We start from the raw sequence: 72,089 nt of genomic DNA on the forward strand, positions 1-72,089 counted from the left end.
GAGAGATTCCAAGAAAAAGAAAATAAGAGGCGCATGCCCTTTGAGTACAACATGGAAGACTTCCTTCCGTGCTGGGTCTAAACTTAGATTGCAGTTGTTAGGTCAACGTCTCCAAGAAAACACGTGTCCACACAAAGATCATTGGCCCTGAAGAAGACCTTCCACCAAAACACCGCTAAGGTCCCTACCTGAAGGTCGAAACGCGTTGGCATATTATATTTAAAGGTCAAGAGTTCAGGTGAACAATCTACAAGTGCACACAAGGCACCCAGTAGAAAGCGCAAGGAACGGCACCACTACAAATTAAAAAATAAAGACTCTGACCTTTTCCAGGACCTTAAAATAAAATAAGTACATGAAAACGCGAGAGGACACAACGTTACCCTGTCCCAGTACTAAATAAGAATAGGACACATGACATCTCGCAAAAGCAACCTTACAATTTTTAAAACTCTGAAGTAAAGACCAAGAGCAACATTTGTTAATATAAATCACCCATGTGTTATGCACAATGACATGTCGAACTGATTATGGAAAGTATTTTCACGTTAGTCATGTTGTCACACAATGTTAGTCAATGTTAGTTAGTGTTGGAATTGGCCGTTTGCCTTGAGTCTGCGCACATTGTCACAGTGAACTGTATTTAATATTTTTAATTTGTGTTTCGGCAAAATTTGTCAACTGTTCACATGTCTAAGTCAAATGTCAATACAGTGAAGTGTATGTATATATGTATGTTTGTATTTGTCCATGTGATAATGTGAAATGACAATATAATTTTTTTTCTCAATAACAAGAAATCAACATAAGTACTAGGTAAGAATGTTTAATAATTAAGTTGGGTTGTAATCACAGTATAGTTTATGCCTGTTCTTTGCAGCCAAAAGCCTTGGCTTCGTTTTGCCACTGAAATTCTTGAAGTGATGTGCTCTATATTGAAAAAATGCACTGATTCCATAACAGTGATGCTAATAGCTATCACCAAAAACATAATCCAGTCATAATTTAAACAGCACTGTCTTTCTTTAACGAATAAATACCAGCTTATCTATGGTAACAATTTGTGCATGTTTTCATTTCAGAATTGTTGATTGTAGTTATTGTAGCATCTTCCCAGCCGGGCACCTGCCAAATGACAATGCCACACATGGAGCTTATTAATACACATCTTTGTTTGTGTGCGTGTAACTGCAAATGCAACATTCTAAAGAAGCCTTCACTGCAATACGCTCTATTCATTATGTCATAGCTCTACAGAGTTCGTCAGGAGCCAAATGGGTTCCATCATTGTTAATTTACAAGACATGACAAATCCCCCTCTATTAAAGGAAAACTTGCCCCTTTTAAAAAAAGATACACACATATATACATTTATATCTCTTCAATTAATCTTGTTGATGATGTCATGGTTTGACCTGACCGTGTGGTGTGAAGTTGAGACCCGCATCCATCATGATCCAAGATCTGTTGGCATGGTGAAAAGGCGACAGATGTCACTGGTGTTTCAGAATCAGTCGCTCCTTCACCATGGATGCCATCAAATTCCGAAAGTGAGAAGAGGTTGTGGTAGAGACTCCCCTGGGCGCTGGGCAATCACCATGTTTCCTTTGGTCGACACCACTTGGAAAGGTTCTGCATCAAAGGGAGCAGCAGAAATTATTTTCCGCATCTGAGGTGCGAGCACTCTGTAAAGATGATGTTTTCTCTTATCTTTGATCAGCATGTGTTTTTGTCTTTTGTTTCTGATCCAAGTCCCTCGAACAAATGGCATTCTCATCTCTTTCTCTCTGATTGATTCTCTGGGGTATCTTACTTGCCATTGCTCACCTGAACACCAATGTTGCCAAACTTTCACTGTTGGTTGAGTGCCACTGTAGATTTTAACACAGTTTGTAAATTGAGCTTTTCAAGTGTAGCATGCTGCACCGCTTTCTTTAGCATGCTCATAAACCTCTCAGCCAGCCCATTAGCCTGAGGCCACATAGGAGTACTCTTTAGAAGCTTTATACTCAGATGCTCTAAAAAGTCTTTGAGCTCCAGACTAGTAAAAGGCGGGCCATTGTCAGATTTTAGTATGGCTGGAATACCCCATGTTGCAAAGATGCCATGCAGTCTCTCAATGGCTTGTTCTTGAGTGGTGGAGGAGAGTTCCTCAATTAATGAAAATTGTTAGTATTTGTCCACAATCACCATCAGGGGATGTCCATTGTCGAGTGAACCAAAAAAGTAAATGGCTATTCTGTCCCAAGTATGTTTTGGGAGATCTCACATGTTTAGGGGTGTTGTGTAACTTTTGTTTATAGGCAGTTGCATAGATGACAGTCCTTTACTTACTTCTCGACTCACTCATTGAGATGTGGAAACCAGACCTGGTCTCGGAGAGCTCATTTTGTGGCAACGATTCCCCTATGTCCTCATGTCCTCGAAGGAAACGAATCTCTTCTGCTGCTTGTAGAAGAGATTTGTTTCCTTAGAACGTGTTCCGTTTTCCAAGGTTCAGGAGACCGCAGATGTGGCTCACGTGATTATTATTACATATAGCAGGACTGCAATTCCTTAGCGACGCATTTCTAAGATTTCAAAGACCGCTGATGCGGCTGCTCGTCATCCGTCTTTCATTTCATGTGATTTGATGTGCAGTGACTACATACCACACCCTGGAACATTGGAACAATAGATTCGCCAAGTGATTGAAGAACACAGGGATCGCGGCTGCGGTCTGTCCTGTAATCGTGCAACCAACTTGATTAATTCATAAAACAATCATTTGCCCCACTTCACTCACCACGTCCTGATGAAGACCCCGCCTTTAAGGTCTTACTTGTGCCTAACACTAAGGGGTCGAAACGTCGACGATACCTACCTGAACCAGCTTGCGCTCCCAGCAACAAATAGAGCAATACTTATGTCGCTGGCATGGTTTTCTGGACATTCCATTGAGCATTGAGTGCTTTGACTGTACTACTGGCTATTCCTTTAAGCCAGATCGACCTGTTGTATATATTTTAAGATGCATTAATTGCTTTTTGTATAAATGATTTACTTTGCACATCCCTTCCTCATAGCCACATCCCCCTCACCCACCATTCCCAATCCTGGGGCACTATTACAAACATTTGACTGTGAAGAATATACTGCATTGAAAAGCACATTGTGATTAAATAACAGTGTGACAACTCAGTTGTGTATACGTATTTATATCCTTGCAATATTGTTTGTTACGTACAGGGAACCACTTTTCTATGTTTTAAACAGGGCCCGACAGGCCCTAGCGTGCACCAGGCAATCCCCCGGTGGGCTGCACGGGTGTGGGACGGTTTTGGGCCCTGGGGGCCGTTTTTGTTACAGGCTGCAAAATCGGCCCTGTAACAAAATCGGCCGAAACCGGCCCTGGCAAAGAGCTCGGGGGCATCCCCAACCCCCCGGGGTGGGGGGGCTAGGGGTTGAGGAGGGACGGGCGAGCTCTTTGCCAGGGCCGGTTTTGGTTCAGTCCGGCCCTAGTTTTAAAAGCTATTGAAACCCCTGATCCACTGATGTATGCTTGTTCAAATTAGCATTGTACCTTCAATGTTTTGAGAGTGTGGAAGGCTGCATTGGTCTTCGGTGAAAGTACGTGAGCCAATCGTCAAAGGAGGAGCGGTGAATGTTTTTCTAGTACATCGATTTCCTGTTAGGAGAAAGTGTATGGAAATTACAATGATTGTGTCTGATCCATACTGAGTGGTAACCCTGGCTCAATACGGTAATGGAAAGACTTGCCTGTGTCTTTTAAATTCTTTGACTTGTTGAGATGTCCCGAATTGCACGGTCACTTCCTGGTTGAACATCTCAAAGCCGGCACAATTCCTTGGGGGCTTCAGGTCAAGAATGTCCCAATAATATTCACAGATGACCCGCATTATAAAAAAACAAAGTAACTGTTTCCTTCCACTGTAGGTGGTCCCAACAATTTGATCTCAGTGCTGCCAGCAGGTCTAACGTGTATCATTGGCTGGTCTAGTTTGAGTGGTTAAGGGGCTGGGTCACAAGGCGTAGTCAAAACCTGTGATTTCTAGGCCATTACAACTGTAAGGGGTATGCGATATTTAGGAATGTTGTGGTTTATGCTAATGTGTTAGCAGGAAATTTGAATACCTCTGAACAGCCTGCATATATGTTTCTGTCGTTTTTGATGTGGGAGGGATCACTTGGATTGTGAATACCTCTGGGAAAGGATGCACATGGTTTCATGTCGCTTTTGAGGGTGGGGGAAAATGGAGCAAATGAATTCCTATGAAGGGTATATATATGTTCATGCCATTCTGCTGCTAATGGTTTGACAATTTCATATAACTGTAAAGCATATATCCAATGTGTATGTCGTTTTGATTTCAATGTGTGCATGTAATACAAAAAACAGTGTTTTATACATGCAGTATGGACTCTTTTTGTAGTGTACTCAGTGTGTGGCAGGGTGGTGCTGTGCCTATGCTTTACACTTTTGGATAAGCCTAACTGCTCCATGCCACGCTACCAGAGGGTGAGCACAGGTTATCTGACAATTGCATCGTCCTCATCCTATCTTGTATAGTGTATTCTGTATGCCTTTAGTGTGTTCCACCTAGCCAGAAACCACTGGGTCTAACATTGACCCTTACTGGATTACTACTGGAATCGGGGGACCTCATTGAGACAATATTGGAAGTTGGAGACCCCCGGGTTAAGTAATTTCTATAATATAAACCTCAAAATGATACACACAAATACGTAAACAATCGTACACCAAATAAATGCTCAAATTTTGAAATATTTTGTTTAATTCACAATCAAATACAGAAAAAGTTTTCACATGTTTAATTTTGCTTCTCTCTTTTTTGCTTACTGTATTAACTTTGATGTATTAATTTTAAATATCATTTAATTTTATAACACAGTGGCAGACCCCCTGATTAGGCCTCGCGGACCTCCTGGGTCCTCAGACCGTACGTAAAGAGCCACTGATCTAAACCGTTAAACCAGATTTGTATTATGGAGCTGTCCAAGGTTCCAAAATCAAATAGTATTGTTCAGGAGCAGAAAGGGAATTGCGCGGAGATGTAAGGCAGAGACCAGAGGTAGACCAGACTAGGGCCTACATAAGGCAGCAGCGCCTGCATTGCCTTAGTAACAGGTTAACATAGCTTGTATTGTGCGGATATCAGCGAAATTACACAAAAATGTCCTCTGCAGCTACCCTTGGTGGCAGGGCATTAAGTGGAAAGAAAAAATGGGTGTCTCTCAGAGGGGCGTGGTCAATGTAATTAAGGAGCGGCTTTTAACATGTAAGCGAAAAATCTGTGCTTAGATAACTTTCCAGCCCGACTGGTATTTTGCTGCTTCTGTCATTGCATCCAGACATATAACACAACAAGTAACATTACACCTACAACAAGCCACGACTATTGGCTTTGTCAATGGTTGTTAGTTGCATAAGTAATAACTATGAATTTGTTGCATATATGACAATCTTTCAGTTCTGAAATGATGAGACTGCGAAAGAACTTTAAAGGGTCTCTTTGAAGTTACCTGAAGGGCGGTACTGCAGTAGAGTTAAAAAAAATCATCTGGAGGGATGAGGGCAAAAATAGAGAGCCCGATAGGGACCCTTCTCAACACCGCAGGCCTCATTTATGAGGCCGTGCGTCACTTTTATGCCGCCGGTGCATCACTTTTTGTGACGCACCAGCAGCGTAAAATATGTGCCTTGTTGCACCAAATTTACAAAGTGACGCATCTAGGTACATGCGTCACTTTGTAAACCCCTGCGCTACATTATACCTACGCCAGGTATAACGTATGCAGGGGGGCGTTCTGACGCAAAAAAAGGTCATAGAAGTGACGTAGTGAAATCTATACGATTTCACTGTGCCACTTCTAGGACTCAAATGCGTCAATTTCTTACGCCTGCCTCACAGCACAGCACTGACACAGGCCCTTTCACATGGGGCTTGCCCCATGTGAAAGGAGACATTGCTGCGTTGTGTCACTTTTGTGACACACTCCAGCAATGCGTCACTTTTGAGCCTACAGATACATCAGAAATACTGACATATCTGTGACTCCTTGCACAATAATGCTTCATACTGTAAATATGACGCATCATTGGTGTCGCAAGGGTGGTGCAGTGAAAAGTGACGCATCGCTGTTTTCTCGCAGCGATGTGTCACTTTTCATAAATGAGGCCCCTGCTTTTTAGAACTGGCGGTGCTCAGCACCGGCAGCACCCGGCCCACTTAAAGCCCTGCTCGGTGGGTATTTTTTATTGCGTGCTTAACAGTGCTGAGCACAGTGATGGGGTGAATATGTTTTCATGCTAAACGTTCTGTTTGTGTTTATTTTAAATACAGTAGAGCAAATACAAGCCTCTGTTTAATCTACAAACCCGTGTCTCCTATTCTATAGGATTATTTGGTCTCTTGTATGTTCGTAAAATTAAGCCATTGTCAAGAATGTATGCCTGTAAAACTTACAGTTTGTCCTTAAAGTTTGTAGTTAGTGTCCAGGTTTCGAATTCATATCCAAGAATCAGGATGGGCGCGCCGCTGGGTAGAGAAAGCCATAAATAAAAATACTAAATATTAAGGCTAGTAAAGTATGGATGTATTTTGTGGGTTGTATATTGCAGTGTTGTTGCGGTATTATTGTCACATGGTGGAGCTGTAAACATGTATTACAATTTTTTTTTAAAGCTTTATTATCGCAAATTAACAGAACTCAGTCATCTGTTCTGGGAGGATGAAATGGCGAGTCACTGATTGCTTTACATTCTGTGGACGCCGTGACTTTTCTGCAGCTATTACTGAGTAGTGAAGCACTACAGGCCAGTGGCCACCAGGGGGCCTTAGAACGCCAGACGGCTTAGAGATTTCACAGTGGGGCGGGTTGCGCGGGACATGGAGAAGTGAGGGGAGTCTAAGCGAAGGGGAGGGAGGGGGGAGAAAAGAATAGAAGAGCGGCTTCATAAGCTTGTATGGGGATCTAAAGAACACTCAAACCAGCGGGGGAAGCAGGCAGCGACAGCTACAGTCAGTGGGTTCACTCCGAAAATGCATTTTCTCCTTAGTGTGTGAACTTTTGTCCTCGCATACCTGACTGAGGCGCATTGAAGACTTAAACAAGGCACCATCAGTTGCTGTGCTTTCGACGTTTCGCTGCTGGGCATCTCGCTCTTTAGACCGCCTGCGCGCGGGCTCCTGTGTCGCCTGCGAAGAAAGGAAAGCCAAGGCCTCATCAAACTTTTTTTTGCAAACTTTTTTGTGTGTGGAGAACGCAGCATGTTGTTTGCTTGGTGGGTGTTTCATGGCCTCGTCCTGCTCCCAGGAGACAGCATGGCTGTCAGCGGGGACACCGAGGCGTCCGAAGTTGCCTCGGTTATGAGGCAGACTGACGTCCCGTGGAGCACGGGTCCACAGACGGAGGCAGAGATGTTTCTGGATAACCGAGGGGCGGGGAGTCAGTCAGTGGAACCACCAGGGCAATACTGGCTTCAGATGAGCAGGTGGCAGCCGCGGGGGGCCCCAGACAACTCGGGGACCCTGCTGCGCGCGCGGAGAGGTGCAGAGGACGACGATGCCAAGGCCGTGCAGCAGTATGAGCCGAGGGTGAGAGCCGAGTACCCTCGACTCATTGACGCGGGCCACCTGAGGCCTACCAAGCCACTGCTCACGTCCATCACAGACCCGTCCAGAGTCAGGCATGGCGGGGCCTCGGAGACCGACAAGGCCGAGAGGGGACCCCCGGGGAACCGAACCACGACCGGCCAGAAGCGCCCGCAGGTGCAGAATCCGCTCTACCCCATGACGGAGAACTCGTACAGCGCCTACGCCGTGATGCTGCTTTCACTGATCGTCTTCGCCGTGGGCATCATCGGCAACCTGTCCATCATGTGCATCGTGTGGCATAACTACTACATGAAGAGCGCCTGGAACTCCATCTTGGCCAGCCTGGCCTTCTGGGACTTCCTGGTGCTCTTCTTCTGCCTTCCGGTTGTCATCTTCAACGAAATCACCAAGAAGAGGCTCCTGGGAGACATATCCTGCAGGGTCGTGCCCTACATGGAGGTAAGGAGGGTGCAACATGCAGTGACATCACAGACGCAAGTGCAGTACTGTAGTGCTGCCACAGCCCATCTATCTCTATGTCCACATGTTCAGTTTCGCATGTAGTCCCATGTCCCTGCTGGCAGATCTGTCTAAGCACATAAGGGTTCAGAGAACATGATGTGTAGTGACCAGACCAGGATTCTTAGTTTAGCCAAACAGGGAAGATGGGATTAGAAAACTGGTCTTGCAGGACCAGAACTAGCAAGTTTGCTACTAAAAAAGAGCAACTAAGATATCTGATTGAGATCTTTGCTGAGAGGTGTGTGTCTGTAATTTACATGGTAGAGGTTGGAATCCTGGTAGGGCTGACTCTGACATTCATCCTTGAGTGGGTGATAAGCTGAGTGCCAGGGAGCTGAGTAGTAAAAGTACATGGTATTTACGCTTTTAAAAATCTGCAAAAATAAATGGAGGCCAGCAATATCTGAAATGCAGTTAATTTTCACATGAAACCACATCAGATACCAAGATATTATAAATCTGTGTGTTTGGGGGAGCCCAGCTGGGAGCTAAGTTCTTCAGCCCAGTTTATGACCGAGCCGAGTTTGTTGTCTGTTCATCGAGTATCCGACGGAGCTGCATTATTTTAGGTCTTGATTCAATAAAACGCAAGCAGTGGTGAGCATGATTCTCTGGTGGAAAGTGGGTCATGTAGGTAGGGGGTGGAAGTTCTGCGGGTGCGCGAGTGTGATGGGAGTGATGAAGAGAGTGATGCAGGGAAGGGAGGCCAAGTACCCAGTGACTGTGATTTGAAATGTTCAGGCTAGGAGGGATACAGAAAGCGCGGATGTTTCTGCGAAGAGATATGATAAAGTGACAGAATCAGTGCCTAATGTCAGTGTGCTGGGGAAAGGGTCACTCACTCTTACAGAGAGCAGGTGAAACCTGGTACCCCATGATAGGGATTCGCAGTGGAGATAAATATATGATGTGTTTGTGGGGTGAAGTAGAAGGGAATCAGCCCACGGTGGCTAGAGAAAGAATAGAGGGAGAGGGGGAGAAAGACCTTGTGGGGTGGGGAAGCATGAGTGTGTGCATGGGTGTGTTTGTGTGTGTGGGTGTGAGAAGGTAACATTGAGAAGGGAGCAATAGAAAGGCCTCGGTTCTGGGAGATGGGGAAAGATGACTATATTCCTCAGTCATCTATTACCCAACACACATTGGGTTGCTTATTGGTGCTTAACAACCTTAATGCACTTCATTTCTGAGCCATAGAAGGAAGGGTGAAAGGCTGCGAGAGGCCAAGTAGTGCTAGTCAGGCCCCATCCTTGTATTTCGATGGGAGTTTTATGCACATCTTCTTCCAGTTGTGTGCATGACTTGTAGGGGGTTCTGCCGAGCCGAGGCCTGGCCCAGCGTTGGCTGTTGTGCGGTTTTTGCAACTTTTGTGTGTATTGTGCAGAGTATCTGCTTGTAATAAAGCTTCAAAGAGCGGGTTTTCTTTAGGTTAACCGCCGCCATAGGCTTGTGGCTTAAACAGCAGAACTATCCCTAGGCTTCAGAATTTCATGTTGACTTAAGTGGTAAACAGCGGAGTTATCCCCAGAGAGCAGATATGGCGTTGGCATCAATCTTGAAGAGCAGCGCTTTCCTCGGTCAGAATTTCGTGTTAACTTAGCTATAAACAGCAGACCTATACCAAATATGCAATGCAGCAGGCTTATGTCTATGGAAGGCTATACGGGCTGTGACACATGGATCATTTGGACCAACTAATCCACTCCTCAGATCTGTGTTTGACCGCATGATCACAGATCCAAATCCTAGCAGGCTCACATAGCCTTTCATCCTCCCGAGGTTGATAAAATGACTACCACTGAATTGTTTAACACTAAACATCCGTTATCTTTCAATAGTGCCAAGAGGCCTCCTCAGAGTGAAGATGGGCTCTAGAAATATGTCTTTTTTTTAAGGCTGAGGCAGGGTCAAATATAAACCAGGCAGTATCTGATTCTGCCCCTGTCCACTGGAGGTTCATGGGTCTACCCTCCTGTTGGGAATTCTCATGATTCTCTTCACAAAACTGTAATCTGATCTTTTCTTCTAACTCATTACATGGATATTGTCGGTTCTTGCGTACAAGTATTCATCCTTGTTAATCGTATCTTACTCTCCTTTTTTAACTGAGTGGCGGCTTTCATACAGAGTCTTACAGACACACATGCGTGCACACTAGGCATGGGCAGAACTCACAGTTACATAACTCGGCGAGATTCCGCGGAGTTCCACCAACAGGCAGAAATATGCACGTGGCACTGCTCGCGCTGCTGCAATTAAGCTCGAGTAGGGCAAGGAGCATTGAAAAATCATGGCTAACTGCACCATGTGTTGTGCATGAGTGCACGGTCATTCAAGTTTTTTTTGCTGCCGCTCGCGTAGAAAATCTACTCAAAAAGCATTCCTCTGAACGCAACCACCTGCGACCGCCTGCATTAGAAAATGGCACAAGGGGACACCAAATTTCGCTTGCACTCACATTTCTGGAGCCTTACAGGGAAACATGCAGGCATATGGAGATTGGCGGAATTTGGCCGGAACTCCACATTCCAAGAGTAACATGGAGTCACCAAATTCTGCCAACTCTGCGGGCCATTCCACTTAGTCTTAGTACCCACATGCACATAAAACACATACATCAAATAAGAATGTGCAGAAGGGCAAGCTTCCCATACACATGAGCATTATAAGAAGGCCGCATCAGTGCAAACTTCTTCAACAGGTAGAGAATGTGTAGTAGAAGTGCAAGAATCCCTCACTTAACAGGACAATGATTGTACGGTCTTAGTCTCACACCCTCAAGTCTTGCAAGCACAGTAGAAAGTCCAAGTGCAGCATGTGCAACAGTAAAGGCATTGGCAGCAGTGCATTATTTTTGCAAATACAAAACAAATATACTGTGTGTAGTAGCAGTGTAAGTTTCCTTCAGGTACACAGAAAATGTGAAACACAGAATGGAGTAGCACTGCTGCTTCTCTCACATACACAGAACGTATTTAGCACAGGCAGTAACACATACACCGAAAGGACACAATGCTCGCAGGAGCAAGGCAAACCTAGCACTGAGAGTTTGTGTGTATGAGGGCGCAGAAAGATGTGTGCTACCATGTATGGCTGAGTTCTAAAATGTTTCTGTAGTGGTTTGTGAGTGCAGGGCGTGTGAGTGTATGAAGTTAACAATTTGTCTGCTGGTATGGGCTGTGCTGATGGTCTATTGTATTGGAGTGAGGGCAGTGCTTCACTTGAGCAGGTGGTTGCCAGTGGGGGCCACAGGTACTCAACTTTTGGGGAACCAACAATAACTTTTTTTGTATTGGACATTTACCAAGAGCAAGAGAGAGAAAAAAACAAATGGAGAGACAGAGGAGAAAAATCGTCATAACTGGGAGAAAGCAGGAACCTGCAAGAGTGAGATAAAGGTTCAGAGAATATCTGGTAGGTGGAATAAAGAGACTTGCAATGGAATAAAGACTATGCAGCCTTGGTGTTCGGGGCACCAGTTTTTTAAATGTCAATGGCTTCTGAGCAAAGCTTACAAATGAAGCACCCAGTGTGGGTGACCATGAGTTGGAAAAATGGTGTGTAAGACAGTGGTGAGGTGATGGTGATTGTGATAGAGTGTGAAGAGATGTTGAAAACACACCAAAAAGGTTCTGGGTGTACTTGGCCACGTTATATAAAATGAATATTTTGAAGTGTCAACTCTTTAAACAGCAGAAACTCTAACAAAGGAGAAAGGCAGGAATGTAGCCAGCTTTCAGACAGTCTCTTGTGAGGGACTGGGCCTAGTACAGTGATGAAGATGTGCAGAAAGATAGGGAAGGACGGAGGAGCACAAAGGTGAGGAGAGGGGCAGAGGGGAAAAGGTGATAGCCGAAGAAGAAAGTGCAGTGTATAAGTTAAAAGGAAGAGCAGAGAACTGCGAGTCCCTGCCAGGCTATATGTAGTGTACCACAGCAAAGTAGTTCTAAGGTGGGGACTGAACAGCAAGGTTGTAGAGTTCCCTGCATTCCTGGGACACACAAAGAGACTCGAAAGCAGAGTTGGTGGGAGCCAATCCCCAAAGGAAGCAAAATGGACAGGCCAGGCCTGGGCAAGTCCTGAAAGCCCCCTGATTCTTGTCTGCATGGCCCAACCAGTGGCCAGAGTGGGACCACAACAGTGGGGATGAACCAGGGCTGGGCCACAGTGTTCTTGGATCAGGGCACTACGCCCAGTGGCGGATATATTTTCCCATATTATGTTCTTGTTTACAGTGATTGGCAACATGAGCTCTGCTTTCACACACATAGGATATTTGAGAAGTCCTCTTACGTCCCGCTGTGTAGTCCATCTTTTGCAAATCACCACTCAGATAGTTTGTGCCAAAATATAAAAAAAAGTAGGTGTTCCCATTCTTCTGCTTTAGAACATGGTCAGATAGTTGTTCCGCATGACATACTGTGTCATCACTGTGACACGCCTCCATTAACTTGCAAGATATCTTCCCACCCCCAAACACACAGAGCTCCACTTAAGAGCAACATTTCACTATGCGTTCCTGGCACATAGTGGAGACCTCGCTCCCTAGAAGAATAGTGTATAGACTGTTAAACCCACAAAGGGAGACAATGCACTCAGTAACTGATCCCACAGACATATCCGATGATGATATGTTAATGTCGGCCCAGAATCTCAAACTCAGCTTCAGCATCGGGCTGTTGGAGGTCCCAGGCACATCTGTCGTGGGGACGCAGATCCAGTGAGCCCCATCTTTGTGACTTTGTGACTCTTTCTAGTCCTCCTGCTGGGTAGCATTTGAACCAGGATCTCTTCAAGGTCAGAGGTCAAAGGGCTTATGATGGGATAAAGGAAATGAAAATGGCCTCAGACAGAAGAAAGGAGCACCTGCAGGGGTTCTATGTGCTTTGTTCTGGTTTTGACAGTAGTCCTATTCATGGCATAAGGTGGCTGCTTTTGTAAAGTCGTGGGAATGTTAGTATATTGTAAGTAAGCAGGGATACTGATGAAGATTGAGCCCTGGCATGGAGGGGCATCGAGAAAACGGCATCAGACTTTCCACTGGAAATCCCCCTATTCATAGCCAACCACGAATGTATTATTAATCACAAAGAGCCATGCTGCATCACTGTTGCCTGTTGTCTGTACTGCCCTAATTACATGTGGCCGCTTACCATGGACGTCATGCTGGCTTCTTTAATCTGGTTTAACTAACCCCTCTGCCCATGCCCTCTGCACACACAATACAGCTCAGTATATAATACCTCGAAATTAATATGTTTCTACTCCAATGAAAATGCTCTTTATACACGCTGCTCATTGGAACTAGTTCTGTTCTATTTGAAATACTTAAAATACAACCAAATACATCATTTGATTCAAGGTTGCTACCAAGTTGGTATTTTTTATTTGTTATGCAGTGCATTAAGCTGTACTTAATAGCACATTTATTTGGTGAATGGGAGGAAAAGCACTGGCAATGTCAATAGAGTTGACTATTGTACCGTGTGCTTTTGACTTTGCCAATACTTGTCTGTGTACCAGGAAACATGTGCAGGTAAAACCATCTGATAAAAATTATGTTCCAGAAAAGTAAGGGTTGCTTTCTTTCCTTTCGCACACCTTTTTGAGATGCTTTTGTCATCACACAATCCCCAGTGGTGCCACACCACCTGCTGACTGATTATATATATATATATATGACTGCCATGTTGGAATGGTTAAACAAAAATAAAGTACGTGGAATGCCCTTCTAAGATAGCCTTCATATTTATAATCAGTTTGCGAGGGGCAGGGAAGTATTTGGAGCAAGAGCTGACAGAAAATTAAGCAATCTCTTTTTATGTTTCATCTACCTTTCGTATGGTTTTGTCAGAGTCCATTTCACAGTGCTTTTGGGCCTCTTGCAGACTGTAAGATGGTCCCTCGTGCATTTCAGCAGATGGAGAATTACACACCTAAACATTCAGTAGAAACATAGTGAGACTAAAATTCTGTGGTGGGCAAACTCAAGATGTCATTGGCTGTGTGTCCAGCCAATGGCAGATGGGTCCAGTTCAAAAGCAACCAAATGCTGTACCTGGCTGACCTAAAGCCTTTGAAGTAGGTATTGCATATATTATATGTCACACTTCAGGCCTTTTTAACATGGAAAATCAAAACATGAGTACTTTTAGCACTCAAATACAAAATAATATTAGTAAACAACTGGGGAAACACCAATTACCTTAGCATATGTGCATGCTTCAGCGTACTGTCCGTTCCAAAATACAAATATCGAAATGACCAACAATTTCTGCTTTAGCAACAACATATGCTCTGTGGACTCAGCTTTTCATCCTTTGGAGGTTGATAAAACGAATTTCAAGTTGAGTGATAGCAAAACTTTTATTAACAAGCATCGGCAATGTCAACATTGAGTCTTGATTTCAACTTTAGAAACCTACAGTGTAAACCAAAACAATGCAGATGCATTTGAAAAAAATGCATCTATAAAAAATTATATAATGTCCGACAGTTCAGTGTACGTTTGACATATATAATAGTCTCTCATGCAGTGTAATATAAGCACATCCTGGCAGGCTTTATAATGCACCAGACAGCTAACCGGACGCAGCCAGAGAGCAGTAGCCCTCTGGGAGGGACCGAAGCCCACTCTGTATACTTTAATGAGTTGACAGCAATAGGCAAGGCAAACATCTCCCCTGTCATGCCTGGAATCAAGCTAGCCGGGCTGAAGAGAGGTGTTACCTCGAAACCGGGCCGGTCCTCGGATGCTTGTTTCCGTTCTGGGAAGGACATGGCTTTTGTAGTTCGGACTGGACTGTTCCCATGGGGCACAGGGTCAGCGCTGATTTGCATATCGCCATTGTCTAACCCAGGGTGGTGTGGAGTGGAAAAACGATGGATTTGGGCCCAGATCTTTGGACTGGGGTGAATGTGTGACATTGATCCACATTCTGTCCATCATTGTTGTGTTTGCAGTTACCGCTCTAAGTGTACTGGGGATGCTCAGACGTGAGTCCCAGGCACTCCACACCACTGGAATCAAGCTAGCCCGGCTGAAGAGAGGTGTTACCTCGAAACCGGGCCGGTCCTCGGATGCTTGTTTCCGTTCTGGGAAGGACATGGCTTTTGTAGTTCGGACTGGACTGTTCCCATGGGGCACAGGGTCAGCGCTGATTTGCATATCGCCATTGTCTAACCCAGGGTGGTGTGGAGTGGAAAAACGATGGATTTGGGCCCAGATCTTTGGACTGGGGTGAATGTGTGACATTGATCCACATTCTGTCCATCATTGTTGTGTTTGCAGTTACCGCTCTAAGTGTATTGGGGATGCTCAGACGTGAGTCCCAGGCACTCCACACCACTGGAAGCAAGCTAGCCGGGCTGAAGAGAGGTGTTACCTCGAAACCGGGCCGGTCCTCGGATGCTTGTTTCTGTTCTGGGAAGGACATGGCTTTTGTAGTTCGGACTGGACTGTTCCCATGGGGCACAGGGTCAGCGCTGATTTGCATATCGCCATTGTCTAACCCAGGGTGGTGTGGAGTGGAAAAACGATGGATTTGGGCCCAGATCTTTGGACTGGGGTGAATGTGTGACATTGATCCACATTCTGTCCATCATTGTTGTGTTTGCAGTTACCGCTCTAAGTGTACTGGGGATGCTCAGACGTGAGTCCCAGGCACTCCACACCACTGGAATCAAGCTAGCCGGGCTGAAGAGAGGTGTTACCTCGAAACCGGGCCGGTCCTCGGATGCTTGTTTCCGTTCTGGGAAGGACATGGCTTTTGTAGTTCGGACTGGACTGTTCCCATGGGGCACAGGGTCAGCGCTGATTTGCATATCGCCATTGTCTAACCCAGGGTGGTGTGGAGTGGAAAAACGATGGATTTGGGCCCAGATCTTTGGACTGGGGTGAATGTGTGACATTGATCCACATTCTGTCCATCATTGTTGTGTTTGCAGTTACCGCTCTAAGTGTACTGGGGATGCTCAGACGTGAGTCCCAGGCACTCCACACCACTGGAATCAAGCTAGCCGGGCTGAAGAGAGGTGTTACCTCGAAACCGGGCCGGTCCTCGGATGCTTGTTTCCGTTCTGGGAAGGACATGGCTTTTGTAGTTCGGACTGGACTGTTCCCATGGGGCACAGGGTCAGCGCTGATTTGCATATCGCCATTGTCTTACCCAGGGTGGTGTGGAGTGGAAAAACGATGGATTTGGGCCCAGATCTTTGGACTGGGGTGAATGTGTGACATTGATCCACATTCTGTCCATCATTGTTGTGTTTGCAGTTACCGCTCTAAGTGTACTGGGGATGCTCAGACGTGAGTCCCAGGCACTCCACACCACTGGAATCAAGCTAGCCGGGCTGAAGAGAGGTGTTACCTCGAAACCGGGCCGGTCCTCGGATGCTTGTTTCCGTTCTGGGAAGGACATGGCTTTTGTAGTTCGGACTGGACTGTTCCCATGGGGCACAGGGTCAGCGCTGATTTGCATATCGCCATTGTCTAACCCAGGGTGGTGTGGAGTGGAAAAACGATGGATTTGGGCCCAGATCTTTGGACTGGGGTGAATGTGTGACATTGATCCACATTCTGTCCATCATTGTTGTGTTTGCAGTTACCGCTCTAAGTGTACTGGGGATGCTCAGACGTGAGTCCCAGGCACTCCACACCACTGGAATCAAGCTAGCCGGGCTGAAGAGAGGTGTTACCTCGAAACCGGGCCGGTCCTCGGATGCTTGTTTCCGTTCTGGGAAGGACATGGCTTTTGTAGTTCGGACTGGACTGTTCCCATGGGGCACAGGGTCAGCGCTGATTTGCATATCGCCATTGTCTAACCCAGGGTGGTGTGGAGTGGAAAAACGATGGATTTGGGCCCAGATCTTTGGACTGGGGTGAATGTGTGACATTGATCCACATTCTGTCCATCATTGTTGTGTTTGCAGTTACCGCTCTAAGTGTACTGGGGATGCTCAGACGTGAGTCCCAGGCACTCCACACCACTGGAATCAAGCTAGCCGGGCTGAAGAGAGGTGTTACCTCGAAACCGGGCCGGTCCTCGGATGCTTGTTTCCGTTCTGGGAAGGACATGGCTTTTGTAGTTCGGACTGGACTGTTCCCATGGGGCACAGGGTCAGCGCTGATTTGCATATCGCCATTGTCTAACCCAGGGTGGTGTGGAGTGGAAAAACGATGGATTTGGGCCCAGATCTTTGGACTGGGGTGAATGTGTGACATTGATCCACATTCTGTCCATCATTGTTGTGTTTGCAGACACCACAAATAACACCTCCAAAATACAGTTGAGTGCACGGTGTTCGCTAGAGAAATGGTCATTATCAATATCATATGACCGCCTGGTGTGGGCAGCATTTAGTATGGCAGGGGCACCGGTGGGTGGTCATCATTGTTCACACATCTGACCCCTCTGGATGCTTTTCAATAGCTTCTGTAATAATTTCAACTCAATATTTGTGCACCGACCATTATTATTATTAGGAGTAGTGTTAGTAGTTTTGTTGTTGTTGTTAATGATCCACCTCCCTTAGCCTCATCAGGATCAAATGTCACTCCATGTTACTGGTACTGCTAGACTGTAGCATCATCTCGTCATATCTTGAGGTGAAGCGCCACTGCTGGTAAGTCAGGAATATATTTTCGTTTATTGAAAGCAAGATAGTAAAGCCCATCTTTGTCGTTATTGCGAATTGCCCTTTGTGTTGAAAGTACACACTGTGCAGATATCGTTGATTAAGGTCTATACTTCGAAGTTGCCATTGAAGTGGGAGCAGTCCTTTGGTGTTATGGCAGCTCCACAATGGCTGCTGTCTCTGAAACACACTGCATGTGTTGAGGAGAAGCAGAGGCTACATAGGACTTAACTTTGTGCTGGACTATAACGTAAAAGTATTTTATTTCCGGAAAAGGTTCTAAATCCGAAGTGAACTAATCTGAAGAATTTCCTCAGCTTGTAGAATAACAACAGTGAAGAAAAAGGGGTGTAACGCAAAATGATGAGACTCTCTGCAGAATGTGTTGAGCAGCCCCTGAGTCTGATCTAAGATATATTCCAGTGGTGGCTCCTCTGCTAAGGTGGAGGAGTGTCACTCCACTGCTGCAAAGCAGAGAAAGAAAGAACAGATACAATGATAATAACGCAATGTTATTATTATTGTATTTGTTGCTGCTACACAGCTTTGCAGGGCAGGCGGGGCTGCTCTGTCTCAGAGCAGGAAAGGAGTGGTTTAGAGCAGGGGAGGAGTGGTTTAGAGCAGGGGGGGAGTGGTTTAGAGCAGGGGAGAGTGGTTTGCCCACTCTAAGTGCACATGACTATTTGGCCGGCCCTGTCGGGCAGATCAAACAGTCATGCGCACTTCACATGCATTCCATGCTGACTGCATTACAGCCTTCATGGAGAACATGCCCAGGCCCTCATTCTCTGACTGAGTGCCGATCCATGCGACTCAGCTCAATCACAACGCTGCATTGCAGAGTTGTGATTGGCTCAGGGGCGGAAGCATGGCTGATTCGTGTTCCGGCCCCAGAGAGGAGAAACTGAGATGACGAAGGAGAGAGCGGGAGAGCAGCAAGCAGGCACGTTTAAAACCTTTTTTTTACAACCCCTTATCCTCCCGACCTGGCCTGGACCTTCATTGGCTTTGGGCAGCAAGGAGGGCCATTGAAGGGTTGTGCCTTCACCAAAAATTGTTTGCCTCCTAGCTTTATAAGGGGGATTAAAAGTAAATAGCAAAATGGGGGACGAAGACGGGCTGCAACATCCAAAAATTTCGAAGTCATCGTAAATACCTGTTTTGTTTGATGAGGTGGAAATTCGGGCTCATGCGTCAGGCAGCACTGCAGCCTGGTGAGACCCCCTGAACAAATCAATGTGTTGTCAGACTTTGTAATTGGCACATACTTAAATCTGACTGCCAGCAATATTACAGTGACATGTTGCCTTTGACACATACTGAGGCCTTGCAAACCGTATTGGTGGTATTAGAGCCCAGAGTCTCACAGTTTTATGGCGAGAAGTTAAAGATCACGGATTGTTCAAAGCTGCATTGCACCCTGAATATCCAACTCAGAATATCAACAGACAATATGTTTTGAAAACATTGAGAACATATTGATAGGTAAGTAGGTTTAGATTTTCTGTGCTAACGCCGCATATATGTACCTATGCAGTACATATATCTTTGAGGTATGTGGATGTGGAGTTATGAATAGTAAAGGTATACTTCCCTTTATGCACTTACATTTTAATATTCCGTTCTCGATATTCTTGTACCATGATATTCTGGGGGTTGATATTCTCTGGGGGTTGATATTCAATAGTACGTCTTCAGACCACTATATCAGACAGGGGGGTCCTTGTGAGTAGAATAAAACAAGAAATCGGCATTCCATTACATTCTGAATGAGTCCTTCTGGCACAGGCTAAAGTAGGTGACCCTTTAGTGTTCTGCCAATAGGACTTGTCAGATTACCCCTATCACCGTGAAGCATGGGTATTGGCAAGGAAAAGGGCATCAAAGAATCAACTGCGACGGAAAACATCCTTGTATCTGCCATGCTTGTGTCGAGATGCCGGATCACCATAAGTGAAGGAAGTGGAGCCGAGCTTTAACAAATTGAAATGTATGTATACATCAATAAACAAATTACATTCAGTAGGTAGTTTTGTTGATGCAGTCTGGCCTTGGTGGTTGGCAGTGCCAGCAGCTGACGCCCCAGCCTTGGGCTGCAGAGGCTGGCCAAGTGAAACTACCAATAAAGGTCAAGCTCTTGCAGAGAGTAGGCATGGGCCCTCAGTCCTTTCTATACATTGTTATGGTCCTATGTCGACCTATGTCGTCCTATGTCGACCTCTTCCCTCAGCCACCCCCTTAGTGCTCGCCAGGCTGGGTTCAGGTAGTTGAGTCAAACAGAACTGAACCTTGCAGAGGGGGAACTGACTGCTAAGGGAGATAGGATTCAGATTACTCTACACTAGACCTACTGCCCTCCTCAAGTAGCAGCAAGCTACAACAGAGAGTTCATTGTGCACGGTCCTCTCAGACCCTCGCGCTCCAGCATGCCTTGTTCCCTGGTCATGCACCTGGAGCACAGGAAAATAAGGGGGTGATTGAGGACGAGAGGACAGCTTTGGTTTCAGTATCCGCCCTCCACTGTCGGAGGTGGGGGACAGGTTTCAAGTGTTGGAGATGCTCCCAGCAGGTGGCTACAAGTCAGCAGTCAGTGATTAATCAAAAGCTGTGCAAAAATATAACTTCATGGAGCTGGGAAGAACTAGCCACAAGCGAGAGCAGGGTTTAGCCAAGGGAAGGGACAAAGACCGCGAAAGTGAGACCGAGAGTAGGGCAGGAGACAGCAGACAGAGATGTACGGAGTCAAATCCGTGAGTTTCCTAGAATCAACCCCTGTACTCAGGGAAGGATGGAACTAATACTTTCAACTTTCATATGTTTCACTTCAATGTTAGGACTTAATATGATAAGTTATTGTTCACTAGTATTTGTATGTCTCAAAGCGGCCAATAACAGGCAATACGATTAACTCTACCATCCCACACTTGAGCACTTGTATAACCGACTATGTGTGAATTGCAGCCTGAGTTAGCCTTGCTGAGATTTGAAGCCAAGACATTAACATTGCGCCCACTGCTCTGCAGCAGACAGAATCACCTAGTAAGTTATGTTACCTACACTTTCCTTTATCAAGTGCCTTCATTGTTTTTAAACACGTATGAGCTATTTTCTCCCAAAACAATGAGCACAAGTTCTGTGCTAGAGAACAACTTGATGTAGTGAGTGGTTGTTGGAGGTGCTGTATGCTTAACATGGTCAGTGACGGCTACCGCCCCCTCCCAATGGACCCACACCAACCCGAACACAGACATGAAACATAATTGTCTTTGGAAGGCGGGGGATCCGAAGACCCCCCGGCCGTATTTATTAAGATATAAAACAATAAAAACTGTAATATAAAATATCAACATTTCCTATGCAAAATAACAGGATATTAGATACAATATTGTCAACAGGTATGAGAGGCTAACCTAAACAAACTTCTAATACAGATTGTTTCCTAACCGAATCTAACATCCTCATCTTAATTTTGCATACTAACATTTCTGGCCATATGGCAAGGTCGCTAACCGGTGTCAGGTCCCACTAGCTGCGCCTCCCCGTAGGTGCGCATGCGCAGCCGAGCCCGTTAATTACTCGGTCCCCGCCGTGAACTCCATTTACCCACTAAAGGAAGGCCCTTACTCTGTGCCATTCGCTGACGTCATGAGTACGCGCGGGGTGGCTACCGGCCTATGGGAAGCGTGACTCACCCACCCGCGCCCCTTTGAAGCACCAGTTGACCCTGCCCCTGAAGTTCTAGGAGGGGCCATTGGCCCCTCCCCCCCCTGGGCGGGCACCTTCGAGGATGATGCCGCCATCCCAGACCTTAAAATAGTTGCTCACCGGTCATGACCTTACCTCATGTCCAAACCTAATAAATACGACGACCTGTGGAAAAAGAACTAAAGGACAACTACACTAACTAAATCACCATGTCATGCCAACATTGTCGAATTACTAAGGGAAAAAAGGCCTAAACAAAATTGTAACCAGACATTATACATCAACACCACTTTGTAAACTGGGAAAAAAGGCCTAAAGAAAACTTACACAAGATATTTACACAATAAACCGGTATCAAACAATGCAAAACCAGGGAAGGTGGGTGGGGAAAAATCAGGCAGCCCCGAGCGCGGGGCACGACCAGTGTGGGGGAGCGTCCGGGCAACAAGGGCCATCCGAGCGCTCCCCCGCCTTTATTCCAGGGGCGCAGGGAGGGAGCAACACGCCCCCTCCACCCGCCCCTCCAGCAGCCCGCCCCCCCCTGACCCGGAAGTCTTCCTTCGCCTTCCGGGTCACGGTCGGGTGCCAGCCAATCGGTGGTGAGGCGCACACCCCCGCGTCATCACTGGACGCTGGGAGGTCACGCCCCACCACCGGGAAGCAGGAGGAGAGGGGGGTCGCCACACCGCCATGCAGGCGGGGGGGCCAATGGCCCCCCCTTTTCACATGGTCAGTGACGGCTACCGCCCCCTCCCAATGGACCTACACCAACCCGAACACAGACATGAAACATAATTGTCTTTGGAAGGCGGGGGATCCGAAGACCCCCCGGCCGTATTTATTAAGATATAAAACAATAAAAACTGTAATATAAAATATCAACATTTCCTATGCAAAATAACAGGATATTAGATACAATATTGTCAACAGGTATGAGAGGCTAACCTTAACAAACTTCTAATACAGATTGTTTCCTAACCGAATCTAACATCCTCATCTTAATTTTGCATACTAACATTTCTGGCCATATGGCAAGGTCGCTAACCGGTGTCAGGTCCCACTAGCTGCGCCTCCCCGTAGGTGCGCATGCGCAGCCGAGCCCGTTATTTACTCGGTCCCCGCCGTGAACTCCATTTACCCACTAAAGGAGGGCCCTTACTCTGCGCCATTCACTGACGTCATGAGTACGCACGGGGTGGCTACCGGCCTATGGGAAGCGTGACTCACCCACCCTTGCCCCTTTGAAGCACCAGTTGACCCTGCCCATGAAGTTCTAGGAGGGGCCATTGGCCCCTCCCCCCCTGGGTGGGCACCTCCGAGGATGATGCCGCCCCCCCAGACCTTAAAATAGTTGCTCACCGGTCATGACCTTATCGCCACAGGCCAGCATTGTTACCCGACGATCTGGCCTCCCCCCTTCCTACCCTAGAAAGGTCATACTCCCCTTACAAAACCTTTCTAACCATGCCAGTATATTCTTGGCCCACAGGACATTACCTTCCTCTGTCAAATGTACACCATCCCCCGCAAGTAGAAATGTTCCCCCCAAATACACCCATGAGGGATTGTCTGAAACCGGGGGGCTCGAAACAATTTGTCCAATTGCGTGTTGATCCTCTTTACCGAGTGATTCAACGCCTTAACCGAGTCCCCCCCTCGCCACTGCCACCGAGGTATAAGTTGAGACCAAACTACCGTGCAACCCGGGCATGTCTTGGCCACCCACCCCGCAGTGGAGATGATTTCCTCGATAAGGATGCGCCTACCTAGTTTGGCCAGATCATTCTCCCCCAGGTGAAGTATCACCACTGACGGGGGGGCGGGCTGCTGGGATAGGATTTTCTGAAAATAATCTCTGAACTGACTGAGACATCAACCCCCCCTCCCAAAGAAGGAGACTGAAAACCCCTTTTGCTCAGCCCTTTTCTTACTGTCACCTGAAAGAAAGACATTTTCAGCGCGCCTCACATAAGAGTGGCCCACAATCCAAGTCACCAATGTCTGTTGCTCCTTCTGTCGCTTGTGTTGAGCTGCTGAAATTCCTTGACGCCCCGCGGCAAGTTCCTCCCCCGCGTAACAGGTTTGAGAAACTGCAAAAAACGAGAAAACACCCGGCGTGAGTCCCTTGGTAGGTTACAACATGTCAATCCGTACATATCGCTTGTAACAGTCAGTAGACCATCTCCCAATTCTCTTAACTTTCTCAGCTGGGAGTCCCCTACTCACTGCTTCAGTTGCAGCCCCAATTCTAAAGGAGTGGGTACCAAATTCCTTGGGGTCCAAGCCTGCCTTCCTAACCGCCGACTCCAAGACTCTCCTAAACTGATACCTGGTCAATGGTGTCCCATCGGCGTGACTCAATAGTGCAACCCCCGCCGTCCCTTCCCGCTGCCTGCTAAAGACCTCTACGTGCGATACTGGGCAGCAAGGATTGGTCCGAACCCGGTGGAGCACTATGGTGTCCCCCTGTGCCTCCTGATCTGTTTTCGATCTTTGAATTGTTACTCACATTGTATCCTCCCTTATCTTGACGCAAGCACAGTGAAGGCCGCCCTGTTTGTCTCCTTTAGAAGCTGCTACCAACTCGCCTATTCTCAACGCCCCGTAGAATGCCAATGCAAACGCGGCTTTGAACAACAGTACTTCCCATGTTGAACTACAGACCTCATGCAGTGCTGACAATAAGGCTGCCAATCGCACTAGCCCTATTGGTTTTCTTGAATCTACAGAGTGTCCCTGCATGCGGCGCCAACCCCTCAAGGCTTTGCGTACTAGAAAAGTGTTAGTGGGGTCCCTCACGCCCTTGGCCTGCGCAAAGAAGGAAATCGCCGCCCTATGTCTGCTCGCCGTTGCCGCTGAGCGCCCTTCCTTGTGCATCTGTTCTAGGTAAGTCGCAAAGCTGTCGACTTGTGCCCACCTAACCTCCCAATCGCGCCCCAGGAATGTACAGTAAGACAAGAACACCCCTTCGTATGCTGTCTTGGTCCTGGGGCTAGGCTAGCTACCACGAGGTCCTGTAATCTGGGGCACCAATCCGCCAGAGTGCCGCCGGGAAATGCGCTGGCCAATGGTCTGCTGCAGGAAGCTGTTCCCTGAATACCTGCATTTTAGAGCGAGAAAGGGCATCAGCTGCATTATTGAGGACGCCTGGCACATGTTTAGCTCTGAAAACTACATTCCACCTTAAGCACTGCAGCACAATCTCCTTCATCAGGCGCAGTATGAATGGACAGCGTGCAGCCTGCTGGTTTATGCATTCCACCACACTCATGTTGTCAGACCAAAACACCATTGATTGATTACATAGGTGTTCTGGCCAGACCATCAATGCTACCCATATCGGGAACAATTCCAGGAAGCCGATGTTGGTGGTCAAACCCCAGGACCTCCATTCCCCGGGCCACTCTTGCGCAACCCATTTGGTCCCCAGGATGGCGCCAAAACCCACACTACAAGCAGCATCTGTCCACAAACCCAACTCTGCTGATGTGGTGGGGGGGCTGGACCACACCACCCTGCCATTGAAGGTCTCCAGGAATGCCGACCATATCCGCATATCCTGGCGAACCTCACATGACAACCTAGTGTGGTGGTGTTTCTCCCGTAGTCCTTTCATGGCCTGGGCAATGGAACGTGAGAAAGGGCGCGCCATGGGGATGACCCGCAATGCGAAATTCTGTTGCCCCACCAGCTCCTGCAATTGTTGCAGAGAGATCTTGTCTTTGAGTAAGCATTGCTGAAGTGCTGCCCTAAACTTAGAAACTTTGTCCCTGGGCAACCTGAAACACCCTTCCACTGAGTCTATTTCGATGCCAAGGAATTCTAAACACGTGGACGGGCCAACCGTCTTCGCCGGCGCCAGCGGAACCCCAAAAGCCCGCATGAGCACGCAAAATTCCTGCAATGCCCAGGCACACGCTCGAGTGCCCGCCGCCCCAAGAAAGAGGAAATCGTCCAGGTAATGCATGACCTGCTGATGGCCTGTCGCCTGCCTCATGACCCATTCTAGGAAAGAGCTAAACGTCTCAAAATATGCACATGATATGGAACAACCCATTGGCATGCATTTATCCATGTAAACTTTTCCCTCAAAAGTGAAACCCAGGAGGTGGTGATCCAAAGGATGGACTGGGAGGAGACGAAAAGCAGATTCAATGTCTGACTTTGCCATCAATGCCCCTAGCCCTAGTCCCCGCAGCAGTTCCACCGCCTGGTCAAATGAAGCGTATCTCACACTGCATATAGCATCATCAATTGCATCATTCAATGAGCCTCCTCTTGGTGCTGAAAGGTTGTGAATGAGTCTGAACTCTCCCTTCTCTTTCTTGGGTACAACGCCGAGCGGTGAGCACACAAAGTTAGGGACAGGGACATCCTGGAAAGGGCCAACTATTCTGCCCAGCGACAGTTCCTTCTTAATCTTGGCAGCCATGACTGCAGGATTATGTTTCACTGACAACTGGTTTTTACAATGTGCGCTGCCCGCGTACCCCCCAGCCGGGATCCTAAAACCTTGGGAGAACCCCTCCTGAAGTAGGGTAGCCGCTGTGTGATCCGGGTATCTGTTCAACCATGGTATCATCGCTAGGACATCAATAGGAGTGTGACCCATTAATCTGTCCCCTCTATTCTGGTTTCCTTCTCCCTCTCTGACCTTGATTCCCATTTTTGGACCTGCAAGTTGTTTCATGGTGGGATGGGTGACCGCAGATTCCGCAGGCATGTCTAAATCTACACGTGCCAACCGGTCTCGAGCAAGTTCGTTTATTGAAATCCCAGCACACCCTCCTCCTGTCTCTCCCCCCCCCTACTCCTTCCCGGGAAGTCATTCCCCTGCGCTGGCCGAAAGGGCTGCTGGGGTCTAGCAGAGAACACTTTGACCGTACCGGTGGACTGGGTCGTGCATGTATTCCCTGAGAACTGTTTATGCCAAGCCATTGAGTCAACCCTGTCCCATGTCAATGATGCATTAAACTCCTTGGATTTCCTAAAATTAACATCGTACTCTTTCCATGCGTCCCCAGGGTACTGCTCACTCCACCCCGCAATCCTACTCTGGTAGCAAGCCATTGCTGCATGTACATCAGGAGTGCGTTCAGTCGTGATAGCCGTAAAGACTGAGAAGGCCCTGAACCAATTAAGCAAAGTCTCTTCTACCCTGAATCTAGAACACTGCGCCCTCCATTCACTAGGGTGCATCCATTCCTTAAGTGTCTTGGCATGTTCCATCTCCCTATTATCCAGCAACAGGGAGAAAATATATATATACTTTCCCGCCCAAATCATCTCTTTTACAGTCTGGGAAACATGTTGCGCTAAATCTCCCCTCCCGGACGGCATTGACCCGTCACCCAAGAGAGGCAGAGCCACCTCCTTACCATTTCCGGACACTTGGGCCGGTACAACTCCGTTTCCGTTCAGCTGGGCGGCATTAGAACCTGTAAGGGGAGAAACAGAGGGCCCTGCAGCACTATCTGCGGCAGTCGCTGCTCTAATCTTTTCCAATAATTTCACCGCCTCCGCGGAATGATCTGATGCGCCCCCCCTCTGTAACCAAGGCAACACTGCCGCCACCCGTCGGAACTTATGGGCTAGTCGGCAGGGACGATGGCGTTCTCGGGGCTGGTGCTGGTACTACCGGCGTAGGGGGCGCAACAAGTACTGGCACTGGAACCACCTGTGCGGGAACCAGGGGGGCACCCGGGGGCGGTGCCGCAAGAGGGATTACCGGGGGCACGGCCGGGGCCTGTAGAGGCAATGGCGGCGGGGGAGCGGAAGGACCTGAGTGGAGCGTGGGAGCGGAGGAAACCTTCCTCGATCTCTTGGCCTTGCCCCTTTTAGGCGAGGTGGCGAAATCCCCCCTTGGTAAAGGGGGTGTAATGTGACGCTTGGGCCTAACTTGTGGCTCCGACGGACCATCAAGCCGTTCATTCATGCGGTCCATCCTTTCTCCCAACTCATCCACCTTCCCCAACCTCTTATCCATGGCGGTCATTCTACGCATCATGGCCTGCATCATTATCTCCATTGGTGACCTCTTTCCACCCCTTGCCCCAGGCATATTGCCGCCAAATGAAACTACACTCCTAATTAACGCCCCCTAGTGCACGTGTACACTTGTACCTGGTCAAAAGATGGAGGATGTACAAGGGGCTGTGAGCACCATGCAACTATGACCGCAACACACCGGCTTGCCCGATTGTCCGGGGCGAGTGAACTCTAACGTAAACCCACCCGGCAGCCACAAGAAGCTATGAAATGCAAGCCCCCCCCGCACTCCCCTTACGCGCCGTGGAGACCGGACACCACCCTGCGTTCGTCCAACGTCCAGAACCCGTGCGCTAGCAACTGCAAAAGGACACTACTGTCACCTAAAATGAAAGGCAGGTTACTAATATGCTTTGACGAATCGAAATTCGTAGAAAAAGGGGGGGGTCCACATTAATAATATGCTTTAACAGAGTAGAAACATAAAGAAACAGGTCCTTTGCCCAATGTGTGCTGCTAGGAGACAACGCGCCGAGAAGCGACCCGAGGGGGCTATGCTAGTGTAGGTAAGAGAACAAATGATGTTCCCAAATGCCCTTTGGATACCGAACCCCTTGCTTATAAATTCACAATAACACAGCTGCGATGCACATAGGTCTCTCTAGTGACACCTCCACTAAACCCAGCCCCCCGGAATCCTCAGCCGCTTTAACACTCACTGCAAAACTCTCTGGGTTAAGCATGAAATAAAACCCCTCACAGAAGAAATTGTACTACCAAGTATTCAGCCAGAGCCTCTATAACCTGTATTCCCTCTACTCTCCCATCCACCTGCTGCCCTGGACGACCCTGCTTGGTTTCACACTCGTGCAAGCTGCTACAAACACCACCGGATCCCCAGCCCGATCCCAGATGCTGCGTTGCCGCCCGCTTTACGCTACACAAATACGATCGAGCTTAGGCACCCACTGCTTGGCACCCCCCACCCAGCGCTTTCCCACTACCTTCTTGTCCGGTACGCGAGTGCAAACCAGCCCCTTACGACGCCGACCGCTATCGTTTTCCACTCCTTCCATGATCAAACCGGACTTTGAAGGCAACTCGTCCCGACTCGTTCTCCACTCCGTGTCCTGCAGGAAACAAAACGAGCTTGTGCGTCCCCTATCGGCGTTCCGACGAACGACGCCGCCCGCTGCCGCCTAACTCCAACCGGGGACCTGTAGGGAAATAAAAGAGATAATTAAAAAATCAGGCAGCCCGGAGCGCGGGGCACGACCAGTGTGGGGGAGCGTCCGGGCAACAAGGACCATCCGAGCGCTCCCCCCGTCTTTATTCCAGGGGCGCAGGGAGGGGGCAACACGCCCCCTCCACCCGCCCCTTCAGCAGCCCGCCCCCCCTGACCCGGAAGTCTTCCTTCGCCTTCCGGGCCACGGTCGAGTGCCAGCCAATCGGTGGTGAGGCGCACACCCCCGCGTCATCACTGGCGCCGGGAGGTCACGCCCCACCACCGGGAAGCAGGAGGAGAGGGGAGTCGCCGCACCGCCATGCGGGCGGGGGGGCCAATGGCCCCCCCTTTTCATTAACTCTCTACTGCAGGTGAGACATATCTGGTAAAGTAAAGTTTACTTCTGGATCTTACTTTCTATACTGTTCCTGGAAACACTCACTGTTTAGCATGGAGCCTTGAACAATATTCACTTAAAATAAGGAATATGAGCCATTGGTTTAAGTCATGAAACAATTGAAATGAATAGATATAAAAGTCAGACTCTGTTACTCATTGGCCCGGAGACCACCCACAAACCCTATGCATCTGGTGGAGGTGTGCCAATGTAATCTGGCATGCAGGGGTCTGCCACTTTCTATACCTAACTCCACAATATATGTACCTACACTGTACATATATTTTTAAGGTACATGGATGTGGAGTTTGAAATAGTAAATCTGTACTTCTATACTTAAATCTGTATTTCCTTGCATGCACTTACCTTCCTATATTTTGTCTCTCATGCTTAACATGACATGAGACAAGGACTAGTATTACACGGTGTGTCCTCAATTCCTGTTTAAAATTGTGAAAACCCTTTGAAATACACCACTTGTCCGTATGTATGTGGTATTTTTGTAGCACAAATGTAGCCACAAGGCAGCGGAGCACTGTACAGGGTTGAAGAAAAGCCTAAAGTTTATGAATAGTAGGTGATGTGGCTGGTTTGTGTACTGTTAATTCCTTTGTATTTTGGCGTTCTTTAAAGAGGTGCACCTTCATCTCTTTCATAAATTAGAGCAGCATTGGGCGGTTCATATGGTTACAGGGACGATGTTCCTGACCCCGAGTGCACAGTAGAACAAACATTTACAATGCAATGGTCTCGGCTTTGTTAAAGTTAGAGCTATTGGCATTGCAAATGGCTTTTTTTTCATTTTTTGTTTTTTTAAATCATAAATAAATGGTATTGTCATTTATAATGGCAATAGGTGAGCATTAGAGAGTAGTAGAGAATATTAGTGGACACAGAGCCACACACTCACACAAAGCCACACACACACACACAGAGCTACACACAGAGCCACACACACACACACACACAGAGCCACAGACACACAAAGCCACACACACACACACACACACAGACAGAGCCACACACACACACACACACAGACAGAGCCACACACACAGACAGAGCCACACCCACACACACACACACACACAGAGCCACACACACACACACACACACACACAAACACACCCACACACACACACACACAGAGCCACACACACAGACAGAGCCCCCCACACACACACAGACAGAGACACACACACACACACACACAGAGCCACACACACACACAGACAGAGCCACACACACACATACACAGAGCCACACACACACAAAGACAGAGCCCAACACACAGAGAGCCACACAGAGAGCCACACAGAGCCACACACACAGAGCCCAACACACATAAACAGAGGCAAAACAAAACTGATGACAAGCAGGGAACAGAGGCAAAAAAAAACGATGACAAGCAGGTAACAGAGGCAAAAAAAAACGATGACAAGCAGGGAGCAGAGGCATAAAAAAACACGATGACAAGCAGGGAACAGAGGCAAAAAAAAAACACGATGACAAGCAGGGAACAGAGTAAAAAAAAAATGTTGACAAGCAGGGAAGAGAGGCAAAAAAAAACGTTGACAAGCAGGGAACAGAGGCAGAAAAAAAACCAATGACAAGCAGGGAACAGAGGCCAAAAAAACCCACGAGCACAACCAGGGAACAGAGGCAAAAAAAACACGAGCACAACCAGGAACAGAGGCAAGAAAAAAACACGCGCACAACCAGGGAACAGAGGCAAGAAAAAACACGAGCACCACCAGGGAACAGAGGCAAAAAAAAACACGAGCACAACCAGGGAGCAGAGGCAAGAAAAAACAATGACAAGCAGGGTACAGAGGCAAGAAAAAACACGAGCACAAGCAGGGAACAGAGGCAAGAAAAAACACGAGCACAACCAGGGAACAGAGGCAAGAAAAAACACGAGCACAACCAGGGAACAGAGGCAAGAAAAACGATGACAAGCAGGGAACAGAGGCAAGAAAAACGATGACAAGCAGGGAACAGAGGCAAGAAAAAACGATGACAAGCATGGAACAGAGGCAAAAAAGAAACGATTACAAGCAGGGAACAGAGGCAAGAACCAGTCACTGACCTCCCTCAACTCCCCAAAAATATGCACTGCTCACCACAATACGCTCCCTGGAGTACAAACTCGGTACTCTCCACATTTGCACTACCACAACATACAAGGGTTTCTGACCCTCAAATTAACTCACAGGATCTGTAATGCCCACCACACCCTTCAGTACACGTAATGTACTTCTCATAAGCTTACATAGAAACGTACCCCCGTCAGCTTGCACAATGTGTTCTGCTCCCCATGGCAGGCACCAACCACTGAAAGTCCCCCAAAACAAGGGCTCTATGCTTTAGTCATTGACTGTCCTAAGCTCTGTATTTCTCACACTTCTTCCACCGCCCAGAACCCACAAGCCTATAAATCTCAACTCCCCCCGCCAATTTGTACCCTCTCAATACGATATCACCACTGTTGTATTTCCACATTCGCCCTAACTTCCTCACCCAAAAAAATGTCCCCGAAAGAGCCGCTGCCGATCTTCCGACCCAGTCGGTATCTGTTCCCGACCCGAAGCTCCATGACTCTATCGTTCTGTTCAGCTCCCGGGGATCCTGGGGCGGCTACCCGGCCTGTTGGCCAGAGACTCCTTGTAACCGCGAATACAGCTTTAATTCTTCTGGCACCTTCCCAAATATGCGGTTTTTAGTCCCTGGTTCCGCCTTTTGGACCCAGCAATAGCTGATTTTCTTCTCCCGGATGACCTGCCTCCTGTTCCCGAGTTTCAACTCTCGCCTCCTCCGGCTCCCCCCGGTCAGACCCCGGGCGTCACTGTCCCCATAGCTCACTCGGCCCCCGGTAGCGGTGGACTCTCAATGGCCCGATGTATGGCTTGTCCGGGCTCCGGGGCTCTTGCTCAGCCACCACTTGCACTGAGGAGCCCTCAGACAGCCCCGGATTCCGACGGATGCCAGCTGCCCCTGCGCCCGATCAGTTCTTTCTACCAGGACTACGGTCAGCCATACTTTATGACGTCACTTCCCTTGACAACGGCGGCCAGGCGGGGCCAAAACAATGAGAGGTGGGCGGGAAGAGTTAAGGCCGGGACTCGAGACGACTCTACTGGGAAGACCATTTACGCAAGGCCCCGGCTTTAGGCCTAAGATCCGGAGCTTATTCGGAATATTGGTTACAAATCTGGAGTTTCCGTTAGAGCAAAGCATTATCATATTGCCCAATATGATGTTTTATTGATATGGTGCAAGATATAGGTATGATAGTTTGTGACCTTATTACTCCTCTTTAAACCCAGTGTTTGTTCCCGACAAGATAAAATGTACCTGTCCAGCAAAAAGTATAGGGAATAAAGCACAGTAACAAGCAACAAGCGAGCTCCGCCATGACACCACCATGTTTCTCCGAGGCCATGCAGAAATGCCTCGGGGAAAGGCAGCGTCATTTTCGGATTCGGGGGCGTGTTTTCTTTCTCTCCTCTTCCCATTGGCTGGAATGTAAAATTCCAGCCAATGGGAAGAGGTGAGAAAAAAAGGAGAAAGAAACAAAAAAACACACCCCCGAATCCTAAAAAGACGGGGCTTAAACGGACAGACGCCCCTCTCCTCCAATGGCTGGCATCCGTTTAGGAAGCCGGCCAATGGAGAAGAGGGACGGGTTCAAGCCCCACACTCTAAAACATAAGATCTCGCCGGCGAGACTGCGGAAGCGCAGCCTACGCAGGCCGAGACCTAAAAAAGGTCTGCTGCCTCGGTTTTCCTTTTAACACTTTTTACTCTGCAGTCTGGTGATGTTGCTCATTACGGTGTGGGACAGCAAGGGAAACCAGTGGCGATCCATAAGAATGTGATCAAATTTCTTCAGGCCGGGATGAGACATGCTGTGGAGTGTAGGATATCCTTAAGGGGTGCCAGTGTGGAGTCTGGGTGGTAATAGAGCAGGGCATTTCCACAATCTAGATGTGTGAGTGCCATGACTTAAACAGAAGTTCTGAAATTACGTTTTGAAGAAATGGTTTCACTTTATTTAAAAGATAAAGCTGTTACTAGGTCATCTACTGTTTTAGCAATGCATTCCTTGAGGGTGAGGTTGGTGTCCAGCGTGAATCCAAATGTCTTGGCATTCAGTGAAAGTTGGGATCTAAAGACATCAAGGTTCATGTATGTAAGCCAAGTTTGGGCTGTTGCTTGCTTGCTGTTCCTGGAAGATAGCCGAAATGTTGTCTTGGTTGGGATGAACGTGAAGTAAGTGATGGACATCCAGGTCTAGATGATATGCATGCAGTGCTTAAGGATGTAGCCTTACAGCTAGAGTGCTTGACCTCGAAGCTGGGGAACCGGGTTCGAGTCTCGGCAATAACGCTCAACATCCTGTGATTTTGGGCAAATCACTTAATCTCCCCGTGCCTAACAAAAATGAATGTGTCCTCATGTAACGAAACCAGTGGCCATGTAAAGCACTCTGATACCCGATATCTCGGGTCTACTTTGCGATATATAAAACTCTATAAAAAAAATTAAAAAGCAGAGTTTTCTATCAATTGCATATTGGTGAATCTTGGCACTGCACACTCATTCACTCACTTCTGCAAAATGGGTATCACTCTGGCTCTAGACACTCTGCTCTGACAGAACAAGTAATATGATGATACCAGATACCTGTGTCCTTACCCTCTAGTAGAGTAATCATCACCCTGGAGCAGTGCATCCTTCCAATTGGCAAACTTGAATTACCCATGCACTGGGCAGCCCTCTTTCCAAAGCAACCTTCTACCCTTGCACATACCTTCTACTTGACAAAGTGAATAGCATTCTGACAGTAGGCATCCCAATTCCTTCTTTCCCATCCCAGCAAATGAGAGCACTCTGGCTCCAGGCATCCTTTACATTGACAAACTGAATGGCACTCTAGCTGAGGCTAACCTTCCTGTACCAGAAGAACAGCAGCGATCTGCCAATGAGCACCTGCTCCTGACAACCAAGAAACACGCGTGCACTCTGAACCACCTTGGCACCATGCAGCACCCACCCTCTCAGAGCGAGCAGTATTCTGTGACTAGGCAGCTTCCTTCACTCCCCCTGGCAGGACAGAAAGACTCCTATTCTCACCCTGTCACAAGTGCAACAGTCCAGCCTGTGGCTGACTCACGTCTAGCGAAGCTGGCACTCCAGCACCGGCATTCCTTGGGATAGTCAAGCAGACCAAACTCTGATACTGGTCCGCTCACTGGCATAGCTGAGCAGCACAAGTGGCACAATTGAGCAGTCCAATGACCTGATTAGCCTATTACAATTGACCAGATATACTGGCAGCGAAGAGCAGCCTTCTTATATTGTTGACAACACTCTTGCGTGGAGTGAAACCAGTTTTATTGAAAAATCCCACATTCTAATTGAGCTGTGCTGCAATTATCACTGAAAAGCACCATTGACATGGCGCAGCAGCATCCAGCAGACATTCCCTCTGACTTGGGATCATTCATGTTCTGATCAGTTTCACTCTGATGCTTCCCTTTCTCCCATTCTCTCTCCCATCCACCTGTTGATTCTCCCCGTAAAGGAGGGCGGGAACCAAACAATTTAAAATCTATGAAAACAGAAATAATTTACAGAATTAGACTTTTTCAATTGATTTTTCCTGCCATTAGGGAATCTCTGCGCTTCAGAAAATCCTGGATTTCATGGATTCTGAAATGTTGAATATGGTACACATTTTCACTTTTATTAAATAGCTTTTTCAAGAAACATATATTTGTGTGTAAAGTTCAAACTAGAAGATAAATAATGCGCTATTGTTTTAGCAGTAATTAGCTCCTTAAATTCAATAATGAATATGATAAAGTAATATTTATCTGCTCATGAACCTAAAGGTCACTTAACAAGAAAAGATTACGTAGTGAAGGAAGGAGCAACACATAAGATACCCACACGTAGGGGAAGGAGGCAGAAGAGGCATGCATGCCATCTACTGATTATTAATATATTTTGCAATGTACATAACACATCCTTACATTTTGTAATTTATAAGTCCAAATAAGAACTCGAGATCTCTTTGAATTCATCTTTCTTGTCATTAATGCAGAATGTTACTTTTTCTGAAGACACTAAAGTAATAATTTCGGCAAACCATTAAAAAAATCAAAGACTTGAATCCCATTATCTTAATGTGGCTTATAAGGACACAACTGAACCTGTTGTGATCCATTTCCTTGCAGCTTTAGTTGCAGTTGAAACGAAGTCTGGTGTTAGCCAAGACCTTTTGATTTAAAACATACATATGTACTATATATTTATTTAAAGGGGCTTTCAGTTAGCTTTTTTCATCCATTGGTATATTGATGTGTCATTCAAATTGTACTTCCACCCACTACAGCATACAAAATGTGGCGGGGTGAGCCCACTTCAGTCACTGTATAACTTCACTTAAAGTGAGTGCATTTTGCTCTTTCAAAAGGAGCATATCCACACAAAAAATAATTCCCTTCTGTACCAATGCTTTGTCTTTCAATTGTAACTTTGATTTTGAATTTGTGTTTAGAGTCTGGTGTGACAGGAGCACACTTTATACTAGATGTGAGCAGAGGCTACATTCCACACTTTATCAGTTCCCACCTCCAGCAAATGATGTTGTAAATTCTTTTTGAAGTGCATTTTAACTGACTGCTGGTATTTCTCAGCATAATACATTTCGTCCATTTGAGACTGTTATGTGTTAAGTTATTAAAAGCATCAACATTATAAATGTGGATTCAAAAGTAGGCAATTCTTCAGATCACAATTATTTTGGACTCAATTTCATCAATGGCTCTGTAATACACTTTTCCCAGGAAAAAAAACATTCCTTTTCATGTTTAATTTTCAGCATTTTTAAAAATTAAACAAAAAAAATCCTACTTTCCTTTCTTCTTCCTTTCCTTCTTTATTTGCTTATTTGTTTCCTTTGTTCTTGCTTTGTTTCTTTCATTCTTTTTTCCTCTTTCCTTCTATTTTTTCATTCATTCCTTCTTCCTTTACCTACTTTCACTCCTTCCTTTTCTCTTTTTCTTTCATCCCTGTTTTCCCTTTGACTTTCTTTCTTTCCTTCCTTCTTTCCTACTTTCTTGCTTTCCTTTTTTCTTTCTTCCTTCTTTCTTGCTTTCTTTTGTTCTTTCCTTCTTTCTTTCTTGATTTCTTTCTCTCTTGCCTTATTTCTTTCCTCCTTCCTTGCTTTCATTCCTTCTTTCATTCTTCATTGTTTTCAATCCTTCATTCCTGCTTTTATTCCTTCTTCCTTGCTTTCATTAATTCCTTCCTTCCTTCTTTCTTGCATTCATTCCTTCTTTTTTGCTCTCATTCATTCCTTTCCTGCATTCTTTCTTTCTCTCTTTCTTTAATTCTTTCTTTCTTTCTTTTCTCTTTTATTCTATTGTTCCCTCTTTTCCTTTCTTCCTGTTTCTTTATTTCCTGGTTTCAGTCATTCTTTCCTGCTTCCATTCCTTATTTTGTTCTTTCTTGCTTTCTGCATTTCTATCCTTTCTTTTCCCCTTTCTTTCTGTCTCTTACTATCTTTCATTCTTTCTTTCCTTCCTTCCTTATTTCTTTCACTCTTTCTTGCCTTCTTTCTTTCTATGTTTCTTGCATTCCCTTTCTTTCCTTTTTTCTTGCATTCCTTCTTTCTTGCCTTCTGTTTTTCATTCTTTCTTGCCTTCTTTGGCTATTTCATTCTTTCTTGCCTTCTTTCCCTATTTCTTTCTTTCTTTCTTTCTAGAGGCTGGCAGCCAATGTCACAATGCTTGGCTTGTTAGGTCTGAATTAGCCTAAACCTTTTGACTTCAAAAAATGTATGTGTATGACATAGTTACCTACATGGTGTTAAGCCACACTTCATCCACTTGTCTGTGATTGTGTCGTTCACATTTTTCTCTAACTGACTTGAGCATGTATCAAGGGGCAATGCGTCACCCCACTTCAGTCATTGGCTGCCTTCACTATGAATTATGGCATACTGCCACCTTACATGGAGCACATCCACACACAAAGTAGTTCCCTTTATTGCGAGGGAGTACTGCGTAATGTGTGCTTTTTTGAGACCAAAAATCATGTTTACCTTTAGTCAATGTGTTTTTTTAGATTGATGAATGTCCAGAAGATTCCCAAATAATAACATTTTGCAAAGCCATGACAAAACAAAACAAGAATTGTCAAAAGGCTGGGGGACAAAACCAGACCTAAATGGCTTTGCCAATGCTTGTTAAGTTTGGCGTTAGTTGTTGCCTTTCAATTATACTGACATGACATGTATTTGACTTATTGGGACTTTTTGCCAGCCCTCTTCATCCATTGGTCTATTATTGTGTCATTCACATTTTATTCCCCCCTCCCTACTTAAAGCATACAGCATGGGGAAATGAATTAGCCCACTGAGGCCTTTGGCTAAATTCACTGGGAGTGACAGCATTCTACACTTTCACTAGGAGCAAATCCACACACAAAGTAGTTCCCTTCAGTGCCAGAGACTACTCAATGTGCCCTTTTGAGAGACCGAAAATATTTTTGAATTACAGCCACTGATATTTGTTAGACTGAAGAAGGTCCGACAGAGCCCCAGCAATAGAGGTTGCAAAAAAACAAGCATAGAAAAAGCCAAGAGGCTGCCAGCGAAAGCAAAATCTATTGGCTTTACCGATGCTTGTTAACATTTAGGGTGAGTTTGTCATTTCCTTTTGTGCTTCATGCTACAATGGTCATCTGGCAATAAAACTGCAGTAAAATATTTTAGCAAATACAATTAAGGCAAAAAATGAACAAAACAACATGTGGTACTTGAGTAATGTTATTTCAATCTCTTCTACTTTTGTTTGCAGGTGTCCTCTCTGGGCGTTACCACTTTCAGTCTGTGTGCACTGGGAATTGATAGATTCCATGCTGTTACAAGTCCTCCATCCAAGGTGAGACCCATTGAGCAGTGCCATTCTATTATTGCCAAACTAGCTATCATCTGGGTGGGTTCAATGACTTTGGCTCTGCCTGAGATACTCCTCTGGGAGATAACACAAGACACTTCTCCTGTCTCTGGTGTGGTCACAGAATACTGCGTTATGAAACCATCCACAAACCTGCCCCAGTCCATCTACTCTCTTGTTCTTACCTATCAAAATGCAAGAATGTGGTGGTACTTTGGCTGTTACTTTTGTCTACCCATCCTGTTTACCATTACCTGCCAGCTGGTGACCCGAAGAATTCATAGCACAGAGAAGACTGTGGAATGCCATAGCTTGAAGCACAGTCAACGGGAAAACCAGCTCAACTGGACTGTGGTAGGCTTGACCGTCGTTTATGGCGTCTGCACCATTCCAGAAAACATCTGCAATGTACTGGTGGCCTACACAGCACTGGACATGTCAAAACAAACCCTGGATCTTCTCAATCTTATCAACCAGTTCTTTATGTTCTTTAAGTCCTCTGTGACCCCGGTGATCCTTCTGTGCCTCTGCAAGTCCCTGGGACAGGCTTTCATGGACTGCTGTTGCTGCTGCTGTGAAGAATGTGGTCAAGAAAACTCTTCAAGTGAGGGTTCCGACAGCAAGCTCAAGACTGAGATGTCCTCCTCCATCTTCTTTGATAAGCCTAGGGATTCACCGCCTCCAATCATGGCCCTTGGCACTCCATGCTAAGTTATGTCTTAAAATATCCATGCTTTGGGTGGATTCCCTGGCTAAGGCCAAGACAGGACATTATTTTTAGTTTGGGAATGTATATAATAAGCGAGATGCTGGAGTGTGTGGCTTTCTTAACCAAGGACATTCTCTGCTGTCAACACGAAGCACTAATGGTTAAGACCTAGATGCTAATACTGGAAAAGTGTTTCATGTTTATAAATAAAGCAGTTATTCTCTTTGTGTAAACACCCCTTATTCTTAGCCTTCCCTTTAAGGACATATTTAACTAGTCATCCACCTTTGTACTTTAATAATTCGAAGTACTGCTGTTTGTTTTAATATATTTCTCATTTTGCAGCTGCTGTATAACAGTTTAGTCTCAAGCACAATACTCATTCATCACCATCGGCAATTGAACAACGGTGCAATTTTCTACATAAAAAGGGACTAAAAGAGACCGGACACCTTTCAAACTGGAAATTACTAGGATGAGATGGACTTGAAAGAGACATACGGCAAGAATTAAGAAACACATATATATTGCATTTTAAATTGCCGAAAAAGTGATTGCTAAGCCTATAAAGAGAACTTTGGGTGGAGTGCAATAGACTAAACAGTAATCTTTTTCAAGAGTTACTGGGGCACATTGCATGGCGCCCAATTCTGAGTCGGACTTGCCATGGTGACGATTATGGGATTTCTAGTAAAGTGGATCTTGTGAAACCAGATAGATGCTATCAGTGAAATACTTTATTCCTGATATTGACTTAGATTCAGTATCGGGGGTGGGGGGGGGGACTCAGATCTGACCCAATAGTCTATTCTAAGGTTCATTAAATTAGTCAATAGGTACTGTATTAACTTGGGTGTAATATTCTTATATGGCCATAGGGATGTAGAGGAAGGTAAAGATGAAATGTAACATTCCCATCATACTGGCAACCGTCGTTACCCAGCGTCTAACCATCAGACTATGGCTTTCACATTCAAAACTCAATGACGTATTATAACACTGTTAGCGATTTCTTACCCAGAGATTACTAGAATTGACAAAGAGAAAGTAAAATTTACAGCATCTGTTTATTGATATTTTTACCCAAATAAATATTGATATTATCCTCTGTAAATAAATGCAATAAATAGCTTGTACCATGTTTTCATGCTTCACCTTTTCTCTCTTGCCATGTCTGTACTAGCCTACACATATTGGACATGATGGTTCAAAAAGCAGGTGCCAAGGCTCTGGAGTATGATTTTAAATCAATTATGAGCATGAGTGGAATTCCATTGATCCAAGAAATGACTGCAACTCCCATTACATATGTTTATTCCATCTAGGTGGGATGGCATGCATGAACCTAAAGAATAAAAACAGCTACTAATACAGATAATGATTCCAATTAGAATTCATTGCACTTTTAGAAAGAACACCGCTCCACTCATAGCTGGGCGTGGACCCCCAGATTGAACACAACAGATGCTTACTACAGAATACACAAATGAACTCTACTTTATGTGATTTCTGGGAGGTGTCAAGGCTTGACTGAACCTACAGAAAGAATGCAAATCCCCTTATGCATGCTAATTACAGCTAGGCTTATGGATTACTCAGTATTATGGACAGAACACATCTCCCCATGCTGATGGCAATTCTAGAGAGTTGCCAAGTATTAGGTGAGACCATAGACTGAAGATTATGTGTAACTGTAAAAATAAGCTTTCAGATATTTTCCGGCAAAAATGCTTGGTTCTATAGACTGAACGTCACACTGTATATAGATAATGTTTTCTCATAGGTTAGAATACTGAAACCCATAGGCAGACGCCACTCATACTTTGCAAAAAACACAGTTGATGGACAGAATGTAGAACAATGTCATACATTCACCCCAGTACAAGGATCTGGGCCTAAATCCATCGTTTTTTTGCACTCCACATCACCCTGGGTTAGACACTGGCTATATGCAAATCAGCTCTGACCCTGTGCCTCATGGGAACAGTCCAGTCCGAACTACCAAGCCATGTCTTTCCCAGACCGGAATCAAGCATCCAAGGACCGGTTTCTGGCTATCAGCCTTCATTCAGCCTGGATAGCTTGACTCCAGTGGTGTGGAGAGCCTGGGACTCACGTCTGAGCATCCCCAGCCCACTCGGGGTGAAAATTGCAAAAAACACAGTTGATGGACAGAATGTAGAACAATGTCATACATTCACCCCAGTACAAGGATCTGGGCCTAAATCCATCGTTTTTTTGCACTCCACATCACCCTGGGTTAGACACTCGCTATATGCAAATCAGCTCTGACCCTGTGCCTCATGGGAACAGTCCAGTCCGAACTACCAAGCCATGTCTTTCCCAGACCGGAATCAAGCATCCAAGGACCGGTTTCTGGCTATCAGCCTTCATTCAGCCTGGATAGCTTGACTCCAGTGGTGTGGAGAGCCTGGGACTCACGTCTGAGCATCCCCAGCCCACTCGGGGTGAAAATTGCAAAAAACACAGTTGATGGACAGAATGTAGAACAATGTCATACATTCACCCCAGTACAAGGATCTGGGCCTAAATCCATCGTTTTTTTGCACTCCACATCACCCTGGGTTAGACACTGGCTATATGCAAATCAGCTCTGACCCTGTGCCTCATGGGAACAGTCCAGTCCGAACTACCAAGCCATGTCTTTCCCAGACCGGAATCAAGCATCCAAGGACCGGTTTCTGTCTATCAGCCTTCATTCAGCCTGGATAGCTTGACTCCAGTGGTGTGGAGAGCCTGGGACTCACGTCTGAGCATCCCCAGCCCACTCGGGGTGAAAATTGCAAAAAACACAGTTGATGGACAGAATGTAGAACAATGTCATACATTCACCCCAGTACAAGGATCTGGGCCTAAATCCATCGTTTTTTTGCACTCCACATCACCCTGGGTTAGACACTGGCTATATGCAAATCAGCTCTGACCCTGTGCCTCATGGGAACAGTCCAGTCCGAACTACCAAGCCATGTCTTTCCCAGACCGGAATCAAGCATCCAAGGACCGGTTTCTGGCTATCAGCCTTCATTCAGCCTGGATAGCTTGACTCCAGTGGTGTGGAGAGCCTGGGACTCACGTCTGAGCATCCCCAGCCCACTCGGGGTGAAAATTGCAAAAAACACAGTTGATGGACAGAATGTAGAACAATGTCATACATTCACCCCAGTACAAGGATCTGGGCGTAAATCCATCGTTTTTTTGCACTCCACATCACCCTGGGTTAGACACTGGCTATATGCAAATCAGCTCTGACCCTGTGCCTCATGGGAACAGTCCAGTCCGAACTACCAAGCCATGTCTTTCCCAGACCGGAATCAAGCATCCAAGGACCGGTTTCTGGCTATCAGCCTTCATTCAGCCTGGATAGCTTGACTCCAGTGGTGTGGAGAGCCTGGGACTCACGCCTGAGCATCCCCAGCCCACTCGGGGTGAAAATTGCAAAAAACTCAGTTGATGGACAGAATGTAGAACAATGTCATACATTCACCCCAGTACAAGGATCTGGGCCTAAATCCATCGTTTTTTTGCACTCCACATCACCCTGGGTTAGACACTGGCTATATGCAAATCAGCTCTGACCCTGTGCCTCATGGGAACAGTCCAGTCCGAACTACCAAGCCATGTCTTTCCCAGACCGGAATCAAGCATCCAAGGACCGATTTCTGGCTATCAGCCTTCATTCAGCCTGGATAGCTTGACTCCAGTGGTGTGGAGAGCCTGGGACTCACGTCTGAGCATCCCCAGCCCACTCGGGGTGAAAATTGCAAAAAACACAGTTGATGGACAGAATGTAGAACAATGTCATACATTCACCCCAGTACAAGGATCTGGGCCTAAATCCATCGTTTTTTTGCACTCCACATCACCCTGGGTTAGACACTGGCTATATGCAAATCAGCTCTGACCCTGTGCCTCATGGGAACAGTCCAGTCGGAACTACCAAGCCATGTCTTTCCCAGACCGGAATCAAGCATCCAAGGACCGGTTTCTGGCTATCAGCCTTCATTCAGCCTGGATAGCTTGACTCCAGTGGTGTGGAGAGCCTGGGACTCACGTCTGAGCATCCCCAGCCCACTCGGGGTGAAAATTGCAAAAAACACAGTTGATGGACAGAATGTAGAACAATGTCATACATTCACCCCAGTACAAGGATCTGGGCCTAAATCCATTGTTTTTTTGCACTCCACATCACCCTGGGTTAGACACTGGCTATATGCAAATCAGCTCTGACCCTGTGCCTCATGGGAACAGTCCAGTCCGAACTACCAAGCCATGTCTTTCCCAGACCGGAATCAAGCATCCAAGGACCGGTTTCTGGCTATCAAGCGTCATTCACCCTGGATAGCTTGACTCCAGTGGTGTGGAGAGCCTGGGACTCACGTCTGAGCATCCCCAGCCCACTCGGGGTGAAAATTGCAAAAAACACAGTTGATGGACAGAATGTAGAACAATGTCATACATTCACCCCAGTACAAGGATCTGGGCCTAAATCCATCGTTTTTTTGCACTCCACATCACCCTGGGTTAGACACTGGCTATATGCAAATCAGCTCTGACCCTGTGCCTCATGGGAACAGTCCAGTCCGAACTACCAAGCCATGTCTTTCCCAGACTGGAATCAAGCATCCAAGGACTGGTTTCTGGCTATCAGCCTTCATTCAGCCTGGATAGCTTGACTCCAGTGGTGTGGAGAGCCTGGGACTCACGTCTGAGCATCCCCAGCCCACTCGGGGTGAAAATTGCAAAAAACACAGTTGATGGACAGAATGTAGAACAATGTCATACATTCACCCCAGTACAAGGATCTGGGCCTAAATCCATCGTTTTTTTGCACTCCACATCACCCTGGGTTAGACACTGGCTATATGCAAATCAGCTCTGACCCTGTGCCTCATGGGAACAGTCCAGTCCGAACTACCAAGCCATGTCTTTCCCAGACCGGAATCAAGCATCCAAGGACCGATTTCTGGCTATCAGCCTTCATTCAGCCTGGATAGCTTGACTCCAGTGGTGTGGAGAGCCTGGGACTCACGTCTGAGCATCCCCAGCCCACTCGGGTGAAAATTGCAAAAAACACAGTTGATGGACAGAATGTAGATCAATGTCATACATTCACCCCAGTACAAGGATCTGGGCCTAAATCCATCATTTTTTTGCACTCCACATCACCCTGGGTTAGACACTGGCTATATGCAAATCAGCTCTGACCCTGTGCCTCATGGGAACAGTCCAGTCCGAACTACCAAGCCATGTCTTTCCCAGACCGGAATCAAGCATACAAGGACCGGTTTCTGGCTATCAGCCTTCATTCAGCCTGGATAGCTTGACTCCAGTGGTGTGGAGAGCCTGGGACTCACGCCTGAGCATCCCCAGCCCACTCGGGGTGAAAATTGCAAAAAAACTCAGTTGATGGACAGAATGTAGAACAATGTCATACATTCGGCCCAGTACAAGGATCTGGGCCTAAATCCATCGTTTTTTTGCACTCCACATCACCCTGGGTTAGACACTGGCTATATGCAAATCAGCTCTGACCCTGTGCCTCATGGGAACAGTCCAGTCCGAACTACCAAGCCATGTCTTTCCCAGACCGGAATCAAGCATCCAAAGACCGGTATCTGGCTATCAGCCTTCATTCAGCCTGGATAGCTTGACTCCAGTGGTGTGGAGAGCCTGGGACTCACGCCTGAGCATCCCCAGCCCACTCGGGGTGAAAATTGCAAAAAACTCAGTTGATGGACAGAATGTAGAACAATGTCATACATTCACCCCAGTACAAGGATCTGGGCCTAAATCCATCGTTTTTTTGCACTCCACATCACCCTGGGTTAGACACTGGCTATATGCAAATCAGCTCTGACCCTGTGCCTCATGGGAACAGTCCAGTCCGAACTACCAAGCCATGTCTTTCCCAGACCGGAATCAAGCATCCAAGGACCGGTTTCTGGCTATCAGCCTTCATTCAGCCTGGATAGCTTGACTCCAGTGGTGTGGAGAGCCTGGGACTCACGTCTGAGCATCCCCAGCCCACTTGGGGTGAAAATTGCAAAAAACACAGTTGATGGACAGAATGTAGAACAATGTCATACATTCACCCCAGTACAAGGATCTGGGCCTAATTCCATCGTTTTTTTGCACTCCACATCACCCTGGGTTAGACACTGGCTATATGCAAATCAGCTCTGACCCTGTGCCTCATGGGAACAGTCCAGTCCGAACTACCAAGCCATGTCTTTTCCAGACCGGAATCAAGCATCCAAGGACCGGTTTCTGGCTATCAAGCGTCATTCACCCTGGATAGCTTGACTCCAGTGGTGTGGAGAGCCTGGGACTCACGTCTGAGCATCCCCAGCCCACTCGGGGTGAAAATTGCAAAAAACACAGTTGATGGACAGAATGTAGAACAATGTCATACATTCACCCCAGTACAAGGATCTGGGCCTAAATCCATCGTTTTTTTGCCACTCATACTTTCTCATTGGGAATCAAAATCAACTTGGCAATTAGGTAGAACACTGGCACTGAAGATGACATTTCTAGGATGGTGTCAAACATTGACCAACTCCATAGCAAGAACTCTAGGAAACATAAAGATGTTCATTCAAAAATGGGACTAAAATACCAGATAGCTCTATATATAGAAGAATGGGTGAGTCATCACCTGTAGTCATAAATAAAGTTATTATATCAAATATCTTACTATGATGGAGTCAAAGGGTGCGTGCTCCTGTAGCACGACCTCAACTTATCTTAAGTATGGCTTTTCTTGTCCATTCACCCTAAGGATTTCCATATGGGATTTACATAAAGCTGTGTTCATTGTATAGATGGAGTTTCTTTGATGGGTTTAAAGATCACATTGTCATATAATACCTATACCAAACCAAAATGATGGAGTAACCTCTTTCCTGGTTCTTCATATATCGAGCCCAAGCGATCTGTGCCACATTATTGTGCACATATATGTGCCTTTCTTTGGTGGCGGCTTGTGTCCCTAATACAAAAGCAGGCCAACATTCCTGAAATGCAGGTGGGTTTGGGGAGTGTATGTTTGTGTTTTCTATTTGGTAGGGTTCAAAGTACAGTCCATCAACATAATTTGGGTTTCTTATTTTTTTTGTTACTCTTTTTTGTTTTCACAAATTCAAGTGTGCTGTGCTTCCTGTCTGCCCACAAAATCACCCATGCTTCGTATCTGGTCGCCTAATGCAACATGAATAAGTGGTCTTAAAAAATTAAATGAATTTTTTTTTTATTTAACACAGACCATTTTTCTAAAAAATGATTGTTTTATTGAAAAGCAATTACGGATATGGTGGTCTGCTGACCTTAGCAGGCCACCATCCCCGTGATTTTAGCGATTCCTAGGGGGTCCCAAATTGTGACCTACCTCATTAACATTAATGAGGTAGGTTGATTTGTGACCCCCAAGAAATCGCTAAACGAAACTCATGGAGTTTGATATATTTGGAATAGCGATTACCTAATTTGTGATTCAAAGAAAATCGCAATTGGGTAATCGCTATTCCAAATGTTGATACATGTGGCCAATAGTATCTCCAGCAGAAGGTCATTGACCTGGAATACAGCAGCTGCCGGGATAATATAAGCATCATTGGCCCTTCTGAATGAGCTGAGAAGGACGATATGTTCCAACGTCTGTGTGCCATGATCCCCAGTCTTTTGAACCTCATGTTTACCGTCTACACGCAAATTCCACAGAGTCTGCTCCAATTTACCAGTGCCTGCGGCGTGTCTCAGCGTGCTGTGTGAGGCCTCTGAATGCAGGAAACTAAGGGACCTTGCCTATACCACTATGACATTCCTCAAAATATGTTTGTGGGGGACTTTTAGGCACCTAACAATTTCAAGTTGAAGTAGTTTCTGGCTCTCCACCCTTGACCCAAGAAGAAGGACATCAAATAAGGCCTATTGAAACCTACCACTATGATCATAACCTTACAAGGCAGAACATACCAATATCTTAAGTTGAGGCACCTGGAATCATTTCGGGATGTGCTGGATGACACCACCATGGACACAGCTCATTCTACGGTCAACTCTGACTATCATCCACAAGCCACTGGGGCATGGCTGCGTGGACACATCTACACTGGATGAGTTGCAATGTGGGCACTAAGTTAAGCAAAAGTGGTCCCAACTTGCTGGACCACCATCTGGGGAGACTTCTCAATCAAGAGACAAATCAAAGTCACTTATCAAGACCCAATGAGGATCTGCTTCTGTTTGTGTCTTGTGGAGCCCGCTCCATAACGTTTAGCTGTGTAATGATATGACTGTGAATTCCCCCATCCTCCATCTCTCTCTATCTCCCTCTCGCTCTCCCAACCCTGTTTGTGTAGAATTGTTGGGGACTGTTGAGGACCAGGTGGCTCATTGTTGTTGGGAGTGTGGGGGAGGAAAGTGAGTCACAATTCTGTTGTTGTGGGCCTAATTGCAGGTCCCAAAGTCTTTAGACCTGCATAACCCACCTGAGGATGTAATTCCAACACTAGCCATACTGGGCTGGCTCTCTTCTCCCTCACTACCTACCCCATTCACGTTGTACCTCTTGATCCCATGTCCATATTGTAAGCTGTGTCAGTGGGGTACCAGCTCTTTCAAGTACCAGTACTCCCTCTTGCACTCTGTCTACAAGCTCAGACTTTGGGTCTATTGGAGTTCTATATATGGCTCGAGACCTGTTCCCTCTCCTGACATAGATCTCTCAACTTCCACTGGGTGACCCTAGTAGCTGTCCTTTTTTACCCCCTTTCCCATCACATGTTCGCCTTCCCTTTCACACCCTCCTCCTAGTGCCGCCTCACAAATCTCACCCCCCCCCCCTCGGACTGCCCATTTTTCGAGTTCCTGGCCCTTAGTCAACTTCTCCTCGTGACTTGACAACAAGCACTACAACAGCGAATTATGGCACACACCCCACCACGGAGATCCTTGAAAGTAATTTCCCTAAATGCTCATAGTTTGATGCACTTCATCAAACAGAAGAAAATCCTCACCTTTATAGGCCAACAAAAACCTAACATTGCCCTTCTCGAAACAGCCCACCTCTCCCCTGTAGATAGCGAAAAACATCCCAGGGTCTTGGTCACTCGCGTCCTACATGCTAGCATCCCACCTATGCTACAGGACCAGTCAGAGATAGATTGCCCACCCAGAAAGCATTGGGTCACAAAACGTATCCATAAACACCTTCCGTATCGACCCTTGCAAACCTGGACAGACACCAAAGGCAGATACGTGTTTATGAAACTGTTAATACAGACTGTTATAGTAGGCTCTGTGTATTTCCGGCAGACCCTCCTCCTGGAGCTCCTGTTGGCTAAATATCAACTGAGCACACTTTGTACATCAGAATCAAACAAATGCCTTTCCTGCATACGACAGAGGTACCACGAATGCGGTGAAAAAGCAGGCCGACTACTGGCCTACCCTGCCAACTCCGCAAACAGGACTCCTCTAGAGTGATCGCCACCTTTCGCACTCCAGATGGTCACCTCATAACCCACCTGCCAGCTATAGTGCCAACATTCCAGAAATACTCTGAGAACCTCTCCACCGCTGGGACAGCTTCAACCCAGGATACTGAAACATAATTTTTTCAGTGCCTCCAACTGCCAAAGCTGACGTCCACTCAATCCACACAATTAGAGAGAGCGATCACAGCAGAAGAGATCACCTTGGCAATCAATGCAATGGACACTGAGAAAGCCCTCTGATCTCACAACTTGGTTCTTTCTCCCAGTTGACTGGATATGAAATAGACTGGTCCAAATGTGAGACCTTACACATAACGCCTACCATCATGCAAGCCTGTTGTAAAATAGCCCTCTCTGCCAAATCTTTTGCCTTCCTCCTCTTTTTCTGGCCTTGTCAGGACTCTGAGCACCTTGCCACTGCTGACCAGTGCTAGAGTGCATGTGCTTCTCCCTTAAACATGGTGACATTGGTGTGTACCCATTTACCATATTTAGTTTACTTATATGTATACCATATACTCAGTGCCTGTAATCTAAATCCTACTAGTGGACTTGCAGCACTAGTTTGCCACCCACACAAGTAGCCTTTCAAACCTGCCTCAGGACTGCTATTGCAAGGCCTGTGTGTGCATTTTACTGCCACTCCGACTTGGCATTTAAAACTACTTAATAAACCTTAAACTCCCCTTTTATTACATATAAGTCACCCCTAGGGCAGGTCCTAGGTATCCCTAGGGGCAGGGTGCTGTGTAAGTAAAAAGTAGGGCATGTACTGTTACGTTTTACATGTCCTGATAGTGACAAACAGGTACATCTGTTTTTCACTACTGTGAAGTCTACTGCTCTCATAGGCTAACATTGGGAATTCCTTGCTGCCCTTTTAAACTGTAATCCCTAATTAGATAGGAGTAGCTGCATCATGTTTCATCTCTTTGGGATGGTAATGATAAATCCTCGTACAGCTGGATTTAACCGTACTGTTTTAGAAATACCACTATTAGAAAGTGGGCATTTCTCTGCTCTTTCTGCTCTGTGTCCCTTGCAGCCTGCCTCCTATACACGTCTGGGATGGGTGACAGCTACACTTTGTGCATTTCCTCTAAACAGCCACAAACACTGGAAGGTAGATGTGACAGAGACCTTGTTTGCATTCATCTGCGTTCTGATAGCTCTTCCTGGGCAGGAAGAGGGAGGGGGCACTGACATTTACACCTGAATAGGCAGTGTCCTGTGTCCCACACAACAGGCTCATTGCCCTCTACTGATTGTCTGGAGACAGGGCTGGGATGAAAGGGGACCTGTGCACTTCAAGGGCCTGTTTTGAAGTCACCCCCACTTCCAAGGCGCATTTGAGTATAAGTACAGGGACTCTGACCCTACCAAGACAGTGCACAACTGGACCTGTGAAGAACTCTGCTAGGAGTAAGGACTGCTGTGCTACAAGGATTGCCACTATGTCTCACTGCTGCTCTGAAGGAACTGCTTTCTACTTTGCTGAGCTGCTCTGCTGCCTTCTGATATGTGCCCTACTGAGGACAAGGACTGTACCCATCTTACTAGAACCCAAAGTCTATGGCTTAGCTGGCTTGCCCCCTGTTCCGAAGTCTCAGTGCCATCAAAGACTTACTGCAACTCTGCAACTGCACCTGGACTCTGCCATCTGTGAGTCCTGCCCTGTGAAGTGGTGCCAATTCAGTCCTCTACCCTTGAAAGGGGATTTCTGCTGACCAGCACCATCAGACTCGATGAAGTGGTGACTTTGCGCCATTCAGAACCAACACAGTTCCCTTCTACACCGATGCAGTGGCGATTCAAGGACATCCCTGCACGGCTCAACAACAGTGCAGGACCCAACTGCGAGGTTCAACGATGCAGCGTGTGCATCACAAGGGGTTCCACGACGAAGCGGGACCTAACTGCGAGGCTCGACAATGACGCATCGACACAATTATATGAATCAGAACCGACGCATTCAATCTTCTACACCAGTGCTTGCCCCATCCAAGGTACGTTTTCAGTGGGACCTGTGTGGGTCCTGTAGCCAGCCTACCCTCCATCACAGTTGGCACGGACTTTGGATTTACCCTAGTTCAGCGCGACCTAAAGTAACCCCTAAGTTCTATTTGACTCTGAGCATTACTTTTTTGATTTAGTCTTTAAAACTTCTTACTCTGGTTCTAATTATTGGATTTTTGTCGTGTTCATCTTGTTTTACTCATAAAATGATTCTCTATGTTTCTAACCCGGTGTGGAGTATTATGCGTGTGTGTGTTGCACAAATACTTTACTCATTACCTCTTCAGATAAGCCTGACCTCTCAGTGCCAAGCTACCAGAGGGTGAGCACAGGTTATTTTTCAGTGTGTATCTAGCTTATCCTGATTAGGGCTGTAGTCCCTACTTGGACAGGGTGCATAATCTACATTTTTAAGTGGCTCCATAAAAAATGGAAAAGTCTTGGGTATACTTCAAAAGTAACGTGAGAGGCATGGTGTTAGGCAATGTTTAACCAATCATAGACTGCATGTGCATGAAACATGGCTTTTGTAGGCGGTCCACCCTGTGGGGAAGAGTTCAAGTCATCAAGATGAATGCCATCCCCAAATTCCACAAAATCTTCGATGAGCTGCCCCTTTTCATACGACCGTCCTTCGCTCTATTTCCCAGTTCATATGGGGTTTGGACAAACTAAGGATAAAGGGAGGAAAACTCTACTCATCCACAAGAAAAACAGTCTACGTCTCCCACATGTGGCAGGGTATTGGTGCAAAAATTGACCCATTCACTTTGTATATTACCTATGCCCAGGGCTGGATGCTATTGGAATGCACATAAATCAGGTGACCTAGCCGTTTATTACACCTCACAACCACCCATTACCCACCTCTCCAACCCCATCATTTATACCTCACAATACACATGATACAGGGCCCAAAGACTAGTGGAAGTCGAGAGCCCTATTCACTCTAAAGCTTATGTTGTCTGAGAGGTTGAAGTAACCCAAGAAGGCGGTGTGCCCATGTCGGATGGAAGGGGTTGTATTAGGATCTGAGAGTTTATTAATTAAGTCCTTGTTCTGCTCGGGAAGCCTCTATATGAGATGGAAAGTGGCTATATGAGTTGAGCCCTTGCTGCAACTTTTTTTTGGCACACTGTCCTGCATTGCCTTCTGTTGCCGTCTCCATTTGCCTTTGCTCACCGGTGGTCTGGGGGGCCGCCACCGCCAGCAAGTCACCAGAACTGCAATTCCCGGCAACACTAGCGGCGCGCACACCTCCACCGCGTCAACCAAGCGCCAGGAGGCGCTCACAAGGATAACCGTGCTCCCGCATCGTGGGACGCGCACGGGCGGTGCCGGGCAAAGCCCAAGGCCAAGGGCGGGCTCGTCCTTGCCCGTCATCGCCCGGAGGAGGCTGGGCTGGGCAGCGACTCTTGGTTTTTCAGCAGGACATCTTAACATGTACATTCATGGTAATTTATGAGACTTTGGATATGATTAGTGTCACGATTGCTATCTTTTTCTACTTATAGCAGGGTTTACATCTGGAATGCATAGTACCATACTGTTTATGTCTAGCATGCTCTGAAGTGTTGGGCTAGAGTAGCCTATTCCTTTATAAGGTTGTTTAGGAGCTTTAATCTAACATGAGGCGCTTTGTTTAGGAAACTTTTCTACTAACAGCTGTTTAAAAACAGAGTGAGGGGTTTAACTGTGGAAATCAATATGGAGAAAAGAGAACTTCATACCTCTGTCCCGGGTCAAAAATCAAAAAAGGTTCCTGATCCTAGCACATCCTTAATGAAATATCTGATGGGGGCAGTGGGTGTTCTAGAAAAACAAATCATCAACGTTGAAGAGGCCGTAAATAAAGAGTCACAAACCCTGACTATTAACAGGAATGCTAGGACACCCCTCATGACCAGCGCGATGGGGGGATAGAATTTCAAGTAATAAGCCTGGGTCTTTCAAATGGTTCTAATGGTTGTGTCCAATTTGGGAGCGACAAAATTTCTATAATCGACCCTGATGGCGCAAAAACACCCCCACTAAAACGCCCATGTAACTCTTAGAAAAAAGTGACCCCTATTGAATTACCTCCATTGATACATGAGGTCTCGCCTACATCAGTCACCAGAAATTCTAAACCTGGGTTAAACTTGGGTAAGACCACCTGTTGCTATCAAAGCTAAAGAGCGCACATCTTTCTTCAATAACAAAAAACAAAAATAAAAGTAAAGGTCAACATTTTAATAGTGTGCAAGGGATAACAAATATGCTTACCCAGTTTACTATCTTGGTCAAAGAGTCCATTGGTACCCTGGTTTCGAGATTAGATAAAATCGAGTTAGACTTGGCATTAATCTTGAAGTCCCTTACGGAGGGTTTAGGTGATAACTGTAGACAGAAAACATGCCCTGGTACTACCACACGTAGAGAGCAGATCACTGATATGGAGAGAGGTAGCCCATTTCAAGATCTCATGCCAATGATTCCATTTGCCCCTACTACAGCCTCCCATTAGGGCATTCAGATGAATGGTGGAGAAAAGGTGGCTAGCGATATGAAAAAGGGTAGATTACCTCCACCTCCACCTGACAGTGGTTCTAAGTTAAGTAACAACGTGGCTCACGCCCAAGAACTCTTGTCCAACTCCACCAACTTAAATCTTCCACCAGCTGCAGTTCCTTATACCATAGTTTTGACGAACGTTCCATCGTCCCTTGGGGGCGATAATGAATCCTGGGTCACCTTGAGGAATAGAATAATTCATTGCTTAGGTGTTAAAACAGGGTTGATAAGGGAGATGTTTGCCGCATTTAAAATGGTGAGACACATATCGTGGGTGGGCCCCCACAGAAAAATCTTCAAAGGGGATTGTGTTGTAGGATCACCTGCATTAGTACAAGAAATATTAACCAGAGCAGGTGTAAATGAATCTATGGCTGAGGGTATAACAGTTTTTCCCCTGGGGTATTTTTACCGGCCGGAAGTGTTTGCAGAGAAACTCTGGTTGTTATAGTAGCTCCCAACCGAATAACAACTGGTGCTACAATTTGGAAGTAACAAATAGGTATGGGCCTCTGCACTCCCTAGAGGAGGTTGACTGACTCCAAGATAGTGATGGACATCAAGTGACCATTGCTGACCAGGCTTCCATAATTTCTGGGATGAGAAATTCTTTGGTATCACTGGAAAAATTAGCTGTAAATTATTACACTGATACATGTGGGGGGAGGGAAATTGTGGCTCTGTCCCCAACACTTTGTAAATATGTAAATTATGACGTCTGCAAGGATTTAGATAGACCAGAACTCTCCCTAGCAGAAACTGAGAATGAAGTTTTTAATGTAGTGTCAAGAGATGCATTATCCATTGTTGACCCTTTGGCTGTAACTGTCGTAGGATCCCCTGTTGTAGATACACAGCTAGGGACGAGCTTAAGACAAGCAGAGCGGGAACAGGCATTAAAATCCCAAACAGAATCAGCTCAAGGGATGGTGAGAGTAATTTCTTGGAATATTTCTGGGCTCCTATCTAAGGTTACCAACCAGGTATGGGTTGAATTTATAAGGAACTTCGACATTCTTTGCCTTCAGGAAACTTGGCTGTTGACCGAACTGCATATAGATGGTTTTAAGACCTTCCATATACTAGCACTGCGATCAGTTCATGGTTGGAATAAAGGGGGGATTTGCGTCTATATTTCAAACATGCTAAAGGTCATGAAGATTCAAAATTTTAAGTCATCTACCTTTTACCAAATAGTTAATATTCATTTTTCTAAACAAATCGTGGTAGTGGTTATTAATTTCTACAACATAGACATGGGAAACTTTATTAGTGTTCTAAAAAATCTCAATGAGGACATGAGTAATGTATCTGCACCTACAGGGAAGGACTTAATTACAATCTGGGGAGGGGACTTCAATATTGGAATTTGTTCACAGGCGCATTGTGGGTTATGGGACAATGATGTAGATTATAACACACATACACCCCACTTTGTTCATTCCGATAGGTGCGAAAGTCATAATGAGGTTTTGGCTGCTCATGACCTCAGTTTTGCTAATAAGCTTTGTTCCCCACCAGTAGAGTTTGGTCCCACGTTTATTGGCAGAGGCCTTAGCTCTACGATAGATTTCATCATAATTCCAAACCAGTGTGCAACCTGGATTAACGATTTTATTATTCACCCCAACGGGTTAAGCGATCACCTCCAGCGGAACATTAAGATTATTCTTCTCTCAAAAGTACCGTTTCGGTGGTTGAAAGCTTGGCATGGACACAAGATAGCGTAATGGATCGTCAAAATGGATATTCACTGAGATGGGGTGGAAAAGATCCTGAGGTTCTGAATCTAAAGATTATGTCCAAGGCAAAAGATCACACTCTAGAGTGCCTACGCAAAAGGATTGCATATAAGGACATACTGACTGCGTATTCGCAGATTGTATTGGTGATACAAGAAACGCTGAGCCGTCCCCACAAGGTGTCACCTAATAATAAGAATGGTTGGTTTGATACAACATATACCAAGACTTATTCTGCATTAAAGGCTGCTTTAAATAAAACAGACAGGGATTATGAGGAGATCAGGGGGCATAGGAAGGCATATAATGGTGCCCAGAGCAAACGAAAGAAGGAAATTAAAGAGCAGGCTTGGCAGAATCTCTACGAAGCCTCTCTTAGCAGGGATTTCTCATATTTCTGGCAGGTAGTATAGGCACCATTCTTTGCTAATAAAGAGGGAGCTAGAGTGGAGGTTGCAATTAGTAAGAACTCCTGGGTAGACTTTTTCTCCCAGGTATACGGTAAAGAGGGTGAAAACACTGTAATTTCACAAGACCTGTTAACAGGGGACACTGTTACCCCCTTTCTCCCAATTGATATTCACCTCACTCATGGTGAAGTTTTGACGGCCATAAATGAGAACAAAGGTAGAAAGGCCCCGGGCCCTGGCGGGACTCCGATAGACCTGTATAAATTCACAACGGAAGTTTGGTCTCCATTGCTAACCCGAGTGCTTGCAGCTTGTTGTGAGGAGGGCTTTATAAAAACGTGGTCGGAGTCCGTTATTATACCAATTTTTAAAAAAGGGGATAGGGATAACCCCGCTTGTTACTGCCCTATATCCCTCCTAGACTCATTCATGAAAGTTGCGGGAAGGGTTATCCTCAATAGACTCCAACAGTGGGCCGAGGACAATAATATCTTAAGCCCTGTACAATATAGTTTTAGGGAGGGGAGGGGAACAGTTGAACAAATTTTAAATTTTACTTTATTACAGGGGAAATACATTCATACAAAAGAGGGGACATTATTCACGGTTTTTGTTGATCTTACCACAGCTTTCGATTGTGTTGTACAGAACAGGTTATGGCAAATTTTGGAGGGCCTTAAGGTCGAGTCCTCCCTGGTGTTATTCTTGAGGCAATTATATGCAGGAGCCACAGCCAGGGTGAGGTATGGCCTACAGGGAAAATGTATCAAGTCGTTCCGCGTGGAGAAGGGTGTTAGACAAGGTTGCGTACTGGCCCGTTCCTCTTCTCATTATACACCAACGCCTTGGAGGTGGAACTGGTGCCAGGGAGAGAGATCCTCCAGAAGTTAACCACAAACAGATTGTCTCCCTTCTCTACGCGGACGACGCGGTATTGATGTCAAGAACCCAACTTGGTTTACAAAGGACCCTCACCACCTATATTGACTTAATGGATAACAGGGGTCTGAAGCTTACTGTCAAGAAGACCTTTGTAATATCCTTTGGCAAGGGAATGAATAAACAGTGTAAACTAATAGTAGAAAATGGAAAAATTGAATCTACTAACAATTTTTCTTATCTAGGTATCCTATTAGAGGACACAGGATCATGGAGATCTGGGATTAAGAATAGGACCCTCCTTTTTAAGCGATCAACTGCGGCTGTGATGCTATTCGCAAAAAAATGGGTAAAAGCCCCCCGGGATCTTGCAAAAAATGTATCAAGCCCAATGTTTAAGCATAGCTCCGTATGGGGCGGGAATCTGGGGGTTTTATGATGTTTTCTCTATTCAGGTAATAGAAAATGCTTTTTTAAGATTTATATAAGCTGTCCCTCAAAGTTCGTCGGTTTTTAACTGTCACAGCAAACTGGAGATACCCCACATGGCCGATGTGATTAAAATGCAGCCCATGTTACTTTGGCACAGAGTCTGGACGTCGCCTCATTTGGCGTTAAATAGAGAAATTATAACAGACTCCTTGGGATTAGAACAGTCTGGAAAAATTCCCTGGTTGAATCACATAAGAAAGTTGTCTAATGATCTAGGGAGATTAGATTTTTATACTTATCTGGTTATAATGTGCACAATATCTAGAAAAGAGCTAAAGGGTTTTTGTTTAAACCACTTTGAGTCTCTAAGAATTGGGCTGGAAATTAATAAAAGTACAGTGCTTCGACATCAATAAACTTTGGCTTGTAGCTCTATACAACCATACTTAGTATTGTGCCTAGGTGGATACGATAGATATGTCCTGACCAGGTTCAGGTTCAACAGTTTTCATCATCTAGTATCTTTCCCAGCCACAAATGATTGGTCTAGGCAGCTCTGCCCGTGACTGTGTGATAATCTATCTTCTCAAACTACAATGTATGTGATTCTTTTTTGTAAATTTTATGCTAACGAATGTGGATTTTCCCTTTTTTAAAGCAAGGAGCATTGAGGCAATGTCGTTCGGCCGTTTAATTTTTACAAATACTGGAAAATGTGTATGTTATTGGAATCATGACGGTTTTTAAAAAATGTATATTAAGAAAAAGGAGAGGCATACATTTTTAAATGTCTAAATAATTGTGATAATCTGTGATTTATGGGGGCAGCTGTTTATGTAACTTATTTTAAAAAAAGATAAAATGTACATATGAATTGTTTTTGGTATTTGTTGCTTTTATGATTTTATATAGTATTTAAAATCGAATAAAGCATTTTCTGATTCTGATTCTGAGTTGCAGAAAGTGGGAAAAGGCATGCAAGCACTGCCATGGAGTTGACAGTGGATGCAGGTCCAGGAGTACATATGCATGCGATGGAGGCCTTTTTCCTTCTTATGTGTGCTGTCCACATGATGGATGATGTATCATGTGGGAAGAAGGATGTCTAAGATGTGCAAAGATGTCAGAGTGAACCATGTTTCTACGATGCATAGGGCAACAAGTTTGTGAAAGGTGATGAGTTCTGTGATGTCTGGTGAGTGGAGTGTTACAGAGCAAGCTTTGATGAGCATGAGTTGGAACGTGTGTTCTGTAGTTTGAGGGTGTGTTGTAGTTAGTGGGATATGTACATGGTTGGGTCTGTGCATTGTACAAAGGCTATGTGAGTGTCTTGGTTGTCTATATCAGGGTGTGATGATTGGGATTGGCAGTATGGGGTGCTGGGTGATGCCCATGATTTTATATTACCTTGTGAGTATGTTTCACTGAAAGGGAGTTCAGGCTCTAGGTTCTGTCTGACCGCCAACAAGTCCAAACAGGCAATGCCCTCGCCTGTAACTGCCCATAGCTGGGGGCACTCAGGCAATGAAATGCCCTGAAGAGTTGATTGGAGTACGGAGAAGGCAGGAAGAGCGGTAACTTCTTGTGCAGCTGGATGATGGGAAATTCAGTGATGTCACTTCCTGTGCTGTGCTGTGCAGATGGATAATGGGAAATCCAGTGATGTCACTTCCTGTGCAGATGGATGATGGAAATAAAAAATCCTCTTGCTCTGCTTTTTCCTTTAACCTTGATTTTGGCAGAAACCAGTGATGTCACTTCCTGCGTAGATAGACGATGGGAAATTCAGTGATTGTATGTCCTGTTCTAATTGATGATGGTAAATCTAGTGATGTCACTTCCTGTGCAGATAATGGGAAATGTAGTGGTATCACACCCTGTGCAGAGAGATGTCATGATTAGCTACAATTTGTGAATTTGTGTATTTTTAAAAACTTTCAAGGCATCATCTCTGTAGAATTCCCATACCCACATGTGAGAGAAGATTTACTAATGTAAAATATCACAATGAAATGACATTGCACGAGTAAACCCTTTTGCAAGTGAAAATTCACTTTTTGTTAATTTCAAAGGAAAATTTACACTCAAAGTTCAATTTTCACACATAATTTCGACTTAAAACTGTAAATGGCTTTGGTCAATTCTACCAAAAAATCCATTGCTGACTCATGTGTACTTCACGTTTTTAGGATATTTTGTAAAATTTTCAGACGGTTCAGTTTTTAAAGCAAATACACGTTTTACTTTCATGTGTGTTAGAAATGTTTGCCGTGCTGTAACCATTTCTTTCACATGGCATCCCTAACTGTGTCCATTGTCTAATTAGTGAAGGATCCAGAGACTCTAAGGGTTTCAACTCAGTCACTGTTCTCCGGGCTTCCATGTTTCCAGTTGCTAGTGTGTGACATTTCCACATTTCCAGTGCACCAATATATGACATTTTCAGCTCTTATGTGTGATACTTCCAGTGACATTTTATTGCAAAGCTAGGGCCTGCTTTAGAGTTGAATGGAAGGAACACTCTTTCAAAAACATGACAGACATCTTGTCCGCCATATTACAAGTGCATTATAGCGAATGGCATTTCAAATACGGCAGAGAGGAAATCCGTCATGTTTGTGACACAGTAACCCATCCATTGACCTCTAATCAGGCCCTTAGTTAGTTACCATTAGCAGTATGAATTACAAGCTTCATAGAGTGCTTAGACTATGACCTCTGACAACATCAGGACTTCCCTGCCAGCAATAATTTCCAGAAGGTTACTGTTAGGTTCTATTCATGATGTTCGCACTGGAACTTCAACATGGAGGGGTTCTGGAAGGGATGGCATTAGTACGGTTGGTGAGAATACAGAAAGAGGTTGTGCATCGCTGCTCTACGTCTTGCTGGAATAAAGAAGAAGTTATCACTTATCTGTCTTCGTAACTTTTTTTTATTGGCGACGAGGTACCAGCAAGACATCCATGTGTGCAGTTTCCCAGAGGCTTGGTCCGCGAAGTAGTTTCACCAAAGCTCAGTTGGCGGAACAGCCAAGGGAACAGGAACCACTCAATTCAGGCATTTTGTCCCTGACCGTATATCATTGCGGTGCGGGTACTGTGAAAAATCGGAAAGTGCTGGTGGATTTGTAGACATCCAGTGACATTTTGGGCAAGGTACGTGTCCGTTTGAATTGGGGCTCCGGAGCTATACTCGCGCGCCCAGCTCGAGACGCACTCTGCCATCTTAGTAATATCACGCCGCGCAGCGCCTGACGTACTACATCCAGACCTGAACTTTCGACGTGCCTAACTCTGACACAGGTGTTTCTCCTTTCGCTTTACTCAGAGGTCGGGTTCCTTCTACAAAAATGTTCACGTCTGGACGTAGTACATCAGACGCTGCGCGATATCACTGAATTGAGTGGTTCCTGTTCCCTCGGCTATTCCGCCGACTGAGCTTCGGTGAAACTGCTTCACGGACCAAGCCTCTAGGAAACTGCACATGTGGATGTCTTGCTGGGACCACCGAAGCAATTTCACCGAAGCTCAGTCGGCGGAACAGCCAAGGTAACAGGAACTACTCAATTCAGTGATATCGCGCAGCGTCCGACCTACTACGTCCAGACGTGAACTTTGAACGTGCCGCCATCTTTAAGAGGAAGTAATCACAACCTCGGCTGAAGCATCGAGCGCATCGAGCAGTTGCCCAGCGACGCGCACGCTAATTTTGCATATTTAAAACGCGTCCGCTTCATGTCACAAGCGTATCTCTTTTCGCAGCGATGTTCTTGCTAATGTAATTGTAACTATTTCAAAACTCCATAATTGAACTGTACCAAGTACCATAATTGTTAGAATTCACTTCAGCGACGCGCACGTTAGTATCTTTGTTTTGACAACAACGTGCACGTTTAAGCTGTTTTTAAACTGAAATCTACAATTTTAACAATTACTTCTGCGACATTAACAATTACTTCTGCGACACGCAGGCCAAATACAATTTCTGCGTGTCAAATAAACTACATCCATTACTTTAGAATAATCAGTCAAAGATATTCTAATTTATCAATCAGATTATAATTTTGACTATCATTTTACAGAAGTTGGCATTGTCAATATGCAGCAATCCTTATCAGCTCCTCTAGCATTTCCCCCAAATCCATCTTCTCCTGAGTTAGATTGAGAGAAGTGTAAAGAAAGCTTTGAAGCATATTTGGATGCTCTAGATGGCGACTCTTTCACACATAAAAAGAAATTTGCAATTTTGAGACACTGTCTCGGATCTGAAGGTCGCACCATCCTTAAACACACCAAAAAAATAGTAGTTCTTTTAGGTGGAGGTGAAGGTGATAGTGAAGGTGAAGATGAGTATGCCACAGCAATTACATCTCTTGACAATAGATTCAAAGCCTGTAAATAAATTACATTAAAAAGGCATACATTTAGGAAAAGAGCACAGCTTTCCGGTGAGTCAGCCACTACTTATGTTGGTGCATTATGTATTTTGGCAGAATCTTGCGATTATAAAACTTTTGAGGAAGAAATGATAAGGGATCAGTTAGTGGAAAAAACTAATAGCAAAAGTTTCCAGGAAGCTCTTTTAAACAAGCCAAACGTATCCCTACAAAAAGCATTGGAGATTGCTGTAACAATTGAAAGCACTTCTTCTCATTTAGAACAACTGTCTATTTCTAGTTCTGATAGTCAAGCACAAACTGTTTCTGCCATTAAAAGCAAATCCAGTTTTTCTTCAAAAGATAAACATAAAGGAAAAAGAGATGGACATGCCAACACTGATACTAATTCAAGATCCACCAAACGTTGGGAATGTTATCGTTATGGAATTAGTTCCCAACTTGGAAATGCTAAATTTTGTCCAGCCCTCAATAAAACGTGTAGTAAGTGTCAAACGAAAGGTAATTTCGCAAGTGTCTGTAGATCCAATACTAAATCGTCATTTTTTAGCAAACCAAGCATGTCATCTACGAAAAAGATCATGAATATTGAACAATATTTAGATGCATCATCTTCAAGTGAGGAGGACCACATTTGCATATTGTCTGCTTCTCAGAATGCTGATGTCATCGCTATAATAGAATCAGAGTCTAAATGACCACTATGTACGTTAACAGGGAATGGAGTGGACATCAAAGTTCTAGCTGATTTGGGATCCTCATTCACTCTTATATCTGACAAAGTATGGGAGGATTTGTTTAAATCACAAGGCACTCTTTTGTTAAACCTATTGCTTATGGAGGGAAAAACATAATTGTTAGAGGTGAATTTGATGCAGATTTATGTTTCGAAGGTAACCATGCCAAGGGAATTGTTTATGTTGCTAAAGATGACACATGTCTTTTGAGTTGGGAAAACCAGGGCAACCTGGGAATAGTTTTAGATCCCAATGACCCTGAGCAGGTTATACTAAAGAAGGATTTGGTTTTAGTGAATGCACTTAAAGATGCACCATGGATAACTACTCATCCTGAGATTTTTAATGACAAGCTAGGATTAATTAAAGGCTTCAAGCGTAAAATTAAATTAATTGATGGGAGCAAACCTGTTGGACATAAAGTTCAGAGAGTACCGTTGGCATTGCGCAAAGGACTTACAAATGAATTAGATAAACTTTGTGCGTGTGATGTAATAGAACCCATAGAGTCTTCCAAATGGGTTGCCCCTATCGTACTAGTGCGCAAAGCCAATGGTTCTCTTCGGATGTGTGTTAATCTTCGCGAGTTAAATCGGAACATCTGGATAGATCTGCATCCATTACAAACATAACCGAGATGACTAGCACCCTTAAGAATGGTAAGAGGTTCAGTCTGCTCGACATGACATCAGCCTATCATCAGGTTGACTTACATCCTGATTCACAACATTATACTGCTTTCATCACCCCAAAAGCATTGTTTCAATTTAAACGCATGCCATCTGGTCTTGCATCTGCTTTGGCAGTTTTTCAGAGAATTGTTGAAGGTATGTTTAAGAACATCCCTGGGGAATTGGCGTTTCAGGATGATGTTTTAGTCTATGGATCAGATCAAAGTCAACATGAGGAGACTTTATGTAAGGTCTATAACATTTTGAAGGAAAGGGGTGTCACTCTAAGTGTGGAAAAATGTAAAATGAATGTAGCCTCTGTAGATTACTTGGGGTATAAACTATCTGAAAAAGGGTTTGAACCAAAAGCTAGTCTAATTAAAGCTATAGAAGACTTCTGTACTCCAATTGACAAAGATCAATTGAGATCCTTCATGGGACTAATTGAATTCTATGCCAGATTCGTCCCCAATTGTTCATCAAAAACTTTCCATATGAGAAACCTCCTTAAGAAAAATGTCATTTTGAAATGGTGTAATGAATGCAACAAAGAGTTTCAAAAATGTAAGTATGAGATTGCAAATTCCATTCCTCTTAAGCCTTTTGACATCAATGACAATACTATAATTATGACGGATGCGAGTCAGAAGGGCCTTGGCGCAGTACTTATGCAACACAGAAATGGAAGAGATGATGTAGTAGCCTTTGCCTCAAGAGGTCTAATAGGTGCAGGGGCAACATACTCTGTAATAGAGCGCAAAGCTTTCGCGTGTTGGTGGGGCATTATTCACTTTAAACAGTACTTATGAGGCTCCAAATTCACTGTGAGAGTTTATCACAAACCTCTAGTACAACTTTTCACAACAAAAGGTGGGGAAAAGGCAACACCCCGTATTGCAAAATGGCAGTATAGATTATTAGAACATAATTTTGATGTAGAGTATGTTCCATGAAAAAGGAACATTGTGGCAGATTGTCTATCTAGATTGCCAAGTGATAATGACACTAATGACATTGAAGATGTTGATGTAGAAGATGTATTTTGTTTTGCCATTTCTGAGTCTTGTGGTGCCATTATGGAAGGTGAATGGAGAGATGCATATTCCTGTGATGAGAATATCAAGAATGCGATGGAGATGATTTACACAGGATGGAGCAGTCAATCCTCTATTGATGATTCCATTGGGAAATTCAAACATGTTTTGATGAGTTATCAATAATTGATGACTTTTTATTTTGTTCTATTTCTCTTGTAGTTCCAACTGGCATGAGGAATAAAATACTTACTCTAGCTCACGAGGGACATATAGGCATATGTGCTATGAAGAGGAGGATTAGGGAACAGTTCTGGTGGCCTGGTCTTGATAAGCATGTTGAACATTTTGTGAGAGATTGTTTACAGTGTGCCATTAGTGACAAAACTCAGGTGACGGTTCCCAGCCCATTCAAGCTGTGGAAGTTCCCTCAAAGCCATGGTCGAAACTGGCTATTTATATCATTGGTCCTTTAAAGTTATCAGATCATGGTGTTTCAGAATATGGTATTGTTGTTATGGATTATCACAGCCGTTGGCCAGAGCAAAAATTTGTAAAGGTTCCCACGAATTTTGGTATCATAGAACTTCTAGAATTTCTTTTTGCAAGGGATGGCATTCCCGATGAAATTATATCTGATAATGGTTGCCAATTCACTTCCTCAGAATTTGAGGAATTTTTCAAATTCATAGACATAAAGCATACCTAGACATCTCTCTACCACCCTAGGAGTACTGGCCTTGTGGGGAGGTTTAATAGAGTAATCAAAGAGAACATACATCTCTCCAAGGCTAGTAATCTTAATTGTAAAAAGGAACTTAAAAATGTATTATTGGCTGCACGCACTACTCCTAACTACAGGTGTTTCTCCTTTTGCTTTACTCAGAGGTTGGGTTCCTTCTACAAAAATGTTAAGAGGATGGATGGGTGTGTTCGGTGTACCAATAACCAAATTAGAAGATGTTAATAAGAAGAGAGCAGAAGCTCAAAAGTAGTACATTCAGCCTTGCACAAGACAACTCAATGTGAAAGTAGGGGATTTTGTGCGAGTTAAATGTTCTAGAATCTTGCCTAAGGGTTCGGCAAAGTTTTCTCATCCTCAGCTTGTAGTAAGAACCAATAAAAGTGCTATGCAATTAGAAGATGGAAGGTGGTGGAATAAAAGTAAGATTTCTGTTTATAATCACCACAATTCATCTTGTACCAATCAAGCTATTTATGACTGTCACAATTCCAATCAAAATACTACTTGTACTAATCAAACTACCACAAATCATAGTACTCACATGTGTGAGCACTCTTCCAGATCAACTAAGTTACCTAGCAAATTTCATGACTATGTAATGTATCAGTAGGTGAAATAACATGTTACTATCTCATTTATTTATTTGTGTTTAAGAAAAGTTGTTGGTAATTAATTTTTGTATTCATTTGCTTCTAGTGTCTTTTAGTTTTTCATTTGTATAGGAGACAGATGTGTTAGGTTCTATTCATGATGTTTGCACTGGAACTTCTACATGGAGGGGTTCTGGAAGGGATGGCATTACGACGGTTGGAGAGAATACAGAAGCAGGTTGTTCATTGCTGCTCTACATCACTTATCTGGCTTCGTAACTTCTTTTCAGTTGCCATATCTCTATCATCTGCCTATTAAGAGCATGTGCACTGTATTGTTCCCGACAACACTCTAGACTTTGCATGCTCTGGTTTCAACAACTTAGCCCAAAGGTTCTTAACCTTTTGGCTGCCGTGACCCCCACAAAGACATTATTGAAGCAGTGGACTCCAGGCCTAAGAAATTTCTATGATTTGAACTCCAAAGCAATACACAAAAATACAAAGTTATGTACATACCAAACAGATGCTCAAATATTGAAATCTTTTGTTGAATTCATGATCAAATAGAGAAAAGGTTTTGACATTTTAAATTTTTCTTTTTTTTTGTATATATATTATTCATTTAAATAATTGATTTTCATATTATTTAATTTTGTAAAACACCCTGTGACCAACCCCTTGCAGTGTATGGCTGGAGGCCCTGCGCAGCAGTGGTTGGAATAAAGCATGGTAATGAAATATTAATTTACATTTTTTTTTTAAACTAGAAATTTACTGAAAAAAACAAAGGTTACAGGGATGTTATAGTTAGGAATTAGCGTTTAAACAAACCTTAGAAATTCACTGAAAAAACACAGGATACAGGGACGTTACAGTTAGGAAATAGCATTTAAAATACCTTAGAAATTCACTAAAAAAACAAAGGTTACAGGGATGCTATAGTTAGGTTCGTATTTTACAAACACGAAACCATAGAAATTCAGCAGTTACCGTTATCTCAAGTCATTATAACTCGTGCCCTAAGGTAAATATAACTTGCGCTCTTGACAAGCCCTACTAATTACCCCACAAATTACATCAGTCATGACATCTTTTATCAAATCGTTGATAATATCACTGAAACATTTGCAGTGAAATTATTGATGAGAAAACCATGCATGGCCGTGGCACGAGTTATAGTTACCTTAGGGCAAGAGTTATAGTTACCTGAGATAACTGGAAGCTGACTTGTTATACATCATCAGATGTGTGCTAGCATGTGTATTACAATGAAAGTGTTTTAGTAATTTCAACCAGAAAATATGTGATGTTCACAAGAGCTGCTGAGCGAGCAGACCTTGATGGGGTCCTTTAGATGAGCGGATGTAGGCGGAATCTATTCTGGAGGACCTTATCCCGAAAGAAGCCTTAAACAGGAGTCAAAACGCTTCATTTGCTGGGACTCAATGGCTTGCTTTGAATGCCCTACAGATGGTCTTGACATCTGGAATCAAGGCTGGAGATGAACAGGAGCTGGATACGAAACTACTAGACTAATGAGAGCAGTGAGTGGGCAAGACATGGCGGGTCACCTCTATAAGGCTATGAACCATGTGAGAGACACAAAGCACAAGTGGGGGCGTTTCTCTGAAACCCAGAGAGATACATTAGACCCAGCACTAAGCCATGTCTCAAGACGAAGATTCCCACATAAGGGTCAGAGATCTATTTGATGCAGCAAACAATAAGGGAATGGTTGAAAGAACTCACATGCCACATCTGTGACCCACTACCTTATTGCCAGTAATCTATTGTAATATGCACAAACCCCTAGGCTCTGATAAGGATGTTTTGCCACAGAGAAGATGGAGGTCCCTAGTCCTGAAGCCGGGAAGATTGTGACAAGGAATGTCATTCCTTTACAGATAAACTGATTGTAGCATTGCATGTCAGATTCCTGTGTTAATGATATACAGTTGTGCACCATGGATGAGCAAGTGGTGGTGGTGGATCCTTTTTTAATAATGTTGTTGATATTCCTACAGCAAGGTGGTCCGCTTGGGCCTCCTCTGAATCAGAGTCTATTGTTATAATAAACACCCCAGATAGATTTCTCCTGCCCAGTGGAGTAAAAGCACATATTTGGTATGGCATAATTACACCTCGATCCTATGCAGCGGGGTGCTCCAGGCCCTATCCTTAATTGGTGGGGACATTGGCTTTGCCGCTCTTAAGTGACATGATCAGCCATGAGAAGACGTTATACAGGAGGAGTCAGTCACCTGTAATTGAGAAGGCAGGCATTATGGTCCTACATTGCTGGAACCATCACAGAGTTCCCCACAATCACCTGCATCTACCACCACCTTTGCTTTGGTGCATTAAACGCTGTTCTTATTGACCCGGTAGAAGCCAGCATGAAGCAAGAGATCTAGAGGTTTCCAATTTGTACATCTAAGGGAAGATGACTGAGAAGGGTATTGTTGAGCCGGAAGAGAACCATTGTTGAAGAGAAGGAGGGTGAGGAGTCAATACACCATTTATTATGCACAATGTGCACTGTCATTCAGCTATCTGCCCTCTGCCATGCGTGAACATTTAGACATTGAAGGACTCTAAGTATAACATATTATCCATAGCATGTCATCAACTGGAGCTCCACATGCTCTGAACAGAGTAAAGAGTTATAGTTCTTTCCATAGAAGGACGAGGTCAGACCACATGTAGAAGAGTGTCATATTTCTAAGGTAGCTTTGAAATTACATGAAGAGAATGGGGCAGCACACCTATAGAGCCCTGAGCTGCAAATCATGTATTTACAGCTCTCCTTGTTTTGAAGCCCTGAACTGTAGGGGACTGCTGGAATTCCACATCAAAGCTGCTGGTACTGGGGCCTCACCCCTGAAGGACTGATGCAGGATTACATGTCAGCCACCGAGCAACTGACCAGAGTACATTACCCGAGAATTCAGAAGAGTCAGAGGATCAGTTATTTCGCATCCCAAGTACTAAGATGATGAGATAAAAATGTGTGACTGGCAGCTTGAATCAGTAATATATGAGCAATGCATGTGCATTTTGAACCTGAAAAGCAACTTCAGGATGAGAAGCCATTGCCAAAGCACCTCACCATACATCGACCCACTACAAATTCAGATGAGAGTTAGGATGTGCTTCAATTAGTCTTCTGGAGGAACAACTGAGCACAGAGAGTACACATGTAAGATGTTGAATTACAGGAGTGTTCGGCCATTAATTAATAGGCAGGAGCTTGAGAACAATGTCCTGGGTGCAACCTGTGGAAATGGAGTGAGTCTTTGTGCTCCTATTAAGGCCGCAAACAAGCAGGTCTTTACTAATCTGCACTGGGTGGAGAAGGAGTGCAGATTAATGGTGAAATAGACCTGGAGACTTTGCAGGCCTTTGTTTCCTGAATGCGCTTTTGACCAAATGCAGTATGAAGAGGCATAGTGACCTGGCCAGCACAACAGACAGATGCTAGCTGATATAACTCTTGTCATATCAGGTCACAAGAAGCAGTAGCAAGAGCTCTAACAATTTAATGGAGATTTTTGCATGAAGGAAGAACAGACTCACATGTCCAGTCTATGCCTCACTATTTTACTGCTTGTATCCCTGTTAAATCATGAGACCCTCGCGTACGCATTTTGGAAAAGCACTTGCAACAAATAAATAGTGTGTTTCATTTGAATCTGAAAATTCTAAAATGAAGTATTACGTGGCCCATGCTTCTTTCACATCCAGAACTTGGATCACATGCACCTGATCTGCGATTGCATCATTAGTGTTGCTGCATGTCAACTAGGAGTGGGTGAAAAATGTAGCTCTGACAGTGGAGTTCGTGGAGTCTTGCCAACTCCGTGTTTAAGGTGGAGCACTGAGTTCTGGCAAAACTCTGCCAACCCCCGCATGACGGAAGTTTCATGGTCTGGGACTACCGGCCACCCCCCTCCTTAATACACCGACTGCATTACTTAATTCAACCATTCAACACATGGGTCTTTGGAAGTCAGGGGGTCAGGGCCCCCCCTGGCCGTATTTATTAAAATATGAAAAAAAATTAAAATTTTAATAAAATAAACATTTAGACAATTATTAAATGCACATTTCAGAACATTAGATTATCATCCATTTTTGACATGGTATGAAGGGCTAACCTTAACAAATATCTAGTACAGCGTGTTTCCTAACCGAATCTAACATCCTGAAAATTAAAATGCATTCTAATAATTAAGTCGGACGGCAAGGTCGCTAACCGGTGTCAGATCCTTTTACAGCTACGCTCTCACGTTCGAGATGCGCATGCGCAACCCAGGGCACGTTTCACCCACGTGCGCTCCCTGAACTCCATTTAACCATAACAGGAGGGCCCGTACACTCGCGCACCTTGATGACGTCATAGTGTCTGTGAGGGGTGGCTACCAGCCTGAGGAGAGCGTAGACTCCCTCCCCTTCTAAGTAATGGATATCATATCCTGCCCCTGAAGTTCTGGGAGAGACCAATGGCCCCTCCCGACGGGCGGCCCCTTTCGTGAATGGGCCCGCCCCCCCTAAGGACCTTAAAATGCTGCTCATCGATTATGACCTTACCACAGCCCCACGGTGGGGCGAGGAGCGAGCCTGGGAGCGCGGGCACAAAGAGGCCGCTTCCCGCGCTCCCCAGGCTCTTAACCCCTTCGCAGTCGCGGCCCCGCCCCCTCGCCCCGGAAGTGCAGAACTACTTCCGGGGTGAGGGCGGGGGGCAAGCCACCACGAAGGGACCGGGATATGGGAGGGGCCGGGCCCCGCCATGCATGCATGCTTTTTTTTCTCCTGCGTACCTCTCCAACGTTAAGTTGGTGGGCGCAAGAGAGAATTTGAACCCCTAGTGTGATTCTCAGGTGCTCAAACCCTCCTGATGAGATTTCTCAACTCGGGCAGTCGTGGCAGGTTGCAACCGTTTGCGTTGTGAAACCTGCCGCTCGAGTAGAAAATCTTCTTGAGTGGCAGAAAAAAGCAGCGCCCTCTGGCGCACCATGTGATGCTATTTGTGCCTATTTTACAGCGTGGAACAAGCTGCCAGTGCTAAAAATCAGCGCTACATCCTGAGTTCTGCCCGCTCATGGACTTTTTATGTAACTCCACGGAATTTTACTCTGCAAGTTCCTCCAACCCCTAATGGAAAAGTGAAAGCAGTTCCACTTGCAGAATATTCTCAGCTGCTTGCACCAGTCTGACACGCCACGCCTAAGCCTCATATGGTACTGGAATGAGCAGATGTTTATTAAAACAAAAATCCTCCCAATGCTGCAAAAAATACGTTTCTTATGAAAGGCCGCTTAACAGTTTCATCTTTGCTGTTCAAAATACTGTTTACCAGCCCTGCATCCAGCCACAGGTAAACCGATTTATTAGTAGTATCTTCCCTGAGTAAAATGAAGTTGCTTGAAAGAAAACATTTTACAAACAGATGAAATATTTCTTTCCACTATGATACAATATATTTAAGAATGTATGTTTTTCCCTCCTGCAGACTGGAGCCCCACCGCAATTCTTCATTTGAGGTTGTTAATACAATGTGGGCACAGCTGTCCCCTCGTTACAACTAGAATACAGGAGAAATGAACAGGACCAGCAAACTTTGGCTAAGAAACTGGCGTGTTTATCTGATGTGCAGCATTTCTGATAATGTTTTTTTTGTTCGGGTGGAATTGTAAATTATGCAGCAGATGTTGGATTATGTTGCAATTGAGCCAAATGCTTGTTTGCGTGCAACATGGTATGTCCTCGGAATAACGTAAATCCAATGATCCTCCTCTTACGTTTCCACTCCACAGATGTCTCGGTAATTCTCCCAAGTTCCTTAGAGGCCTTATCCATCTCTCTGTCTAGTAAATAATATCACAATAGTACTAATCCCAAGCAGATATCATGAAACGAAGGCACATTCTGGACGCGTTCTTCTACAGGACGCAGTTTATTAGAAGACCCACCACGCTTTAGAGAAATGGGGCACCGCACAGCAGCTTTCCGCGCCAGCTGCCTGTTTACATTTGTCTGATGATATTATGCACAATCCTGTCCTAGTCTGTGGCCTGGCCTCTGGGCTGTTCTTAAGCCCTCTTGTTCTCTCCCCGACTGGGCAGTTCCCACCCTCCGCAGACATGGCTGAGCATACTTTGCAGAGAAGGAGGCTGTTGCCAGGACGCGTCCTGCAATGCGAGGGAGAACAGAAGCCATTGTGGAGTAAACAACACCCACGGCTTTCTCTTCAGCGCGTTGCTGTGGTGACGGATTCCCATCCTTTGTTCGTGGAAAGTCCAGTTTTTTATTCCCACTGTTGAAGGGTTCCATACAAGACTGCTGAAAAGAAAGTGACGTATTTATAAATGATACTGTCGGAGACTCGGGCACATGGTGTCTGTCCTCCCAGGGAGCAATCTTTTCTTTATATTGGTTCATGTCACGAAATACAAGTTCGGTGTAACTAGTGATGAGAGCCCCTCCATGGCGCTCTATCATCACGGCGCTACCCCCAGTGAAGCCTTCCTTTAGCTTGCAGCAGCCAGCGGTGCAACTCTTAGTTTACGCTGCGTAGCCTCTATTCATTTTGAATTGCTTTGCGCGGCTATTATTTTTTAGTTACTTGGGTTGCCCTCCAGTGAAATCCTATACCATGCGACTATCATGAAGCTATAGTGAATGTTTCAGTGTTACCCCCGCTCACCTTTCCCACAGCCCACCCCTTTCCTGATTAAAAATCTCGGTGTATCTGCAATGTCCCCAGTCAAATCCTTTTGATAGGTCTTGAATATCTTTACTCTTTATTTTTTTAAAGTAATGTAATACAGCACTGCACAGCTCGTCAACCAAGTTTTGCGTTCTGTGGCGCCAGGGGAAGAGCTTTGCAGAGCCATGTCTACTAAAATCTTACTAAAACATGCTGCTCTCTTCCCCAGAGCTGCTGTACAAAAAAAGGCTGCCCTGGCCTGTGCTAGACACACTGGGCCCGATTCACATAGGGACTTACTCGTAAAGGTACTGATCCAGCGCCCATAAGGAAAAACTGTCTCAACAACGCTACCCAACTCCACAATACTCACCATTAATCATAAATCACTCATAAGGCCCATATACCAACGAGACAATTTTTGGGCCACTGAATCATGTGATCTAATTAAACAGAACTATTCACAAACTATTTACAATTTTTATGTACAACTGCAGTTTATCATTTCTTACCATGGTTTTATTCATTTATCATTTTAATTAAGTCACTTAGGTAAATGGATCAGCTGATGGTAACTAGACCATGAATAAACACGACCAGCTTGTTGTTTCAAAATCTAATTTTATTAACTTTATTCTTCAAAGAAAGAGCATTTTCTTTAATAAATAATTATTTTATTAGCAAAGTAAGCAGCATTTAATGAGGAATGAACAATTAGACTGACTTTTCAAAAGCATATTCAGGAAACATGAATATTAATTATTAACAGTTTTCATTCCCTATAGCTATTTCCCTGGCTATTCTCACTCCACCTAGAAAGGAAAAATCAATTATCTCTGCTGTCCTTACGTGAGCAAGAAGTCCGACAGCATGACACGTCAACC

The 72,089-nt window shown here is 45.1% G+C and overlaps 1 protein-coding gene across 1 annotated transcript; it reads left to right on the forward strand.

Annotated features, from left to right (window-relative positions):
• Positions 1 to 6,999: 6,999 nt before the first annotated feature.
• On the forward strand, positions 7,000 to 39,908 carry GPR37L1 (G protein-coupled receptor 37 like 1). Its single transcript, XM_078644164.1, has 2 exons — positions 7,000 to 8,078; positions 37,960 to 39,908. The coding sequence occupies exons 1-2, from the start codon at positions 7,293 to 7,295 to the stop codon at positions 38,767 to 38,769; spliced, it is 1,596 nt and encodes a 531-aa protein (XP_078500290.1). The 5' UTR covers positions 7,000 to 7,292; the 3' UTR covers positions 38,770 to 39,908.
• The last annotated feature ends 32,181 nt before the right edge of the window (positions 39,909 to 72,089 follow it).

The sequence above is a fragment of the Lissotriton helveticus genome, chromosome 5_1 (assembly GCF_964261635.1).
Source record: "Lissotriton helveticus chromosome 5_1, aLisHel1.1, whole genome shotgun sequence".
NCBI lineage: Eukaryota > Metazoa > Chordata > Amphibia > Caudata > Salamandridae > Lissotriton > Lissotriton helveticus.

Coding starts and splice junctions, on each gene's coding strand:
- GPR37L1 (XM_078644164.1), top strand. CDS start 7,293: ATGTTGTTTGCTTGGTGGGTGTTTCATGGCCTCGTCCTGCTCCCAGGA. Junction 8,079..37,959: donor GGGTCGTGCCCTACATGGAG/GTAAGGAGGGTG, acceptor TTTTGTTTGCAG/GTGTCCTCTCTGGGCGTTAC.